We start from the raw sequence: 72089 nt of genomic DNA, 5'->3' as shown, positions 1-72089 counted from the left end.
GATCAGGATGGAAGATGGTATGAAGCCAAACAACAAAAGTAGTCAAGCAATGAAGTCAAACAGGTACGACAAGCAGGCAATGACTTCACGAAGACAAACTATAAGTAAAGGGAAGAGAGGATAGAACCAGTCACTCGTTGAAGACACAAGATTTGTTTGACCAGTTCCAGTTGCTGTGACAACTGTACATCTGGTTAGGGAGGCTGAGATTCAACTCAGAAGACCGCATCTTCACCTTATTCCCCTTGAGCTAAGGACACACAGTCCTCGCCCAATCACTATGGTAAGTCTTCAAGGTAGACTTCCAAACCTTCACACACTTCGTTCACCGGCGATCCACAATGACTCTTGGACGCTCAGAACTTGACGCCTAACCGGCTGGAGGATTCACAGTCCTCAAGTGTAATAAGTCTTCAGGTCACACAGACAGAAAGACTTCAGTGATGCCTAACACTCTTTGGCTCTGGGTGTTTGGGCTTTGTCCTTGCAAGGATTTCTCTCTCTCAAAGGCTTCGAGGTGGGTTGCTCTCAAACGAAAAAGCCGTGCACTAACTCTGAGCAGCCACCAATTTATGGTGTAGGGGGTGGGCTATTTATAGCCACTGGGCAACCCGACCTGATATGTCCGAAATAACCCTGGGTCACTAAGGAACTGACATGTGTTCCAACGGTCAGATTTCAAACACACATGACAACTTTACTTGGGCTACAAGCAAAGCTGACTTATCCAGCTCTGGATAAGTTTTGCTCTCATTGTCTTCGCTCGAAGACATAGGATTTGGGTTGAGCATCACTTCAGTCACTCTGACTGTGTTCACTTGGACCCCACTTAACAGTACGGTGGTTCCTATGACTCAGCAAAGAAGAAAAGGAAACAACGAAACAACTAAGTCTTCGCGCTCCATAGTCTTCACAAAATGTCTTCTCATGTCATAGTCTTCAATATGAATATCTTCATGTACCACCATTGTCGTCAATGTCTTCATACATTTTTAGGGGTCATCTCCGGTAGGTAAACGAATCAATGAGGGACACTACCTGTGTTATCCTGCAATTCTCACAAACACATTAGTCCCTCAACCAAATTTGTCGTCAATACTCCAAAACCAACTAGGGGTGGCACTAGATCCACTTACACTAATTAATATTTTAGTTAAACTAATTACACTGACACGCGGGACCCATTGTCAGGATTGACCTGGACCGCGCTCGTTGACTGCTGACATCACAGTGACGTCATGCTGACGCAATAACTCATTTTCTGGATTTATTCTTATATAGGAAATTCCAGAAAATGTTGCAAACTTCAAAAATTCATAGTAATTCAACCGTAAGTCCAAATCAAACAAATTATATATGAAGATTGATCAGAAAAATATGAAGAATCTGTTTACGGAACTTTCATGCATGATTGAACAAGTTAACCTCACTGAATAGGATGAATCATGATTAGGGAAATTTATGAACTAGCATTTGGAGTTGGCGTTTAACCTTGTTTGAATTCCACTTCAATTAACTTGGCTTACTGCTGCATTAGGTCAATTCAGTTCCTTAACATGACATGTCATTCATTTGATTGTGCATTGTAGTGAATGTTGGTTCTTTGTGTTTGCCGGTGGTTGTTCCCTCTAAGTAGACGTGTTTCGACGATGAGTTCGATGACACCGATGAAGAGTTATATTATCTTCAGAAGTGCCAGGCAAGCAAAACCCCCTTGTTCATTCCGATACAATCCCACTCTCTCGCCCCTGCTCTCTTTTACTGCATTAGGACAACAATGATTCATCTGTTACTCGCTGCGGTAGCTGAACCCCTTTATCATTTGCATCACCTGTCATTGCCACAGTAAATAGATGAAACCCACTAGCATGAGTAGGAGTTGTTTGAGCCCTGATGTGCCTACTCATTCATGCTTGTTTGTCATGCCTGCTACTGCTTAGAGTTGAGTCAGGTCTGATTCATCGGGGATGAATTGGAGGTGTGTAAACATGTCCTATTGTGTGTGAGCTAAGCGTGTGAACACGATTTGGTAAAGGTAGCGGTGAGAGGCCATGTAGGAGTACATGGTGGGTTGTCTCATTGAAGCCGTCCTCAGGAACTGAGTTCTGTGTTTGTGATCCATGAAACAGTTACTACCACACATTGGGATCCTTAATTAACTCTCTCGGCTTCTTAATCACCCTTGTCCTCTGTCCAGGAGTTGCAAGTAGTTTCTGGTGTTTGTAGTATGCTGGGGGCCGTGCGCAGCGCTGACCTGAGGGGTGGGCTGTGTTGCGGTAGGCACGTGGCCGGGCATGCCGGGCGCCCGTTTGGTGTCTCGGAACCCTGTAGACATCGTTCGGGGTCGTATGTGGAAACCTCGGCCGGACTCCCTGCGGATGGAACCTGAATAGGCAATAAACCTGGACTAGAGACTTGAGTGTTTAGGTAGGCCGTGGCCAACCCTCGCTGGGCTTCCGTTTGAAGGTTGCCGAGTACATGTCGTGTAAACGGCGATAAGTGGTGAGAGCGTGTGTGAAGAAGTACACCCATGCAGGGTTAACATCATCTATTCGAATAGCCGTGTCCGCGGTAATGGACTTCTGGGTTGCCTATAACAGTTCGTAGATAAGTGGAAGTGGATACTCTAAAATGCGCAAGATAAGCATGAGTGCTATGGATGGCGTTCTCGTAGGGAGACGGGAGCGGATCCATAGTGGTGTATTGATATGGTGAATATGTGGACTCGTGTGCGCCACCTCAAAAGGGTTACTTGCAGTCGTAGTTCAGGATAGCCACCGAGTCAAAGCTGGCTTGCTGCAGTTAAACTCCACCACCCCTTTCGATACTGATGCATATGTAGCTAGTTCTGATGTAAGTCTTGCTGGGTACATTTGTACTCACGTTTTCCTATTTTATGTTTTGCAGAGAGACGTCAGTCTCGCTAGTAGTTCCGTGTGGACTTCGACATTTAGCTTGATACCTCAGCTACGATCTTGTGCCCTCGGCAGGATCTGGTAGATAGTCAGGCTTCTCAGCCTTTTTCATTTGTAGATGTCTGTACTCAGACATGTTGAGCTTCCGCATGTGCTTTGACTTGTATGCTCTGAATGTTGGGCCATGAGACCCATGTTTGTAATATCTCGCTCCTCGGAGCCTAATGAATTAATAAATATTGGAGTCGTAGAGTTATGTTGTGATGCCATGTTGTATTTACACATATCGAGCATATTGTGTGTATGATTGAAATGCTTGGTATGTGTGGGATCCAACAATCTAGTTGTTTATCCTTGGCAGACTCTCTTATGGGGAAATGTAGTCTAGTGCTTCCATGAGCCATAGTAGTCCGCTACAGCCCGGTTCACCGGAGTCCTGCTAGCCCAGCACTACTGCTCAGGACACTTGACTGGCCGACATGTGTTTCACTTCGTTCTTGTGTCTGTCCCTTCGGGGAAATGTCACGCGGTGACATCTGGAGTCCTGCCTAGCCTGCTACAGCCCGGGTTACCGGAGTCCTGTTAGCCCAGTGCTACAGCCCGGATTCACACGCCGTTGACCGACATGCTCGAAGTTGATTCATGTATGCCTGTCCCCATGGGTTAGTGCCGCTTTGGGTTCACGACTAGCCATGTCGGCCCGGGTTCTTTGTCATATGGATACTAGCGACACTATCATATACGTGAGCCAAAAGGCGCAAACGGTCCCGGGCCAGGTAAGGTGGCACCCGTGGGAATACCATGCGTGAGGCCGCAAAGTGATATGATGTGTTACATGCTAGATCGGTGTGACATAGGATCAGGGTCCTGACAGCGTTGGTATCAGAGCCTGACTGCTTGTAGGATTACCAAGCCAAACTGGTCGAAGTCGTGTCTAGAAATGCTTTAGTTATATAAGGGAATTGATTATGGAAGGGAACGTAAGGCTCTTTTTACTCCTTATACCTCATGGCCTTCTGATCTGAGTCAACCTCTTCTCTCCTACGGGGATTAAGAACTAGGCCTTCTCATCTATCTATCAAGATGACGAATTACTATGGTAGAGACTTATAGGATTGTTGAATTCAAGCCTCAATTCAATTTCTACTACTTTTAGTATGTTGTCAGTTGAACCAGGACCTTGATATTGTGATGTTGAGTGGTTATGCCATCATTTTGCATGATGTCTCAATTCTTTTTGAGCTTTTTACAGCCGTTATGCTGTCCGAGTCATCCCAGGTTTCTAGTTAGTCTGATGCATTTGCAAATCCCTTCTTCCCATCCCGATGTCCTTTGGGCCAGATTAAGCACACTAATCGGTGAGTTGAGGTACTCTATTGCCTCGACATATATGTTGGAGTTATTATTATGACCCTAGGTGTCAGGATCATCTAGCAATCTACCATGTTTTGTGTTACCAATGTGATGATTCTGGCCACCATTCTCGAAAGCATCCCGTGATGCCATTAGTAGTAGGTATTCTACTCCTGGGTTTTCGAACCCGTGATTCACCCTACTTCGTGTTGATAGTGTTGCTCGTACCTTTAGAATATTAGTAACCTTTGCGATAGCCCTCGAGGTCCGTGGTATTTCCTTCTTCCAAATACCATGAACCATCCTTGGCAGAAATTCGTTTGAATCAAAAGATCACAACCAGGGTGTTCTTGAGGAGTACTCCATTCATATTGTGACTCTGCCAGTTCTTCCTTTCTGCATGGGTTATCCGGAAGAAATATGTTGAACTCGTTCAACATGCTAACCTATGCATCCACAACTCAGAAAGTTATATGTTCCTTGAGTTGTCCCTCCTTAGTTGTTTTCTGACCTTCGACTATCAATTGATAGCCAGGAGTAGTTGTGCATTCGTGCTATCGATGCTTATTATTCTCGTGGTCCGTCAAGCCATTCTATTTCAGAATGACTAGGAGAAACAAACTCCAGTACCTCATCCATTTCTAGGATTGGGTCACAGCAGTTGTATTCCGCAGATCAAATGCAATCAAGCTTTTGTTCTGTTCTACCCTGAAGTATTACCCACTTTATGTCAGGAATGTCATGAGAATTGCACCTCCTCTTATGAATTCTTGATGCAGTGATACTCTCACCATCATCATTCATTCCTCGGCCCTCGTGTTGTTGTAACCGGAATGCCGACAAGTAAATTGTGATATGTGAAATCAATGCTCCGAGCAACTCGTTGCTTGCTAGTAATGGACAATATTCTCATTCTTAGCGTGTTGGTTATTAAATCATCATCCTAAGATTGACCGTGCTACCTAGTCCTTATTTCTGGTGCACTCTTCGATCAATGAGTTGGGATTATTCAATCCCTTGCTTATTTGATCATATCGTCTTGCTCTGAAAAGCAAGATTGCTCTCGACCTTAGTAACATATCGGTGGTTCGTGATTTTCCGAAGATCTTCTCGAAAGTATTACCTGGTTGTCACCCGACCGCTGTGTTGAGTTCGTGATCAAGTTGGTTTCCTTGTAAACCACCCCTTTTTCCAAGAATCCGTGTTGGATATCCCTGAGCTGGTTGGTTAAGCTAAACAATAACTTGGAGAGCTGGAAGATAAAAGCTTGTCTGACTTAGTTCATGTTAAGGGATATCTTTGTGTGTGTGTGTGTGTTGAAGGAAGATGATATCTCCATCGATTGGTCCTCGTGATCAGTTGTTGGATCTATTGCCTTGTCAAAACTTTGACTTGAGTATGGGCTATCGTCAAGTCAAATCAGAACCAATGATGTTCGTAATGTTGTCTTACTCGTGGATGATCCCTCGAGCATACACCATTACATCTTTTGGTCTGACCAATGCTATCACCGTGTTCACATGATGGTGGAAGTCCAGTGATATGGAAATTCCGATGAGTTGTTGTTGAGCCCATCAGCAGCATTTTATCCCCCCATGATTCATGTTGAACATTACACTAGTATTGGAAACTCTGTAAGCATTGCCTTCATGCTCCGCTCATGAGGTATACGTTTGGATGAAAGGAGTGACTTCCCCTAATTCATGTGCATTTGATGAAAGTTGCCGCCGTGAATTTGAGAAAGCTTGTTTTTGCTTCCTTCAGAACCATCCCAAGTCAGTCATGCATGTGCGAAGTATTCCATGGTTTGATAGGCTCGCTACCTCCACTCCATGTGTAATTCCTTACACCTCAAGCCACTGATTGATTTGTTCAAGGAGAAGAAGTTCCTTCTTAAGAATCATGACTTATGTTAGGACTTCGTTATCCTCGATGATGGTTCCCCACCTGAACTCGGTAGTGTTTTATTATAAGACTGCCACGTGGTCACGCTTGTCTAGGACAGTGTGTTCACAGGTGTGTAGCAAAACCAGCTCATGTTTTGGAGCTTGCTATCATAGTTCATCCCCCGAGAATCTGGCAACGTCATCTCGTCGATTTGTGTTGCAAAACTTTCACTTTTCTTTCTAGATTCGATGAGTCTAGAATATCCTGACACCAACCAGATCTGAATCTTAGGCAGATATGATGGTTGGAACGTGTCCCAAGAGTTATAATATTGGTCTCTCGGTAACCCGGTAACGTGGATGTCATGGCCAACCCACCTAGCCGGAAGGCCTATTATTGTAATATCTTGGTTGAAGAAGTTGGTCACTTCCCCATAAGGATCTCGCAGGATCTGCCTCCGTAGTTATTCCTTATGGATTCTTGAGCTTCCGAAGTCCAACCTTTTACTTGATGTTCTAGTTATCAAGCCATATCTATAAATGGGTTGCGCTAGCACATCAAGGAGAACATTAGAAGCGGGGTGCTAAATGTCTCTCGGTCGATCATCCAGATTTCGTTCCCTTGGCCTCGCTAAGGTGAAATCTGAGAAAGGGGTGTCTTTCTATGCATCTGCATTGTCCATCACTATCCGTCAAGGTAGTAAGATGTGTTGCCAGGATCCTCGACACGGATGTTGGTAGAACCTTGATGAATATGGAAATGCTCAAGTTCTTGAGAGAACGCGCAAGCAAAATCATCTCTTGCGTTGTCTTCAACAAGGTAGTCCACATCATCCATCCTAGTCTGAGTATGCCATTTCCTCAAGCTATTTCAAACGATCATTTGTAAACTGCCTTAAGCTAGTATGAAGAGCTTCAATGATCTCTGGATCAAAAGTAATTCTTTTTTCCACTTAAGGGAATATTGCTGCGAGTCACCTTTCTTAAGGTGTCTCGTTGTGGTATCATGGCAACCCAACTCCTTGATATGTTGACACCGTTCACTACCCTCCTAGGTGTGGGAATTCCGCTACTTATTTAAACCTTTTCATATGCTCATTTCCATCATTCTTGTTGATCATCGGTTGCTTGATCTTCGAGAAGATCGACTCTTCGAGAGTTTCTTTTCTTCCCGTTATCATGTTGGATGGAGTTCTCAGAGCAATACATCGAGACAAAGATGGTGATCATGACAACGTTCCTATGAAGTGCAACCTGGATCGTGAAGACCATGTTAGCTCGTGCTCCCTCTGTCTTCTTACCTCACGTCTTGAATCTCGGGACGAGATTCTTGTGTAGTGGGGGTGAGTTGTCACAGCCCTAGAGTTTGCTTGTAACTTGTGGCATCGCATCTATGCATCATGTTTAAATTTCATGAAACTTGAAATGAGGATTGATCCAAACCCTAGCACCAGATCAAATCAAACTAGGTCCAAATAAAATATATTCTCAATGACCCAGAATGCCCTTTGGAAATGTTCATGACTTCTGATAAAGGTGAAAACCTCTGCCAAAAATGGTGAACATATTTATAGGTCATTCCTGGATTTTTGAGTTAAATTTTAAAGTATTTGAATTTGGGCATTTAAACGCTATAAATAATTTAAATGCTCAAATATGCTAAAATTAAATGTGGACCACTAGAATAATCCATAGAGTGTCCACAAATTATTGCAGCATTTTACAAAGTGCTTTAGCATTTTTAATAAAGCCAAACAGTTGCAGAAAAATAGAAAACAGAAACAAATATAAGAAAGAGTTACCTGGACCTACATACTGTGCAGCCCACCAGGCCGGCCTGGCACTGTAGCAGCCCACCAGGCCCATCTGCCAGTCGTCCTCCACCTCGTGCCAGAAGGACGCGAGGCGTGTGTACGCCGCACGCCGGTACGCGCCCGTGCCACCTCCTGCTTCTGCCGCTTCCCCCTCGACGCCTGGAGTTGCCACGCAACCCCTGGAGCCATCTGGATCCCCCTCTCGCCCTCTCGAGCTCTTTCCCCTCCTCTGCTCTCTCTCCCTCTCATGCCCGAGCGCAGCCGTCACCACCAACGTCGTTCGCCGCGGCCACAGCCACTGCCTCGCCTCGCCGAAGCGCTCTGAAGCTCCGCCTCGACCCCCTCTTCCTCCCCACCGAGCCACGCCCCGCCGGAAGCCCTGTAGCGTCGTTCCCGACATCATCTTCAACCTCTGGCCGCCGGCCAAATCTTCGGGGATTCGCGAGGTTCAGCTCGTCCCCGGCCTCGCCGTTGCCTCTACTGGAATCGCCGTGAGCCCCTGCCTCTTTCCCCTCTGTCCCCGTTCTCGCCCGCGCCTTCTAGCCACCATGGCCATCGGAGCTGATTGCTCCTTGCCGCCGGCCATGTCGCCACCATGGCTACGGCCGTGCAAGCACGCGCCCGAGCTTACCGCTGAGCTCACCGCACCCCCACGAGTCCAACACGCCTAACCGTGGCTCCTGCCATGCCCTGCACCGTCGACTCGTTCGACGCCCGAATTCCGGCCGCCGCGGAAGTGCTCGCTGGCACTTCTCCGGCCACTCCCCAGCCGCGCCACCACCACGGTTGGATGCGGACGAGCATCCGCGTCCCATAGCTGTGCTCCGCGCACCAAATGGTGCCCTGTGGGTGAAACCCGCACCTGCACCGCCGCGTTTGGCCTCGCCGGCGGCTAAACGCCGGCGAGTTGACCCCGCTGACCCCGTTTGACCATGGGTGGGCCCAGTTTGACCCCTGGGTCAATGACAGGTAGGGCCCAGCCCTGCTGACTAATTAGGATTAGTACTAATTAATATTTTAGTTAATCTAATTACACTGACACGCGGGACCCACTGTCAGGATTGACCTGGACCGCGCCCGTTGACCGCTGACATCACAGTGACGTCATGCTGACGCAGTAACTCATTTTCTGGATTTATTCTTATATAGGAAATTCCAGAAAATGTTGCAAACTTCAAAAATTCATAGTAATTCAACTGTAACTCCAAATCAAACAAATTATATATGAAAATTGATCAGAAAAATATGAAGAATCTGTTTATGGCACTTTCATGCATGATTTAACAAGTTAACCTCACAGAATAGGATGAATCATGATTAGGGCAATTTATGAACTAGCATTTGGTGTTGGAGTTTAACCTTGTTTGAATTCCACTTCAATTCACTTGGCTTACTGCTGCATTAGGTCAATTCACTTCCTTAACATGACATGTCATTCATTTGATTGTGCATTGCAGTGAATGTTGGTTCTTTGTGTTTGCCGGTGGTTGTTCCCTCTCAGTAGACGTGTTTCGACGATGAGTTCGATGACACCGATGAAGAGTTATATTATCTTCAGAAGTGTCAGGCAAGCAAAACCCCCTTGTTCATTCCAATACAATCCCACTCTCTCGCCCCTGCTCTCTTTTACTGCATTAGGACAACAACGATTCGTCTGTTACTCGCTACGGTAGCTGAACCCCTTTATCCTTTGCATGATCTGTCATTGCCACAGTAAATAGATGAAACCCACTAGCATGAGTCGGAGTTGTTTGAGCCCTGATGTGCCTACTCATTCATGCTTGTTTGTCATGCCTGCTACTGCTTAGAGTTGAGTCAGGTCTGATTCATCGGGGATGAATTCGAGGTGTGTAAACATGTCCTATTGTGTGTGAGCTAAGCGTGTGAACACGATTTGGTAAAGGTAGCGGTGAGAGGCCATGTAGGAGTACATGGTGGGTTGTCTCATTGAAGCCGTCCTCAGGAACTGAGTTCTGTGTTTGTGATCCATGAAACAGTTACTACCACACATTGGGATCCTTAATTGACTCTCTCGGCTTCTTAATCACCCTTGTCCTCTGTCCAGGAGTTGCAAGTAGTTTCTGGTGTTTGTAGTATGCTGGGGGCCGTGCGCAGCGCTGACCTGAGGGGTGGGCTGTGTTGCGGTAGGCACGTGGCCGGGCATGCCGGGCGCCCGTTTGGTGTCTCGGAACCCTGTACACATCGTTCGGGGCCGTATGTGGAAACCTCGGCCGGACTCCCTGCGGATGGAACCTGAATAGGCGATAAACCTGGACTAGAGACTTGAGTGTTTAGGTAGGTTGTGGCCGACACCCTCGCTGGGCTTCCGCTTGAAGGTTGCCGAGTACATGTCGTGTAAACGGCGATAAGTGGTGAGAGCGTGCGTGAAGAAGTACACCCCTGCAGGGTTAACATCATCTATTCGAATAGCCGTGTCCGCGGTAATGGACTTCTGGGTTGCCTATAACAGTTCCTAGACAAGTGGAAGTGGATACTCTAAAATGCGCAAGATAAGCGTGAGTGCTATGGATGGCGTTCTCGTAGGGAGACGGGAGCGGATCCATAGTGGTGTATTGATATGGTGAATATGTGGACTCGTGTGCGCCACCTCAAAAGGGTTACTTGCAGTCGTAGTTCAGGATAGCCGCCGAGTCAAAGCTGGCTTGTTGCAGTTAAACTCCACCACCCCCTTTTGATACTGATGGATATGTAGCTAGTTCTGATGTAAGTCTTGTGGGTACATTTGTACTCACGTTTGCCTATTTTATGTTTTGCAGAGAGACATCAGTCTCGTTAGTAGTTCCGTGTGGACTTCGACGTTTAGCTTGATACCTCAGCTACGGTCTTGTGCCCTCGTCAGGATCTGGTAGATAGTCAGGCTTCTCAGCCTTTTTCATTTGTAGATGTCTGTACTCAGACATGTTGAGCTTCCGCATGTGCTTTGACTTGTATGCTCTGAATGTTGGGTCATGAGACCCATGTTTGTAATATCTCGCTCCTCGGAGCCTAATGAATTAATAAATATTGGAGTCATAGAGTTATGTTGTGATGCCATGTTGTATTTACACATATCGAGCATATTGTGTGTATGATTGAAATGCTTGGTATGTGTGGGATCCGACAATCTAGTTGTTTATCCTTGGCAGCCTCTCTTATGGGGAAATGTAGTCTAGTGCTTCCATGAGCCATAGTAGTCCGCTACAGCCCGGTTCACCGGAGTCCTGCTAGCCCAGCACTACTGCTCAGGACACTTGACTAGCCGGCATGTGTTTCACTTCATTCCTGTGTCTGTCCCTTCGTGGAGATGTCACGCGGTGACATCTGGAGTCATGCCTAGCCTGCTACAGCCCGGGTTACCGAAGTCCTGTTAGCCCAGTGCTACAGCCCGGATTCACACGCTGTTGACCGACATACTCGAAGTTGATTCATGTATGCCTGTCACCATGGGTTAGTGCCGCTTTGGGTTCACGACTAGCCATGTAGGCCCGGGTTCTTTGTCATATGGATGCTAGCGACACTATCATATACGTGAGCCAAAAGGCGCAAACGGTCCCGGGCCAGGTAAGGTGGCACCCGTGGGAATACCGTGCGTGAGGCCGCAAAGAGATATGATGTGTTACATGCTAGATCGGTGTGTCTTAGGATCGGGGTCCTGACAGATTTCTAGAATATGCTAGTCTTCGATAGGACTAGGCCTTCTCTCTATTCTGGCATTTCTGCAGCCCAGTCCACATATACAGCCTTCCTTTGATAATGTTGCATATGTAGTGTAGATCCTTGCTTGCGAGTACTTTGGATGAGTACTCACGGTTGCTTTGCTCCCCCTTTTCCCCCTTTCTTCTTCTTTCCGGTTGATGCAAACAAATGTCGGAGCCCAGGAGCCAGCTGTCACCGCCGATGCCTACTACTACGTGGAGACCACCGACGACCAGGAGTAGTTAGGAGGCTCCCAGGCAGGAGGCCTTTCCTTTTCGATTGATGTTGCTTTTGTGCTAGCCTTCTTAAGGCAAACTTGTCTAACTCATGTCTGTACTCAGATATTGTTGGTTCCGCTGACTCTTGTGTATTCGAGCTTATGTATTCGAGCCCTCGAGGCCCCTGGCTTGTAATATAAAGCTTGTATTATTTTAATTTGTGTCTAGAGTTGTGTTGTGATATCTTCCCGTGAGTCCTTGATCTTGATTGTACACATTTGCATGTATGATTAGTGTATGATTGAATCGAGGGCGTCACAAGTTGGTATCAGAGCCGACTGCCTATAGGTAGCCCCCTTTCCAACTCCTTGGCCGAAGTTGAGTCTAGTAGTCCAAAATTTTTACTAACATTGGATGTGTGTCTTACGGGCACACGTCGCCATTGGGTGGTATTAGGATCTTTTACTCCTCGTCTATACTCTGGGACTCTGATCTCTCGTCTATTCGGGTTAAACATTTTACTAACTCTGACATTAGGATCTCGTAACCACTTCCTCCCAGAGAGCCCCGACATTATCGATGATCGCTTGCTTCGCCAGAAGATTCTGCAGATACTCTTTGCTGTTTTCCAGAGACCCTTGTACCCACCGCCTTTGCAATTCCCTGCCACCGATATATCCTTATGGATAAGTACATACAATTGACGTTCATACCTTTGTCCCTAGTTGCTCTTGTTTCTAAAAGATTCCCCGAAATACTCTCTGTTGTCCCGAGAACCCGTTCTGCAATTGCCTTGAAGTTCTTTGCCACATGAATACCCCTACAAATAATTCCTCTCAATTACCGAAGATTCTTCATCCCCAGTTGTTTGAGTGTTTCACAAAAATCTTCGAAATCCTATTCGATCTTCCGAAAATCCTTAGCAGCTTATTGCTCTTGAAATTCTTGCTTGCTTGCATTATGGTTAAATCCCATAAGTATAGTAATCTTATTGGCATCCTTTGTCATTATCATTTGAGTCTGTTGATTCAATATGTTGCGGATGCTCACAATCCTCAGTTGGATCATAGAATTCATCCTTCCGTCTTGGACGTCATTTGACCAAGAGTTGTTTCTCGACCAATCAAATTGCCGTCAAATTGTATCCCTAGGGCTATTCAACTTACTTATCTTTTGATCAGAGCGTCTGCTTCTGATCTTCTATTTTTGAAATCATGATTTCTCTACATTTAAGCATCAAATTATTCAGATGTTTCTATAATCCGAAGCCTTTGCATTCTTTCTTCTTCTGGTTGAGTACCGATACTCACATCAGATCCTATGTGGACCGCCAGATCCTTTGTTGGATTTTATCTGACAATGTCCTTAATATTCAATAACCTCTTGGAGCCTTTCCTCAAATACATAAAGCCTTTGGTAAATTCTATCCTCTGCCTTCTCAACCATGCTCTGCCTTCAAGCTTGTGTTATTTTACTCATGGAGTTTGTGGTATATGTTCCCAAGATGCCCCTATGGGTTGAACCTATGCCTTCCTTAATCCATGTGAACCCGAGAGTTTTCACGAGTCATACTCTTCTGGTGCTTAGCCAGATAACATTTCAACACTACAACTTCATTGAACGCGAGAAGTGAATGAAAGATTATGCATTGGAGAAGTGGGAGTCAACCTTGAGCTTTGTGTTCATGCCCATGGACCTAATGTGGATCTTATCATGGAAGCTTCTTGTGATATAATAATCCCCTTATTATAAGTTCATACAGTATCTATGTTTGGTCCTTTGCAACCGTGGTTCTGACCATGATTGTTCCCCCTTTAATTCCATTTCTCGGACAAGTTAAAGCACTTGTCTTCTGCAGATCAATGCATCTCCGCAACCTCTATTTTGATCTTCCTCCGAGTATTACCCTCTGGTACCTCGAGAATATCAAAGAACTGTGTTGCTTCCTATGAGTCTTCATCTAATATTGCTTCTCACCGATTTCAGATTTCCCCCTGGATCTGAGTTATTAATCACTCGAGGACACCAATAAGTGGATTGGTTGAATAAATTCCGCACTCCGATTCTATAACTCTAAGTAATTTTCATTACTTACGAGTTTAATAATCCTTCAAGTCATTCCTAGCCTGATCGGCTATATCATTATCGTGCTAAATTTTAACTGTGCTACCTGGTCCTTCTTCTCAGAACAGAATTTTCGACGATGAGCTAAGCCTACGTCGATCTTCCTCGTCATATCATTTCGCCTTGAATAGCAAGCTTGATTTCGAGTTTGTGTCGTACCCGTGGTTCCAATAACCTTTCGCTTCATCATTTCTTTGACTTGATGTTATCGATGATTGATTACGTCTTCATGAAATCTCTCGACAAATGTGTCATGATCATCGTCAACATTCTGAGCTCTTCCAGCATATCAATCGAATTCGTGATGAGAAATACCATCCTTGACCTTCGATGATTTGGGTTATCATCGACAACATTCTTGCCTTCCCCACCCCACCCCCCACAAAAACTTGTTCATATAAAATTATGGCAACACATCTTTTTGACATGTCGATGGATTTCTGCTTAACCCATCGGCCACATCCTCATCTTGTTCCTGAAAAAAATTTGCATGAGATGTTCTAGAAATTCCTGATGGATCCTTTGTGTTCCCAAGGTCTGATCTTTACCTGATGACCATGTCAATGCTATCCCAAAGCATGGTTGTGTTACTTCGAACATCATTAAGAACATTGGAGGCGCAATGCTAAATGTTTCTTGATCACCTATCCAAACACTGTTGTATGGGTAACGTCATGAATTTCCTCGCCCCCTTTACCAAAGTGGTTATCTACTTGCTGCCATTTCTTGTATATCCTGCTCTGCTTGTTCTTGTGAAGAATATACTCCAAATACTTGTGTTTAATCTGATAATCACATTTTTCCTTTCCATTGTTTTGTTAATCTTTCTTGTGATCTATATGATATAAGCAGTAATATTTCCCTGCTTATGTAAACACCTCGGTGTACAACACAGTCAGTAAGACCCTGTTACTGTTATTGATGACATTTCGGTAACCACTAATGGACGAGAACTTTGCCTATTGGTCCGCCTCGCCTTGCGAGCAGGAAAATGGTTCTCTTCGTCCCTCGCCCTTGGTACCAACGTTGTTGCCAACATAATTGGCAGGCTATCCTCTGACCTGCCTTGCTATCATGACCATGCAAAATGTTAGCGCGTTCCTGCTTTTGACCCACATGGTGGGCCCATAACCCACAGTTCCACACGATCGAAACCTGACTCTCATGTATATCTTTGATTCCGAAATATTCTTGCATTTGGCTTCGTATCATGTCACGAGCCACCTTCTGAGAGATGATCTATTTCCGATGCTCTAAACCCCTTTCTCACATTCTATTCAGGTATAAACGTTTGTCCATTCGCTTGAAACTTCCTATGTACCTTCGTACTTGCTCTCGATGTTTAATTAAGTTTCAACTCGAGAGATACATCTGCCTCATTCCTTGAATTGTTCACCAGATAATTAACCCTATAAGGGTCAGTTCTCCTGAAGTTACTCTTTACTTCCCCACTTAAATCTTGGGACGAGATTTCTTGTAGTGGAGGAGATTTGTAACACCCCCAGTGTTATGCTACAGTAACCTAACCCTAGTGATGCCATGCCATCACCCTTTTGCTAAGCCATTTACCACTTGATTAAAACTCAAGACAAATTCAAATTTAAAATGCAAGTCAATTTATCATCTCTTCAATTTTTCAAACAAAAATGTTCGTTGGGTTGAAATATTCACAAACTAATTATCTTATAAGAGCCAACATTATTTGAGTATCTAAAATGTCGTTGACCTATTTAAACTTGGACCAGTAGTATTTAATTTATCCTTTACAATTTAAATAAATGGTGAAAGTTTTCCAAATGAGTTGAGACCTTGTATGCTGCATAAAAATCCTACCTAGTAATTATGTGCAAAGTTGCACCTATAACAAAAGTCATTTGGTAGCCCAAATTAATCCAAGGCAGAAAAGAATAAAAGAAATCGAGAAAGATAAAATAAAAATGAAAAATAGAGAGAACCCCTCTGTTCATCAAGCCCAGAACATACACTGTACCAGGCCCAGCCCATCCCCGATCATCCCCTCACGCTGTTCACCACGCACCCCGTGGACGCAGGAGCGTCGTCCATGGCCGGATAGCCACGGGGCGGCCATCCCGCGCCTCCACGTCGTATCCCCAGCGGATAAGAGCATCTCCGCAACCCCCCCTCGAACCCTAGCTCTCTGTCCCTCCCCTCCTTTCCTCTTTTCTCGATCTGAAGCTCCATCGACCGGAGGCAGCGCATGCCATCGTAGACTACCACGGCCACCGGCCATCGCGCGTCATCTGTGTTGGTCCAGGAGATGTGCATCGACATCCTTGACATCCATGCCAACCCACATGAGCAGGAGCTTGACCAAGCCGTCGCCATCGTCACTTCTTCGACCTCGGGCGCCGCCACTAATTCCTATCAATTCGCTCGGCCTCGTCCCTCTCCGGCTACCTCAACCCACAACACGTTCACTGTGAGAAGCCTCACTGTTCCCCTCTAGAATCGCCTCGAATTTGAGCCGTATCGCGTCGCAATAGTCGCCGTATTCCGGCCGTAGCTCTGCTGCTCCGCCGCGTCCGCTGCCGCTCCTGCACGCTTATGCCGCAGCGCTGCTGCTCGAGCCGCCGCGTTACTGCTCTTGCTGCCGCCTCTTAGTGCTGCTTGCGCCTCGCCCGCCACCCGCGTGCCCGTCCGCCCCTCTGCTATTGCTGCGGTTGCTGCTGCTGCCGTCACCACACGTGCTCGCCTACACACCCCTGTAGCCGCCCCTGGCCCTGCCGTGCTGCTCGCCGGCTCCGCCCAGCCGTGCTCGCGGCAGCGCCCGCCACCGGCCGCTGGTGCCGCCTGCCGGAGCCCCACCTCCGCCCAACCGCAGCAGCCACCCGCGCTCCAGCCTCCCTATAGCCGCGGCCCGCGCCCGCCGCACGTGGCTTCGCCCCCGCCGCGCCCGCTTCCGGACGCCTCCGCACGCGGCGCTGCTCACCGCGCCCTATTCCCCGCTCGCCCCTACTCGACGTGCTATGCTACCAGCGTCGCTCGTCGCCCCTCGTCGAGGCCCCTCCGGCACGGGCGTCCCAGCGAGGCCGCCACTGGCTTGGCCTCTGTCCACGGGGGTCGGCCCAGTTTAACTACGGGGCTAAACCACCCCATAAACTAACCCCCCACTACTACTGACCCGTGGGCCCAAGGCCATTAACTTAGATTAGATTTTAAACTAATTTAAGTACCCCCCTGTCAATGACAGGTGGACCCCACCTCTAGTTATCTCTTTAAAAGGAAAATACTAAATCTGTGAGAATAACACCTAGGCCCCACTACCCAGGTTTGACTAGTCAACAGTTGACTAGTCAACTGTGACTGGACTAATATACTGGGTCAACAAAGCCCCTGGCCCCACATGTCATTGGCTGTGGCTAGCCCGTGCTGAGTATAAAATGTATATTCTGTTTTTAATTCTATTTAATAATAAATCTAGGAACTTCAGAAAAATGCTAAAATCTTTAAAAATTCATAGTAAATAAATCGTAACTCGGATGAAAATGCTTTCTACATGAAAGTTGCTCAAAACACCGAGACAAATCCGAATATGCAGTACGTTCATCTGTCACATACCCCTAGCATGCTGAACATCAAACCTTTCCCCTCCGGTTCATTTGTCTGACAGACGTCCAGAACCGGGAAAACATTCCCGGATGTTTTCCCTCTTCGTCTGTATCACCTAGCACCGTGTTAGATCGCTCCTAGCACCGCGTTTTACCATGTTATGCGTTATGATGCTTTGATTGATCTATTATTTATTGTGTTCCCTCTCCGTTACTTCTTTCTGGTAGACCCCGAGACGGCTGCCGATGCCACTATGTTCGACTACGTCACCGGCGACCCTCCTTGTCTGAGCAACCAGGCAAGCCCCCCCCCCCTTTGATCATACCAATATCGTCCATTCCATTCTCTCATGCTTGCATTAGATTTTGCTACTGTTATTGTTTGCTCCTATTCTGATATATAACCTGCTTTTGTAACCTGCTCATTGTTACCTACCTGCTTATTCTAAACTGCTTAGTATAGGTTGGTTAGTGACCCATCAGTGACCCCACCTTGTCCTTTTTGCCCCTACTTCATCATCGAAGACCCGATCAACGGGATCGAAGACCAGGCCCCGGCACCGCACATCACTTTCCCCTTAGTTGTTCGACACTACTGGGTTATTATCGAGTACCGAGGGTGAGACCTCTTCAGCACTTCTGATGTTAACCCTGTAGTGTAGTCATTCGGTCATGGTCATCGAGGGAGATTTCCTCCTTAACCACTTCCGATACGACTCTGTCGTGCAACCCCTCAAGTGTGAACCTCGGGGGTGATTCCTCTTACGTTCACCTTGATGATTACATCTAGTTGAATTCATCGGGGGTGATTCCTCGGGTTTTCCCCTTGATGTTTGGACACACGGTTACTATGGTTACTATGACTTTACACTGAACCATGTTACTAAAGACGGGTCGGCCCTGAGGGGTGCCCGCGCGAGCTTAATTGCGAGTGATGTGGAGACGGGTTGACCTGGAGGGTGCCCGCGAGATAATTACGAGGCATGGCCGGACATTCCTAGCCCTTGCCGCAAGTCCTCGAGATGGGGCAACGGGGTCACATCTTTCATGAGTCTCTGCTTGTTACCGCACATTCCTAATCCACTACGATTTGGATATTTGATCCGAGGGGCCTCTGGCCTGATAGCACTAACCATCACGTGGGCATAGTATGGGTGTTCTGCATCGTATACATCAGCCGAAGCTTAATAGACGTCAGTGACTGAGCGGCGCGCGCCGGGTTGGACTGCGTAAGCGCCTACCTTATTGAAGGAGGTAGCTAGGTCTGCTCACCGGCCGCCCATGCAACGTGCAGGAGTTCCCGGGGAGATGGCCCATGACCCTTGGGGTCATAGGTTTAGTCCGACGTGATGGCATCTCTATTAAGCCTAGGTCGGGTTGCGGCGTATTGTTTGGCCGAGGCCGAGCATGACCCAGGAAAGTGTGTCCAGCCGGAGTTAATCGAGCATGGTGGGTAAGTTGGTGCACCCCTGCAGGGAAGAAAACATCTATCTATAGCCTGTCCTACGGTAACAGACACTTGGAGTTGTATCCCGATCGATACAACTAGAACTGGATACTTGTGATGAGAACTAGATGGTGATGAGAATTGGATTATGATGACACTTGGATAGTATGGCTCTGGGATTGCTTTCTCGCAGGGAGTCGAGAAAGGATCTTCGGACAAGGTTGATAACTCTTCTACTACTTTACTTTATGCTGCTCTACTCCCTCATGTTGCTGCAAGATGGTGATTTCTAGAAGATGCTAGTCTTCGATAGGACTAGGCCTTCTCTCTATTCTAGCATTTCTGCAGCCCAGTCCACATATACAGCCTTCCTTTGATAATGTTGCATATGTAGTGTAGATCCTTGCTTGCGAGTACTTTGGATGAGTACTCACGGTTGCTTTGCTCCCCCTTTTCCCCCTTTCTTCTTCTTTCTGATTGATGCAACCAGATGTCGGAGCCCAGGAGCCAGCTGTCACCGCCGATGCCTACTACTACATGGAGACCGCCGACGACCAGGAGTAGTTAGGAGGCTCCCAGGCAGGAGGCCTTGCCTTTTCGATCTATGTTGCTTTTGTGCTAGCCTTCTTAAGGCAAACTTGTCTAACTCATGTCTGTACTCAGATATTGTTGCTTCCGCTGACTCTTGTGTATTTGAGCTTATGTATTCGAGCCCTCGAGACCCCTCGCTTGTCATATAAAGCTTGTATTATTTTAATTTGTGTCTAGAGTTTTGTTGTGATATCTTCCCGTGAGTCCTTGATTTTGATCGTACACATTTGCGTGTATGATTAGTGTACGGTTGAATCAAGGGCGTCACAGAGCCCCTGAATCCGGCGTTTACCGCCGTGTTGTCTCAGCTGTCTTCATTGTTTCGACGCTTGCTTTTATTGCGCCGTGGTTTTCCATTGCCATCCCTGACTTTGGATGTGCCTAGGTCGCCGGTGCCGCTACGGGCCAACCAACTATCTTTGCCCGTGCAAAAGCGGGTCATAAGGCTTGTTAGGGCCGAGGTGTCTGGCAAGCCATTCGTCCTGGACATTGTGTTTGAAAGCCGCTAAGGCTTCGGTGTCCGGGCGGTCGACAATTTGATTCTTCTTGGTGAGAAATATGTTCCAAAGCTTTCGGGCTGACTCTCCGGGCTGTTGAATTATACGACTTAAATCATCTGCATCCGGAGGTCAGACATAGGTCCCCTGAAAATCAGCCCTGAAAGCATCCTCAAGCTCTTCCCAACTTCCAGTTGAGTTTTCGGGGAGGCTCTTCAACCAATGCCGAGCTGGTCCTTTTAACTTGAGGGGCAATGTATAAGAGGAAGTCACTCCTTTCATCAAACAAATACTTCATGAGCTAGCATGAAGAAAATGCTTTCAAAAGTTTCCAACACTAGCTTAATGTTCAACAAAATCATGGAGGAGATAAGGATGTTGTCAATGGGCTCAACAACAATTCATCCGGGTTTCCTTTTAAAAGGAATTCCATAGTTAAGTGAACACGGTGATAGCATTGGTCAGACCAAAGAATATAATGGTGTATGCTCGAGGAATCAACCACGAGTAAGACAACATTACGAATATCGTTGGTTCTGGTCTGATTGGATGATAGCCCATACTCCAATCAAAGGTTGGATAAAAATGATAGGTCCATTAACTGATCACGAGGTTCAGTCGATGAAAATATCAACTTTCTTCAACACACATACAAGACATCCCTTATAATGAACTATATCGGACAAGCTTCTATCTTCCAACTCTCCAAGTTGATGCATAGCTTAACCAACTAGCTCAGGGGTATCCAACACGGATTCTTAGAGAAAGGGTGGTTTACAGGATAAACCAACTTGATCACGAGCTCAACATAACAGTCAGGTGACAACCTGGTGATACTTTCGAGAAGATATTCGGAAAATCACAAACCACCGATATGTTACTAAGATCGAGAACAATCTTGCTTTTCAGGGTAAGACGATATGATCAAATGAGCGAGGACTTGACAAAATCCTAACTCATCAATCGAAATGTGCACCAGGAAGATGGACAAGGTAGCACGATCAATCTTAGAATGATGATTCAAGAACCAACACGTTAAGAATGAGGTTATTGTCCATTTAACTACCAAGCAACAAGGTTGCTAGGAGTATTGATTTCACACATCACGATTCACTTGTCGACATTCCGGTTATAACAACACGGGAACCGAGAAATGAATAATGATGGAGAGAAGTATCACTGCACCAAGAATTCATAGGATGGTGTGCAATTCCCATGACATTCTTGATATAAAGATGGTAATACTCCAAGGTGGAACAGAGCAAAAGCAAGATTAGCAATTTGATCTGCGGAGTACGACTGCTTTGACCCAATCCTGGAAATGGACAAGGTACTGGAGTTTGTTTCTCCTAGTCATTCCGGAATAGAATGGCTTGACGGACCACAAGAGTAATAGAAATGCACGCATAATCTTGACTATCAAATGATAGACCAGGGTTAGAAGACAACTAAGAGGGACAACTCAAAGAACATATAATTTTCTGAGTTGTGGATGCATAGATTAGTATGTCGAACCAAGTTCAACATGTTTCTTTCGGATAACCCATGCAGAAAGGTAGAACTGGCAGAGTCACGATTTATGAATGGAGAACTCCTCAAGAGTACTCTGATTGTGATCTTTTGGTTCAAAAGAACTCCTGCCAAGAATGGTTCATGGTATTTGGAAGAAGGAAATACCACGGACCTCGAGGACTATCGCAAAGTTACTAATATCCTAAAGGAACTAGCAAACACTATCAACATGAAGTAAGTAGAGTGAATCTCGGGTTCAAGAACCCAGGAATAGAATGCCTACTAACTAAATGGCATCACGGGATGCTTTCGATAATGACGGCCAGAATCATCACACTGGAAACACAGATCATGGCTAGACCACTAGATGATCCCCTAAGCACTTAGGGTCATAATTATTAACTCCAACATATATGTCGAGGCAATAAAGTACCTCAACTCACTAATTTGTGTGATTAATCTGACCAAAAGGACATCGGGAACGGGAAGAAGGGATTTGCAAATGCATCAGACTGTTTAGAAACCTGGGATGACTCGGACAGTATAACGGCTATAAATGCTCAAAAAGATTTGAGACATGCTACAAAAATGATGGCATAGCCACTCAGAAGCACAATTCCAAGGTTTCGAGATCAACAGTTAACATAAAGAAGTCGTAGGAACTGAACTCAAGCTTAAATCCAACAATCTTATAAGTCTACGGATTAGTAACACGTGATCCTGATAGAAAGAAGAGAAAGCCTAGTTCCTTAACCCCGTAGGAAAGATAAGATGACTCAGGTCAGAAGGGCATAAGGTATAAGGAGTAAAAAGAGCCTTACATTCCATCCCACAATCAATTCCCTTATATAACTAAAGAATTTCTAGACTCAACTTCGACCAGTTTGGCTTGGTAATCCTACAGGCAGTCAAGCTCTGATACCAACGCTGTCAGGACCCCGACTCAATGCCACATCGATCTAGCATGTAACACCTCATATCACTTTGCGGCCTCACGCACGGTATTCCCACGGGTGTCGCCTTACCTTTGCCCGGGACCGTTTGTGCCTTTTGGCACACGTATATGATAGTGTCGCTAGCATCCATATGATAAGGAGCCCGGGCTGACATGGCTAGTCGTAAACCCAAAGTGGCACAAACCTACAGGGACAGGCATCCATGACCCAGCATCGAATGTGTCGGTCATCAGCGAGTGAATCCAGGCTGTAGCACTGGGCTAGCAGGACTCCGGTGAACCGGGCTGTGGCGGGCTAACAGGACTCTGGTATTCATCGCGTGACATTTCCTCGAAGGGACAGACACAGGAACGAAGAAGGACACATGCCGGCCGGCCTAAGTGTTCCGGAGCAGTAGCAAGCTACCATGGCTCAGTGGAAACACTAGGAGACATTTCCCGGTAAGAGAGGCTACTAAGGATAAACAACTAGATAGCCAGATCCCACACATACCAAGCATTTCAATAACATACACACAATATGCTCGATATGTGCAAATACAACATGGCATCACAACATGACTCTACAACTCAAGTATTTATTCATAAGGCTCCGGGGAGCGAGATATTACACACATGGGTCCTACGACCCAACATTCAGAGCATACAAGTCAAAACACAAGCAGAAGCTATCATGTCTGAGTACAGACATCTATAAATGAAAAAGGCTGAGAAGCCTGACTATCTACCAAATCCTACCGAGGCACAAGATCATAGCTGAGGTAACAAGCTAAACGTCGAAGTCCACGCGGAACTACTAGCGAGACCGAAGTCTCTCTGTAAAAACATAAAATAGGCAAACGTGAGTACAAATGTACCCAGCAAGACTTACATCAGAACTAACTACATATGCATCATTATCAACAAAGGGGATGGTGGGGTTTAACTGCAGCAAGCCAGCTTTGACTCGGTGGCTATCCTAAACTACGACTGCAAGTAACTCTTTTGAGGTGGCGCACACGAGTCCACATATTCACCATATCAATACACCACTATGGATCCGCTCCCGTCTCCCTACGAGAACGCCATCCATAGCACTCACGCTTATCTTGCGTATTTTAGGGTATCCACTTTCACTTGTCTATGAACTGATATAAGCAACCCAGAAGTCCTTTACCGCGGACACGGCTATTCGAATAGATGATGTTAACCCTGCAGGGGTGTACTTCTTCATACATGTTTCCACCACTTAGCGTCTGCACACGACATGTGCTCGGCAGACTTCAAGCGAAAGCCGACGTGGGTGTAGACCACGACCTACCTAAACACTCAAGTCTCTAGTCCAGGTTTATCGCCTATTCAGGTTCCATCCATGAGGAGATCCGGCCAGAGTTTCGCTCACAGCCCCAAACGATGTGTGCAGGGTTCCCGAGATACCTAACGGGTATCCGGTACACCCGGCCACGTGCCTACCGCATCACAGCCCACCCCTACGGTCAGTGCTGTCCATGGCCTCCAGCATACTACAAACACCAGAAACTACTTGCAACTCCTGGACAGAGGACTAGGGTGAATAAGAAGTCGAGCGGGGTTATATTTCAGGGCCCAATGCATGGTAGTAGCTGAATCATGGATCACAAACACAGAACTCAGTTCCTAAGGACGGCTTCAATGAGACAACCCACCATGTACTCCTACATGGCCTCTCACCGATACCTTTTACCAAATCGTGTTCACACACTTAGCTTACACACAGTAGGACATGTTCACACACCTCTGATTCATTCCCGATGAATCAGACCTGACTCAACTCTAAGCAGTAGCAGGCATGACAGACAAACATGAATGAGTAGGCACAACAGGGCTCAAGCAACTCCTACTCATACTAGTGGGTTTCATCTATTTACTGTGGCAATGACAGGTCATGCAGAGGATAAAGGGGTTCAGCTACCGCAGCAAGTAACAAATGACTCGTTGTTGTTCTAATGCAGTAAAAGAGAGCAGGGCGAGAGAGTAGGATTGTATCGGAATGAACAAGGGGGTTTTGCTTGCCTGGCACTTCTGAAGATAGCATTGAGTCTTCATCAGTGTCAACGATTACAACGTCTATCGAGGGGGAACAACACCGGCAAACACAGAAGAAACACGATCAATGCAATGCACAATATGATGCATGCTATGACATGGCAATATGAATGTGTTTTGGGCTAATGCACCTAGCTATGATTTAAATGAAGTTGGTTTGAATACATGATTCAAATTCCAACTCCATATATGGTTATTTAAATGCCCTTATTTGTTTTGTCCAAAACAGAGGACAAATATTGTTCAAACATGCATGAAAATGGTACAGATGGGTTCCTTGAATTTTTCTGATAATTTTTCATATATAATTTGTTTGATTTGGAGTTACGGTTGAATTACTATGATTTTTAGAAGTTTTAGCTATTTTCTGAAATAAATAAATCGTTTAGATTTATTTAAATCCAGAAAAGGGGTTTATTGCGTCAGCCCTGCGTCAGAGTGACGTCAGGGGGTCAACGGGGGCGCCCAGGTCAACCTGACCAGTGGGTCCCGCTTGTCAGTAGCTAATTAGACTAACTAATTTTGATTAAACCTAAACTAGGTTAATTAGCGAGGGCCCCACCTAGTCAACTAAGTCGGCGGGGTCAAACCCGCCGGTCAACCGGTCAAGGCCTGCCGGCGTTTAGCCGCCGGCGAAGCCAGACGCGGCGGCGTGCTGCGGGTTTTGCCCACAGGGCTCGGTTTTGGACGCGGTTTGCGGCTACGGAGAGCTGAGAGTCTCGCGCATCCAACGGAGGCAACAACTCGCACCGGAGTGGACTAAATCGACGACGGCGGCAACTTTTGCGGTGGCCGGAGTTCGACGAAGTTGGGAATGGTGCTGTGGGGCACGGCGGGGCGAACGGCTGGGTGCTACGGCCTCCTGGCGATGTGCTGAGCACGGTGACGCGCTCGGGAACGAGCTACGGTGGCTGTGGCCACGGCTACGCCATGGCCGGCGGCGAGAAGCTCTCGGCTGCGGTGGTTAGCACGGCTACAGCGGCCTTACAGGGCAAAGGAGAGGGGAAATCGGTTCAGGGGCTCACGGGGATCATGCAGGGAGGGTCAGCGAGCTCGGGGAAGCACGAACGGCGGTGAATTGATGATGAGGTTGACGGAGGCCGAAGGTTGAAGATGAGCTTGAGGGCGACGCTGCAGGGCTTCCGGAGGGCCGTGGATCGGTGGGGAAGAAGAGGGGGTCGAGGCGGAGCTCCTGAGCCCAGCGGCAGGGCGAGGGGTGGCCGGTGGACGCGGCGAACGGCGTCGGTGGCGATGGCTGCGTTCGGGCGAGCGAGAGAGAGGAAGCAGAGGAGAGGAGGGCCACGGGGAGAGTGATAGAGAGGTCGAGGGGGTTCGGCATCTCCGTGGCGTCGTCTAGGCGCATCGGAGAGGGGCCAGGCAGGCAGGGAGGGAGGAGGTGGCCGGCGCGGGGCGGGCACACGCCTCCGTCCTTCTGGTGAGGGAGGAAGACGACAGGGAGGAGGCGGTGATGGGCTGGGCCGTTGGAGCTGGGCCGGTTGGTGGGCGCCAGGTAAGTCCAGGTGGGTTCTCTCTCTCTTTCTTTCTCTTTTCTATTTTCTGCAATTGGTTTTGATTTGATTTAAAATATCAAATCATTTTTCTAAAACTTTATGTAAATTGTATGTGAGCTCAGGAACTAGTCCAAGGTCACACGCAACTTACAAAAATATTTGAACTTTATTTCTTATATAATAGAAATAAATTCAACTCAAATATGTCATTGGTTTAAGTCAAAGGCCCAAAAATAAATAATTTTGTGATTCCAAAAATATTGGTTTGAATTTTACCTCTTACCAATATTTTCACAGAGTAACAGGAACATTTCTTTGGACTCATTTGATGAGATTTAAATGTTGGTTATTTTTAGAGGTCTTCTGAGGCTTTTGAAAATTCCTCAATTCAAATTTCATTTGAATTAAAACATGATGCTCACATGAGGGTCTAGCCTAGTGCATAACAGGACCAGGGATGTGACAAAGTCCTCACGTAAATCGTGTGCCGACTTATGTGCGGCATCATTAGCCGCCCTGTCACGGCCGCAGGGTGGTCGATCCGGCTGATCGGCCGTTTTATTTTTCGGCTGTATGGGCTCTAGAGCCTCGTCATCGAATTCAGGCAGTAGCTTGCGCTTTGGATAGCTCTTTGTGTGGCGACTGCCACCGTACTTTTCTTCAGTGTCAAGCACTTTATTCCATCTACTGATGAGTGTATTTTGCGCGGCCCTAAGCCTTTGCTTCTGTTTCTTCAGACTCCTCGCGGTGGCAATAAGCCTTTTTTGGAGGTTCTCTTGCTCCAAGTACCTTTCCGGGATGATGTGTGCATCGTCGTCCGGACTGTTCTCCTCTCTGGAGACAGGCTGATTAGTTTTATCCTCGGCGTTGCCGTGATCGGACAGCGGCTCCGTACTATGTTCACCGTCCGCTTGTTGATCCTGCTCCATCGCTGGATCCATGTGGTCGTCGTTTCGTTCGGAGTCGACCGGGGTATTATTCTTTCTTGTGCTGTTATCGCTGTTTTTGCTGAGGCGGGATTTGGAGCGGTGCCTACGCCGTTGCTTTGGTTGCTTCTCGAGGGAAATATCCTTCGCTGCATCCTTCCATTCCTCATCATTGTTTTCTGTGGGTGTATCCACCATATATATATCGTGTGATGAGGTGGCTGTCCAGCGCCCTGTGGGCGGTGGTTCCTATTCCTCTCCTGCATCGTCGTCCATACCGTCGATGTATTCAGAGTTGAAATCAAGCATGTTGGTTAAGTCATCGACAATGGCTATTAAGTGGGTGGTGGGTGGGAAACAAATTTCTTCATCGTCCGCTTCCCGCTCGAGCCGGACATAGTTCGGCCAAGGGCCTCCTGACAAGGATAGAGACCTTAATGAATTTAGCACATCGCCAAAGGGCGAGTGCTGAAAGATATCCGCGGAGGTAAACTCCATGATCGGCGCCCAATCAGATTCGATAGGCATGGACACGGGCGGTTCAGAGCCTGTGGCCAGGGATGAAACCAAGGATCCGGTGACACAGGCCTCATAGGAGGTGAAGTCAGTATTCGGTTCTATCGCCACTGAGTGTGTGGCCTCCGAGGCGGGGTCCATCCACCCGTCCTCGGACGGTGCAATCGGCTCCGGATCTAGGGCCAGAGTAGCCATAGGTGTGATCTCCCGAACACCGTCCGACGGCAGACCTTAGTCGTGCTCGTCGTGACTGTGCGACGCACCTGACATGGGCTCGAATTCGTCAAAGATCAAGTCTCCGCGGATGTCGGTAGTATAGTTTAAGCTTCCAAACCTGACCTGACGGCCAGGGGTGTAGCTTTCGATCTGCTCTAGATGGCCAAGCAAGTTGGCCCGTAGTACGAAGCCGCCGAATACGAAGATCTGTCCGGGGAGAAAAACCTCACCCTGGATCGCATCGTTGTCGATGATCGAAGGAGCCATCAAGCCTTATGGTGACGACACAACGGAACTCTCAATGAAAGCACCAATGTCGGTGTCAAAACTGGCGGATCTCGGGTAGGGGGTCCCGAACTGTGCGTCTAAGGCGGATGGTAACAGGAGGCGGGGGACACAATGTTTACCCAGGTTCGGGCCCTCTCAATGGAGGTAATACCCTACTTCTTGCTTGATTGATCTTGATGATATGAGTATTACAAGAGTTGATCTACCACGAGATCGTAGAGGCTAAACCCTAGAAGCTAGCCTATGATTATGATTGTTGTTGTCCTACAGACTAAACCCTCCGGTTTATATAGACACCGGAGGGGGCTAGGGTTACACAGAGTTGGTTACAAGGGAGGAGATCTATAGATCCGTATTGCCAAGCTTGCCTTCCATGCCAAGGAGAGTCCCATCCGGACACGAGACAAAGTCTTGAATCTTGTATCTTCATAGTCCAACTGTCCGGCCAAACAATATAGTCCGGCTGTCCGCGGACCCCCTAATCCAGGACTTCCTAACCAGGCACATCTGAAGTCAGGGACGGTAATGGAAAACCATGACGCAATAAAAGTAAGCGTCGAAACAATGAAGACAGCCCAGACAACATGGCGGTAAACGCCGGATTCAGGGGCTCTCAACCCGGTCAACGGAAGAAGCCATTTAAAAGCAGCAGAGATGGACCGTCTAGCCTAAACAAGATTCTAGATAGATTATGTCAGATTCATGGCACGTCCGACAAACCTGCGAATCGCACCAATAGAGAATGTTGGGTTTTCAAGCAGGCCGGTAAGCTAAATGCCGAACACAAGGGGAGGGAGACAGCAAGTGATGACGAGGATGAGCCTCGCCAGCAAAACACTGGGGGACAGAAAAAGTTCCCACCAGAGGTCAATACAGTGAACATGATTCACGTGACGAAGAAGAGGAGCAAACACACACTCCGAGACGTATGCATCGTAGAGCCCGTCACCCCCAAGTTCAACCCTTGGTCGGTGTCGTGGTTCTATGTCTGACAGTAGAATAGGGGGCAGGTATGTAGAGGCAAGATCCCAACTATGGAGAAGTTGTATGCAAGAGTTTTACGAGTTCAGGACCTTCTCGAAGGAAGTAACAGCCCTACGTCTCGGTGCCCGGAGGCAATCGACTGAATTATATGCATGTGAGTTACAGGGGGTGCGAACCCTTGTGTATGTGGAGGGGGTGGCTTATATAGAGTGCACCAGGACCCCAGCCAGCCCACGTTACAAGGGATTTAAGGTACATCAAGAGGGGGACGTTACTGGTAACGCTAGTAATAAAGAGACATAATGACCATTAAAGCCAAGACGTAATGTCCGTCCATTGCAGTACGGAGTGGCTTTAGATCTTCTGGCGGTCGAGTGAGAGTCTCTATGGTTGAGTGACTTCGAGTCTTTCGAGTGGAACGCTTCATGGTCGAGTGGATGATGACTCTTCTTCGAATGCTTCTGGTTTTAGGGTGATGTCCTTGGGGAGGGTATCTTGGACAGGCCTATGACCCTACCCTAGGTACATAGCCTCATCATTAGCCCCCGAATGGATCAGGGTTTGAGTGGGAAAGGAGTTGAAAACACTGTCAACCTGCTTTTCGCACTTCAGGCGTGTTTTTTCCGGACCGATGAATCAATCATGGTGGCGCCAACTTCTTTTTCAGTCACCTTGGTCCATTCTTGCTTTTTGTCGAGTGAACTTTAGCTGAAAGAACTTCGAGCGCTGATATGGAGAAGGTCTTCCATCTGATAAGCTGTTCTGCTGCCCGCGGATCTTGCGGGATTCAAATTTTGGGAAGCGCGCGGGGCGGAGGAGGCCACAGTAATCGGGCTGGATAAGGCAGGGATGCCTTGATTTCTGCGCCACCTTTTTCGCCACGTATCACGCGCGCGACTGTTGCGGGATTTGATAAGATCTCCCGGGCCTACAGGTCAGTCACTCGGAAGCGACTCCATATAAGGCGCTGGGTCAGGGTTTTTGAATAGTGCGTCTTCATTCTTCTCCTTTCCTCTCAGTTTTCTCCGTTGCATCCGCTCCTGCGCCAGCGCTGCCGCCCCTTTCGATATCTGCTCGCCGCGATGGGGAAGGAGAAGACGGTGGTACTGGGCGAAGGCGAAGGGGAAGAAATCCAGCCGGGGCGGATCTTCCTTGAGGTCCGGCCTGCCACCGGGCTGGATCCAGCGCGACTGGATTCGCTCGGTGATCCGTCAGGACGACATTGACGACTTGGTCGAGGGGGACTGATCCCCCACGGATCGGCGCGACTCCCGGGGAACGTGACCGAGCCGCAGCCACAGGAGGGTGAGTGCGTTCTCCTCGCTACTCACATCAACCACGGGTTCTCCTTGCCTCCCCACCCTTTCTTGCGAGGCTTCTTGAACTTCTTTGGGGCGCAACTCCACCATTTTACCCCAAACACCATCGTGTATCTTGCCGCTTTCGTGTCTCTGTGCGAAAATTTCTTGGGTTGCCGACCCCACTGGGCCTCTTCAAGCACATTTTCACGTGTCGCTCCCAGTCGGTCAAAAATGCCAATGCGAGTGACGAGAAGACTAAAGTAATCCAGATGTGTGGGGGTCTTGGGATTCAGATGAGGGGTAAAAGTTCCTTCCCAGCCATGATCCTTCCCGAGTCAGTCCGAGGGTGGCAGTCAACTTGGTTCTACTGCAAAGACCAGCCGACTCCAAGTCAGTCGACTGGACTTCCACCTTTTCCCATGGCCCGAGTGGGGAAGCCCTCCGCCTTGAAGGTGATCCCGGAGGAGAAGGCACAAGTGAAGGCGCTGGTCAATCGGGTAGTCCAACTTGTCCGTGATGGGGTAACTGGTATGGATCTGCTGGAGGTCTTCCTCGGGAGACGCATTCAACTGCTTCAAGCTCATGATCATCCGATGTGGATGTATTCGGGCACTGATGACACCACTCCGATCCATCCAGAGGAAGTCGACGAAGCTACGTTGGAGGGGTGGCTGAGGAGCATCACTGGCAACAAAGATAACCCTAGGGGAGCGAGGAGAATTCCTCCGCTCGACCAATCTTACGAAGCAGACAAGGTCCAACTCTGACTTGCCGAGTGTTATCTTGATTTATCATGCAACTATTTATAGTCAATCGACTGACTTTGTCTTGCTGTTGTCCTCTAGGCCCTGACTGAGATGTACTCGATGCCCAACGGGGAGCAGGAGCAGGACCCAGAGGGAGAGGCGAGCGGAGGCGAAAGCGGCGAGTGGCATTCTGACAGTGAAGGGGACGAGGAGAGCGACGATCCGAGTGATGAAGACGAGGTCGACTCACCTTCCCGCAGGGAAAGGCGATCCAAGCTCACTCACGATCTCGCAAGCGCTCGCGACAAGGTAACCGTTCCGACTGGGCAGTCGTCAAAGCGTCCTCGGACATCTTCCCCATCGCCGACTAAAAAGGCCCCGAAACAATCCAAGGTCGTACCACAGAAGACCCGAAAGGCACTGCCCAGAATCAAAATCGACATCCCTGTCGCCTCTGCGTAAGTGTCTTGTCTTCAGTTTTACCCGAAATTCTGTGTTGTTTGTTTTTCCTTGGTTTGACCAATCGAACCTTGAAACTAGCAGTGCCACTACCTCTGGGACCTCTGCTTACAAAAATGAGGATGAGAACATGGAAGATGCAGTCACCTCCCGCCCAGGTATAATCTTTGCGATCTTGTCTTTGCTTTGTCGTTTGAACTGCGATATAACCAATCAAAGATGATCATTTGACGACTGATCTTTTACAGCTCCTCTCAACGTCATTGACCTCCCCGACAACGACGAGGACGAGCCACAGAGGCCCTTGGTGAGGAGAAACAGGAAGACGTCCGCTGGCAAGGCGCCTTTGTGGGGACCCCGACTCATAAGTCGAGATCACCGAATGCACGTGTACAGTGATCCCAGAGATCAATGCTCACTGAACACACAAAAGCTGAATAACAAGAGTCTTACATCCATACATACCGTTTTACACAAGTAGGACCATTATGGTCAAGTCTTGAGTGTATCATCGCAGCATAAATCTTCAATAACAACTTGGACCCATGCCATCTGCCTTAACCCTACAGGCATTCTGATTGGGAAAGCGGCCTAGCTCGCACGATCGTCACCAAATAATTCTTCAATATGTCTTGTCTTTCATGCCTGGCCAATAAAATAACCAGTGGCAAGCCAATGAGTACTTTGAGTGTACTCGCAAGCAACCCAAGGGTGATAACAGAATAATTATGCAAGGCACTACTGCTAAATTGGCATTTTTGCGGAAAGCTAGTTTTTCTCATGCAAGTATGATCAACATTTATCAAGGATATGAATGCGTCTGCAACAAGTATCGGGAGGTTACAGACACCAACATCGGGATAGAGTTGTGAACAACTCATACTCAAGCTCATCGTGACTTCCTCACGAATCACGTCAACAGATTTACCAAACCGTGTTGTTTGTCAGAAACATATGGACGTAGTCTAAGCAGCACCACCCAACTGTCCTTGACCGTGGACATGGCTATTCGAATAGTTTTACACTCTGCAGAGGTTGCACGCTTTACCCACAAGATCCGGGGAACTTCCGTGTCATCCACGACCCGCGATACCTCAAGTACCCGGGGTAAGCACCCGATCACTATCTTTCCCTAGACGACACTAACAAGGAGTCCACTCGTTGTTCCGTATCCTCACGATGTACATCATACGAGACTCACTCGAGATTGTAACATCCGAGAGGGGACACAACGATGTGTCCGGTGCCCTGTAAAAATAGTCATGGCCGCCCTACCTGGCGCGACCCCATCCCGAGAGAGCGCACCAACAACTCTCCCGTCACTAGTAATGCGGGCTCCATGCTAGTATCGGCCTAGGTAATCAATAATGCCCTTTCCCATATAAGGGTAGAGTGGTCGTGCATGTTTGGTTGGGACGGTCGACAAATCTTAAATCTAATCCGTCTCTGTAAACAACACTTTCATCAAGCCTCGGTACACTACTTCTCCACCAAGTAGTGACCTAGTTCATCATCATCTCCCAAGGGCATTAGTGGCACCCACTGGGCTGTTTGCAAGTATGTCAAACCACACTTGTTTCTTTCCATGCATAACCCTGACCCACTTTGCGTAGCCATCTACTATAGCATATTTCTACAACCCACCAACACAACTCTAAGCAAGGATAGAGTCATGAACAATGCAAGTATCAATGGAGTATGCAACGGAGGCAAGCCTAGCAAGGTTGCCATTCAAGGTATATCATGCACTCAATGAAGCAACGAAAATGCAATCATGATGTAAAATGGTTCATCATGGTCAAAGGGTTGCTTGCCTGTTTTAACAAGGTCTTCGAGGTCTTCAAATATCTCTGGTCCAACTCCAAGCATTTCGTCTACTTCGTCAACTATCGTCGAAAGCAACCATAATAAGCAACACAACAAGGCAGGAAATGAAAGTGCTCTAAAATATTAATTTGGCTTTTCTAGGACATCTCTGGTTATATGAAAAATAACCAGAGTGGTTTCATTGGAATTGGGTCAGCGGATATTTCTAAACATTTCGATATGATGGAATCAAGGGGTTTATGGAATTGCAAGAAGTGTACAGAAACATATTTTTGAAAAATGAGCAAAGGCACCCATTTAACAAAGGATGATTTTCGAAGCATCTAGGAATTGGTTTCACTGGATTTGGAGTTCAAATGGATTTCCTATGAATTTGCAAAGTTGGCTATATATGAAGAAATAAACCATTATTTGAGGTGATACAGAAAGTATTAGTAAAAATGTTCAAAAACTAAGTTTTGAACTTATAGACATCTAGGATTTTGAATCATGGAATTTGGATCAAAAATGGGCTCTCTGTGATTTTCTAAAGTTTATCAAAGAAATGGAAAATTAGGATTTGCTAATTATTTGTGAAAGAAATATTTCTGTAAAAATGTTCAAGTAGCACCATGTGATAGGGAATGATTTATGGAGTTACTAGAAATTTGAATCATCCAATTTGGATATCCTTTGAATTGTTTATGGATTTTTGAAGTTTACTGAAAAAGAAAAAGACAAAGGATTTACCTACATGGGCCGGATCTGGGCGGTAGCAGCGCGCACTGGGCGAGGCTTCGCAGTAGGGCGCTACTGGGCCGGCCCAGCGGCTCGGCCGCACGTGCGCAGGGGGGCGCGTCGAAGGCGGGTTTGCTGGTATACGCCTTCGCGCGAGGGAGACGGCAAAGGCGGAAGCTATCTCCACTTAAATGGGCGGGGCCCTCTGCCGACGTCGCTGACCTGCGGGTCCCGCACCAACTCTCTCTCTCTCTCCCGCCTCCTCCTTCTTCCTCCCGATGGGCAGAGGCAGGGGACAGACGGCGAGCGCGCCGGCGATGATTTCGGCCGCTCCGCTGCGCCCGGGGCCAGGCCGGTGGTCTGGGCGGATGCCCCGTTCCACACCGCGCCTAGAGGTGGTTGCGCTGGACGCGGGGAGCGCCAGACTTGGGCGGAGCATCGGCCATGGAGGAGACCGATGATGGCGAGGATGGGCACGGCGAGGCAGGCATGGGGAGGAGGTCCTAGTGTGCGGGAGAGGCTTCTTGGGGTCGTGGGAGTCCTCGGGATGGGTCAGTGGGAGCGGGAAAGCAACGATGGCTCGGCTACGCCCGAGGGCACAACGGCAGTACTCCAGTCATGGAGGTGGGAAGAGGGCGTGAGAGGGAGAGGGAGGCTGTCAGGGAGGTGTAAGGGAGAGAGGGAGAGCGGGGAGAGGCCAGAGTAGTTCTCGGGGTAGCCTTATATGGTCGGGGCTGTGGTGCACTGTGGGCGCGGCCTAGGGAGCGCTCGGCGAGCTCTGCGGAGGGAGAAAGAGGGCAAGGGAGGAGGGGCCCGACATCCTTGCGTGTACTGGACATCGAGGCGACCTCGGGGGACACGAGGGGGAGGCCCGAGGTGGCCGGAGGCGGTTGGAAGGGGGCGGCTACAGTGCTAGAGCACACTGTAGCGCACTCCAGAGCATGCAAATGGCATGCCATGGCATTTTATATGCCTTGTGGGCGCGGCCACTAATGTCTGGTAGCTCTAGGAGGGAGTAAAGAATGGGGGAGGGGCATTGGATGGCCTGGGTGGCCACTGGAGTGAGGACGGAGGTGAGAAAGGAGAAGAATGCTGCTGTCCAGAAGGATAAATGGGGATGTTTCTCCCTTCAATCATTGAGCTGAGGCCAGGGAAGAGTTACTGGAGGTAGGAGAGGACTAGGAGGAGCTGTGGTAAAAAGTTGGGCTCAAGGAGATTAGTGGAAGAGGTCAAAATGATGATTTTGGAAAAATGGCAGAAGGTGTTTGTTGATGTTTTGGGCAAGTAAATTAATTCCACTTGCCATGAGAATTAACAGGATGAAATGGCACATAGAAGTAGGGTGTTCCACCAAGTTTGAGCTCATTTGGGCAAAGTAGCCAATGTAACTTTGGTAAACCCTAGAAATCAGCAGAAATGGCTTTACCAATATTTAGTTATGCAAATCTATTCTCCTTGATGCACCACATGGTGTAGTGTCATAATTTGAGGATTTTAACATGTCCACAAAAATTTAGATCAAAAGGACACACTTGGTAATGTAGAGTTGTTCAAATTTGGTTCTGGACAAAAAGGGTTTTGGGGCACTTTTGTGAACCGAACTTGTTTTGATTGATATGAAACTTTGCAAGATCATCACATTATGCATATGTGACTTGCTAGAATTTTCCTGGATTTTTATGAAAATATTTCCTGTAGAAATATTTCAAATCCTTGAAATGGGCAGAAATGGTTTTGAGGGGATTTCATGGGGTTATACTATTCTCCATAACATGAGGCTTGGCAATATCATCAAACATGTCATATGTGACATGATAGAATTTTCTTGGAATTTTTGGGAAATATTTCCTTTGTAAATATTTCAAAAGCTTGAAATATCCAGAAAGGGTTCTTGAGGGATTTGACCAATATTTTGAACATGACCATGTGTTGAAACTCTTTTATATGGGAAATATATGCCCCCTGAGTTTCCCTGATTTTTGCCAAATATTTTTGAAACAGTAAAATAATTTTTCCCTATTAAAGACCATTTCTGGCCATAAGAAAAAGCTTTTAAATAAAATAGGAAAATAACTTTTAAAATTATATTTTTGTGGTTTCTGGGAATCCTATATCTAATAGGTTTCAAATATACCATTTGAAAGATTTTTCACACCTCAAATCAGGTACTTGCAGTGCAAATCTCAATTCAAGGGTTTTTGGAAAACTAATTTTAGAAAATACTTTTTGGCCAAATTATTTTTGTAAGAAATTATTTTTATGTCCTATACACATGGCATGATCATTGGTTCAAGAGTTTGGAGCAAGGAGATGAAGTATAGGAGTTGGAGGATTTTTTGATTTTTAGAGCACTTGCAAACATCAGTCAAACATTCAATCAAAGTGAAGACAAAACACTCAAAAGTTTTTGTCCAACCACATTTTATCATGATTTATTAGCTTAAGTTTTGTGGCATGAAAATCAGGGTGTGACAGCTTCAGTCGACGCCGGTGGCGGAACCAGTAATTCAGGATGCCGATGATGGCAATCGGACTTCTGTCTCCTTCGCCATAGCGCTGTCGAGTGCTCAGCCTTCAGCCTCAGCCGCACAGACTCCCGCCGACCTACCATCCATTTTTGCTGCACATCACATCCCAGAGGACTAGGTGGGTGCTGCAAAAGAGGCTATACGCCAGGCGGGCATTATGATGGAGAAGATGAAGATGGTGCAGGAAGCCAGCCAAGCTGCTTATGATGCCAGTCCGCTCTCCAGAGCAACGTCCAGGTTAGCAGACCGTTGACTGACTCTTCTGGCTTGTTCTGTTAGGATATGGTACCTGAAAACTTTCTTTCAAAGAATCTTTGCATCTGTCTGCGCCTTGCATCTGTACACCCACTGGGTGTTTAGATTTGTCACTGAACAAACTCGCACTTTGAGCTGACTATGTTGTTGTCGATTGAATCTTTTTACCAGTGGGGGCACGCTGAGTGCACCCACTGGGTGTAGTCCCCGAGACCATAATTGGTTGCGGGCAGTCGACTGTGGTCTGAGCATTGGAATTTCTTCACTCGGCCTGGACGGACCATGACGAGTGGAACCTGAACCAGTGGGGGCACGCCAAGTGCACCCACTGGGTGTAGTCCCCGATACCGTGGTCGAGTGCGGGCAGTGAACCATGGTCTGAGAGCAACCTTCTTTTCGTTTTTTTACACGCAACTTAGACAGATCATGTCGAGTGGAAACTGAACCAGTGGGGGCACGCCAAGTGCACCCACTGGGTGTAGTCCCCGAGACTACTGTTGGATGTTTGATTCGGCAGTAGTCTTAGAATTTAATGAGTTTAACCTTTTTTCTCTCCGAAATAACCAATCTTTTCACCTGTCGACTGACTTGTTCTTTGGTTGCAGAAATCTTGTGATCTTGGAGCTCATTTTGCTGACCTGGAGAAGCAAGATATTCAACTCAACCTCGATCTAGAGCTGGCCAAGGCAGATCTGCAGAAAGCCAAGGATGACGCCACTGGTAAGAAAGACTTGTCGACTGATTTATCCCTGTACCGGATTTCATTCTGCTTTTTCTGAACCAAGCATTATTTCTTTTAGAGAAACTGAACCAAGCTCTGGCAAAAAAGGATCAAGATCTGGCGGCCGCACAGAAAAAAACTGATGAGAAAACCGCTCTAGCTGAACAGAAGTTGGCTTCAGTCGGAAAATTGGAGGAAGAAAACGCCAAGCTAAAAGCTGCTCTGGACGAAGCCAATAAGGAAGCAATTCTCCTGAAGAAGGACAAGGACAATTTGAACGAGAAGATGGAAAGCATTGCTCGTAAGAGGAACGATTTGGAGAGTTATCTGGGAAGCCTTGCTAAGAAGTTCTTCATCATGCTTGAAGGTACTTTCTTTGATCCGACTGGTTTGTTCCTGTCGACTCGACATATAACCACTGACTCACCCTTGAATTGTGCATGCGGAGTTTTGACGAGACTTCGAGGAAGAGACCGGTCGAATTGAACCAAGCTTGGACCCCATCAACTCTCCAGTGAAGGATGAAGCTGCCATGAACGTGCTCCGACTGGAATCTCGCATCGCTGGTGTTGTTGATTATCTTGCCCGATGGAAAGTCGCAATGTCGCGGATTGACACAACTCTCTGGCCCATGGCAATGCTCCGGAAAGACCTCGAGTCTCTAATGGCCCGGCTCAATGAAGTTCCCAGTCGAATTTAGGAATGGAAGAAGTCCTCTGCCCGGTGCGGCGCTGATGTGGCTCTATCTCTGGTTCGTGTCCACTGCCGGGAAGTGCGGGAAGAGAAGCTGACAACGATCAAGGTTGCTAACACCAAGAGGCATGACTTCCAATCCTTCATGCAGACCTTCATTGCTGCCGCCACTCGGATTGCTGACGGAATCGACCTGGACGAATTCGTCGAGCCTGCCAGCCCTCCTCCTGCGGAGTGAACAAACTCTTATGCCCTGCCTTAAATTTGCCTCGGAATGCCGAGTGATTTTTTAATCGTTGAAATCCTTTGGGTTGGATGCCCGAGTACTTTGATCTGTGGTCTTGAACTTTAGGATTTATCTGAACTTGATTTATCTCTGAATATGCTTGCATTTGCCTTCGAGTGGAATTTGTTCTCCACATGGAATAATCTTGAGATGCAGCTCTGAGGTGGAGACTCTAGTCGACCTGCACCTCGTCATCCTTGCGGATAAGGATGGAGCGCATGTTGTACTCGTGGCGCAGCTCTGAAGGAGAAGATTCTAGTCGACATGTGCCTCGCCGTCCTTGCGGATAGGGATGGAGAGCACGTTGTACTTGCGGCGCAACTCCGAAGGAGAAGGTTGCAGTCGACCTGCACCTTGTCGTCCTTGCGGATAGGGATGGAACGCATGTTGTACTTGCAGCGCAGCTCCGAAGGAGAAGGTTGCAGTCGACCTGCACCTTGTTGATGACCCACAAGTATAGGGGATCTATCGTAGTCCTTTCGATAAGTAAGAGTGTCGAACCCAACGAGGAGCAGAAGGAAATGATAAGCGGTTTTCAGCAAGGTATTCTCTAGAAGCACTGAAATAGTAGGTAACAGATAGTTTTGTGATAGGATAATTTGTAGCGAGCAACAAGTAACAAAAGTAAATAAAGTGCAGCAAGGTGGCCCAATCCTTTTTGTAGCAAAGGACAAGCCTGGACAAACTCTTATATAGAGAAAAGCGCTCCCGAGGACACATGGGAATTATCGTCAAGCTAGTTTTCATCACGTTCATATGATTCGCGTTCGGTACTTTGATAATTTGATATGTGGGTGGATCGGTGCTTGGGTAATGTTCTTACTTGAACAAGCATCCCACTTGTGATTAACCTCTATTGCAAGCATCCGCAACTACAACAAAAGTATTAAGGTAAACCTAACCATAGCATGAGACATATGGATCCAAATCAGCCCCTTATGAAGCAACACACAAACTAGGGTTTAAGCTTCTGTCACTCTAGCAACCTATCATCTACTTATTACTTCCCAATGCCCTCCTCTAGGACCAAATAATGGTGAAGTGTTATGTATTCGACGTTCACATAACACCACTAGAGGATAGACAACATACATCTCATCAAAATATCGAACGAATACCAAATTCACATGACTACTAATAGCAAGACTTCTCCCATGTCCTCAGGAACAAACGTAACTACTCACAAAGCATATTCATGTTCATAATCAGAGGGGTATTAATATGCATAAAGGATTTGAACATATGATCTTCCACCAAATAAACCAACTAGCATCAACTACAAGGAGTAATCAACACTACTAGCAACCTACTAGTACCAATCCCGGACTTGGAGACAAGAATTGGATACAAGAGATGAACTAGGGTTTTGAGAGGAGATGGTGCTGGTGAAGATGTTGATGGACATTGCCCTCTCTCGATGAGAGGAGCGTTGGTGATGACGATGGCGATGATTTCCCCCTCCCAGAGGGAAGTGTCCCCGGCAGAACAGCTCTGCCGGAGCCCTAGATTGGTTCCGCCAAGGTTCCGCCTCGTGGCGGCGGAGACTCGTCCCGAAAGGTTGCTTATGATTTTTTCTCGACGAAAGACTTCATATAGCAGAAGATGGCCATCGGAGAGCCAACAAGGGGCCCACGAGGCAGGGGGGCGTGCCCCCCCACCCTCGTGGGCAGGTGGTGGCCCCCCTGACATATTTATTCTGCTCAGTATTTTTTATTATTTCCAAAAATAACTTTCATGGAGTTTCAGGACTTTTGGAGTTGTGCGGAATAGGTCTCTAATATTTGCTCCTTTTCCAGCCCAGAATTCCAGCTGCCGGCATTTTCCCTCCTTATGTAAACCTTGTAAAATAAGAGAGAATAGGCATAAGTATTGTGACATAACGTGTAATAACAACCCATAATGCAATAAATATCGATATAAAAGCATGATGCAAAATGGACGTATCAACTCCCCCAAGCTTAGACCTCGCTTGTCCTCAAGCGGAAGCCGATAACGATAAATATGTCCACATGTTTAGAGGTAGAGGTGTCGATAAAATAAAATACGGACATGAGGAGGTCGAATGTGGGGTTCCGGCAAACCCTTAAGGTTCGAACACTGGGGTGTGCGCGAAGTCTTTCCATCCTACCGATCTACGCTCTAGCTTGCTAAGATCTTGCGTACGAACTTGACAAACTTGCAACACAGAAAGACACGAGGTTTATACTGGTTCGGGCCACCGTTGTGGTGCAATACCCTACTCCAGTGTGGTGGTGGTGGATTGCCTCTTGGGCTGATGATGAACAGTACAAGGGAAGAACATCCTCCTGAGGTTGAGGTGTTCTTGTGCGTATGAACTTGTGGTGTGTGGGTTTGATCTTAGTTCTACCTGCCTCTACTGTGGTGGCTAGTCCTATTTATAGAGGACCTGGTCCTCTTCCCAAATATCGAGCGGGAACGGAGCCAACAACGGCGGGCCAATTTGAAGGGGGACAGCTAGTACAAGCTATCCTGACAAAAGCGGTCTTTGCCTGCGAAAAGCTCTGGGGTGACGCCGTCTTGGGCTCCACGATGACCTCCACCTTGCCGTCCTCCTGGTCTTGGTCTCGTTGCACCAATATGGCAACCTTTGCTTGATGCCTCGGTACTCTTCGCCTGTGCTTGCCTCCTTAGCACCAAAGAGGAAATAAGGATGTTGCGCGCACCGGCGCTCGCCTGGCACCGTTCGTCATGGCTCACGTCACGAGAGCCTCGTGAGGTTTGCCCCGCCATGATATCTCCACTCCTCGTGAGCCTGCCTAGCTAGGCCACTCTAGAGGAGGTCTTGCATCGTCCGCCTCGCGAGGCTTGGACCCTCGCGAGGGTCTTGGGTGCCTTTTTGACGAAGATGGGCCGTACGGCCTGCTGCTTAGCCATGCTGTGGGCCGCAGGCAGGCAAGTCTGGGGACCCCCGTTCTTAGAACGCCGACAGTAGCCCCGAGCACAAGGTGCGCTCGGGCCTGGCTTCGCGGCAAAGCCAAGGGTAAAGTTCGGAGCACCACGGGCCCCAGAAGCCTGCGGCCTCGGTCGACGCGTGGCGGTTGATTGGACGTGGGCGTCTCCGCTTCCCCACGCTGCCTCGGCAACTGCACGACTTGACAAGTCATGCGACATGCAAGGAAAACCATCATTACCTGCGATCGTGGGAGATGCCGGTTGGCCTTATCTTGCTATAAATGGGGAGGGGGTGGAGTCCCCGTTGCCCATCTCTTCCTTGCTTGCTCACTTCTCCGCTCCATTGCTTGCAGCGCTGACAACAATGGTGCCCATCAGAAGGTTTTCTGCCGAAGAAAAAGGGAAAGCTCCCCGTGACGATCTGGGGCCACTTCCGCCGAAGAAGAGGTCGATCCACCACCGTGACGACACGGCGATGCAAGTGGTGACGAGGCCTTGGTGCGAGCGGCCTCCACCGGGGTACCCGCTACCCTTGTATGCCCGAGCTAAGGGCTCGGGAGGTAGGAGCGACGAGTAGCGCCGCCCATGCCGCGCCCGGGGTCCACGTGTTGACTCCTCGCGCAAGTTGGTGCTGTGGGCGCCAATGCCACCAAGCTCCTGGATCCGCTTCCCATGGTTCTTCTCCGACGTGATGCCTCCAAGGGGGCTGCTCGAGCTCTGGCTGCAGCATGCTGACTGCAGTGCTCCGGTGACCGGAGCAGAGATTGAAGTAGTCCCCACCGGCAAGATCTTCATGACTCGTGGCTGGGGCGAGGTCGCGCGGGTCTGCCGTGCGAGGGGAGCCCTCGCGATCCACTTCGAGTACGACGGCGCCTCCACGCTCTCCTTCAAGGTTTTCGACGCCGAGGGCCGCCACCTGGAGTGCTGCCCTGGAGAGGAGCGCCAGGCTGTCGTGCGCTCCGATTGCGGCTGCTCCAACAGTAGCAGTAGTTCTTGGGAGTCCGGCAGTTCTCCCGAGCTTTACGAGACTCCGGAGACAAGCGACGATAGCTACGTGCCCCCGAGCTCTCGTGGACAGGTCCTGGTCTCCCATGGCCCACTGTTGATGATGGCGACCGCCACGGGAGGGTGTAGATAGGATTCCCCTTAGTATCAGCTTTTGTTTCCTGTGAAGGATCATGAACCACCCCGTGGGGGCATGTAAGGGTCTGTAATGTCTTTGGTGCTTATCTTCATTGTTATGAAAACTTGGTGAGTGCATGTACCATTAAAGCTTGGCCCCTACTTTCTTCCCTCGTGATGGCTTGTTGCTCTACACTGACAGGTCCTGGTCCCCAGGAAGGCTACAGTCGTCGCTGGTATGCCAGGTCACGTGCCGTGGTCAAGGCCAGGAGGTGTGCGGCCCGAGGTCCCCCAGAGGTGCGATGCCCAGGAGGTCCCCCTTAGCGCTCAAGCAGCCATGGTAAGGCAAGAAAGGAAAAATACTTGGCCACAACGGGGCTGCGGCACGGAGTAAGTGACCATTAGGCTCAGATATTTAGCCGATCCTAGGGTGAAAATTATCTTGCTGACTTCGTGGCGATTCCTGATGTCGTGCTAGGGCTGTGCGCCAATTCGTGCGTCATAGCCAGGTCGGTCCATTCGAGTCCCCCCCCCTCATGCTCTCCTTAGTGCTCTACGTCCTCAGGTCCCGGCCCTCGAGCAAGCTCAGCCGCCGCTGGTATGCCAGGTCACTATGCCGTGGTCAAGGCCAGGGGGTGAGGGCTGGAGAGCCAGTAAGAGCTCCTGAGTCGCGATGCTCAAGAGCCCCCCTTTTAACGCGCAAGAAAATAGCACGAGGGAAAAGGAGACTCGGGGTGCCGTTTACTATCCTTCCCTTGGGACCCCTGTGAACAGGCACAAGAAGAAACATGGTTGGCCGTTACAGCTGTTAGCCTACCGTTGGTTGCTCTAGGTGAGGTGAAGGCACCGAGGGCGTGGTGAGGTGATGTGCACGTCGCGTGCTGCGAGCCAGAGCTCGACCACTCAGATTTTTCGGTCGTGGCAGGGATGGAACCATGCACCAGCGCCGTGCCTATGTGAAGGCCCCGGGGCAGGCGACGATCGAGCAGGCAATAGCCGTTGGCAGGTTAAGCATGATGAGCAGATCGACATGGATAAATGCAAGAAGATACATGCCACTGGGTCTAGCCCGAGCGGCTTGGGGATGATGCAGCCCGAGGGGCGCCCCAGCAAGGTAAGCTAAAGACTTAAGCAAAAGGGATACATGCCACAGGGACGGACCCGTGTGGCCTGGGAATAATGCAGCCCGAGGGGCGCTCCCAGCTTAACCGAACTTGGAAGATGTCACCTGGTTCTGTAGACGAAGTAGAGTTGGTGCAGCTGAAGCCACGCATTGAAGGAATGGCTCCTCATGAGCCACCAGGACCCTAAGCCTCAGGAGGCTCTGGGGGCTTGGGAGGTTCCCTGAAGACCATCTCCATCTCCTCCAGAACGGCGTGGATCCTGGCCTCCCAAGCCGCCAGGACTTGCCGCACGTTGCGCTGATAGGCCAACGCCACGCTCGGCAAGCCGAAGGGCATGCAAACATAGCTGTGTGGTGGGCCCTCATAGCGGCCCACACGTGATGGCCAGAAGCATTCCTGAGATGCGGCCCTGTTGAGCCGTGGGACATCGACGCAGACACGCAGCCCGACATCCTCGCCTGGATGGGGAGCTGCGCCTTGTGAGCGGTTGTGGCCGTGCATGGCTCTTGCTTCTTGCAGTTCTTGGGTGGTCTTGTTGATGAACTCCTGGGTGGTGGGCACTCCTCGCCCTGTGCTCTCCTGAGGAAGCGGTGCCGTGAAGCATGCTTCCAAGTGGTGCCCAAGCGCCTCCCTCATGAGGTTGGCAAGGTCTGAGGCTCTCCATGAGAGAGCCTCCAAGTCCTGCGTGAGGAGGGCGCCGGGCGCTCTTTCCTATGCAATGGAGGGAGGCGCCCTTGGAGCGGGCGCTGATCCTGACGAGGCTCCTGACACGACGCCATCTTCTTGGGGTGCTGCGCGGCGCGGCAGCTTCTTCCTGGGGATGGTCTCCGGAGGGCCTTCACTTCTGCTGCCAGGGTTGTCGATTGTTGCGGCTTGGAAGGCGCACTCAAGGGAGCACACCGCATCCCTCTCTTCACATGGGACCGTGATGATTCCCCCGCTTCCTGGCATCTTGAGAACGTTGTAGCCTTGGTGAGTGACTGCCATGAACTTGGCCAGGGCTGGATACCCGAGGATGGCATTGTACGGCAGGCGGATGTGCGCGACGTCGAAGTCGATGAGCTCGGTGCGGTAGTTCTTGTGCTCCTCGAAGGTGACAGGCAGGCGGACTTGCCCTATCGGTGTGGTGGAACCGTCAGTCACTCCTAAGAAAGGCTTGGTTGGCTGGAGCTGCTCATAGGGCACTTGGAGGTTGTCGAACGTGTCGACGGATAGGACATTGAGTCCTGCACCGCCGTCGATGAGAGTCTTGGTGACTTGCACATTGCTGATGACTGGGGAGCACAGCATAGGGAGTGCGCCAGCGGTGGCTGCTCACTTGAGCTGGTCTGCCGAGTTGAAGGTGATGGCGCATTGGGACCACCTGAGCGGGCGTGTGGCCTCGAGCTTGGGGAGCACCGTGTTCACCTTACGAGCAAACTGTTTGAAGATGCGCTGAGAGGCTGGGGCCTGAGCTCTGCCCAAGATGAAAGTGATCGCACGTAGCTCCTGGAAGCCCCCAGCCCCCTCATCCTGGTGGTGGTCGTCATTCCTTCTTGGTGGCGGCAACGGGGGAAGACGGGGGTTCCCTGGGGGCGATCCTCATGAGGCGGGTCCCTCCAGGTGCCCTCACGAGGTTGGTCCTACCAGCAGTCCTCACGAGGCCGGTCACGCCACTCCTGGCGCGGGCCACGGTCGTCCCAGCGTCCGCCTCCGCGTCCTCCTCCGCGGCTGTAGCCCCGGTCGTTGCGCTCGGTGCGTCGACCGTAGCGTCCTTCCCGTATGGCTCTGAGCTCTTGGCAGTCGCTGGTGTTGTGGGTGTTCAGGTTGTGGAAGGTGCAGAACAGTCGGCCATTCTTGGACGACTCAGGCTGATCTCTACCTCGCTTGGTGCCGGGCTCCGCTACGAGCACTACTACCTCTTTGCGCTACACGTCCTTGGCCTTGGCCTTCTTCTCCTCCACTCCTGCAGCTGGCAGCTCAAGGAGAGAGAGGCGCCCCTCCTCAGCTCTTGCGCACTTGGTCGCCAGGTTGAACAGCTCCTGAGATGTGCAAAGCTCCTCGCGGATAGACAACTCTTCCTTCATCTTGACGTCACGGACGCCGTCTGAGAACGCAGATATGATGGCTTCGTTCGTGACCTGGGGGATCTTGAGGCGGGTGTTGTTGAAGCGCTGAATGTACTTATGGAGGGTTTCTCCTGGTTGTTGCTTGATGCGGCGTAGATCGCCCGCGGCCGGTGGGCAGTCGCGAGTGCCCTGGAATTTGGTGACGAAGCGGTCGCGCATCTCGTCCCAGGAGGAGATCGAGCCATGCTGCAAGTTCAGGAGCCAGGAGCAGGCCCCATCCTTGAGAGCCATGGGAAACCAGTTCGCCATGACTTTTTCGTCGCCGTTGGCTGCTTTGATGCTCAGCTCATTGCTACCTCTTGAACACTGCGTTGGATTTCCCTGAAGAGGAGAGGATGATGCAGCAAAGTAGCATAAGTATTTCCCTCAGTTTTTGAGAACCAAGGTATCAATCCAGTAGGAGGCTACGCATGAGTCCCTCGTACCTAGACAAAACAATAGCTCAACGCAACCAACGCGATTAGGGGTTGTCAATCCCTTCACGGTCACCTACGGGAGTGAGATCTGATAGAGATGATAGATAATATTTTTGGTATTTTTGGTATAGAGATGCAAAGTGAAAAGTAAAAGGCAAAGTAAAAGAGCAAAGTGATAATAAAGTGATGGAGATTGATATGATGAGAATAGACCCAGGGGCCATAGGTTTCACTAGTGGCTTCTCTCAAGAGCATAAGTATTCTACGGTGGGTGAACAAATTACTATTGAGCAATTGACGGAATTGAGCATAGTTATGAGAATATATAGGTATGATCATGTATATAGGCATCACGTCCGAGACAATTAGACCGACTCCTGCCTGCATCTACTACTATTACTCCACTCATCGACCGCTATCTAGCATGCATCTAGAGTATTAAGTTAAAAACAGAGTAACGCCTTAAGCAAGATGACATGATGTAGAGGGATAGTCTCATGCAATATGATATAAACCCCATCTAGTTATCCTCGATGGCAACAATACAATACATGCCTTGCTGCCCCTTCTGTCACTGGGAAAGGACACCGCAAGATTGAACCCAAATCTAAGCACTATTGCAAGAAAAACCAATCTAGTAGGCCAAACCAAACTGATAATTCTAAGAGACTTGAAAAGATAACCAATCATACATAAAAGAATTCAGAGAAGATTCAAATATTATTCATAGATAGACTTGATCATCAAGGGGAGCCTTGGCGCAGTGGTAAAGCTGCTGCCTTGTGACCATGTGGTCATGGGTTCAAGTCCTGGAAACAGCCTCTTATAGAAATGTAGGGAAAGGCTGCGTACTATAGACCCAAAGTGGTCGGACCCTTCCCTAGACCCTGCGCAAGCGGGAGCTACATGCACCAGGTTGCCCTTTAGATAGACTTGATCATAAACCCACAATTCATTGGTCTCAACAAACACACCGCAAAAAGAAGATTACATCGAATGGATCTCCATGAGAGAGGGGGAGAACATTGTATTGAGATCCAAAAAGAGAGAAGAAGCCATCTAGCTACTAACTATGGACCCGAAGGTCTGAGGTAAACTACTCACACTTCACCGGAGGGGCTAGGATGATGTAGAAGCCCTCCGTGATGATGGCCCTCTCTGGCGGAGCTTCGGAACAAACCCCAAGATGGGATTTCGTGGGTACAGAAGGTTGCGGCGGTGCAATTAGGTTTTTGGCTTCGTATCTGATCGTTTGGGGGCACGTAGGTATATATAGGAGGAAGGAGTACGTCGGTGGAGCTTCAAGGGGCCCACGAGGCAGGGGGCGCGCCCTAGGGGGGCGCCCTCCACCCTCATGACCGCCTCGTGGCTTTCTTGACGGAGGGTCCAAGTCTCTTGGGTCTTATCTGATGAGAAAATCACGTTCCCGAAGGTTTCATTCCGTTTGGACTCCGTTTGATATTCTGTTTCTTCGAAACTCTGAAATAGGCAAAAAACAGCAATTCTGGGCTGGGCCTCCAGTTAATAGGTTAGTCCCAAAAATAATATAAAAGTGGAAAATAAAGCCCAATATAGTCCAAAACAATAGATAATATAGCATGGAGCAATCAAAAATTATAGATATGTTGGAGACGTAATAGGCATCCCCAAGCTTAATTCCTGCTCGTCCACGAGTAGGTAAATGATAAAAAGATAAATTTCGATGCGGAGTGCTACTTGGCATAATTTCAATGTAAATCTTCTTAATTGTGGTATGAATATTCAGATCCAAAAGATTCAAGACAAAAGTTCATGTTGACATAAAAATAATAATACTTCAAGCATACTAACAAAGCAATTATGGCTTCTCAAAATAACAAGGCCAAGGAAAGCTATCCCTACAAAATCATATAGTCTGGCTATGCTCTATCTTCACCACACAAAGTATTTAAATCATGCACAACCCCGATGACAAGCCAAGCAATTGTTTCATACTTTTGACATTTTCAAAACTTTTTCGATCTTCACGCAATACATGAGCGTGAGCCATGGATATAGCACTATATGTGGAATAGAATGGTGGTTGTGGAGAAGACAAAAAGAGGGGAAGATAGTCTCACATCAATAGATATCAATGTGAGTGAGTAGGGATTGCCATGCAACGGATTCACTAGAGCTATAAGTATATGAAAGCTCAACAAAAGAAATTAAGTGGGTGTGCATCCAACTCGCTTGCTCACGAAGACCTAGGGCAATTTGAGGAAGCCCATCATTGGAATATACAAGCCAAGTTCTATAATGAAAAATTCCCACTCGTATATGAAAGTGACAAAATGAGAGACTCTCTATCATGAAGATCATGGTGCTACTTTGAAGCACAAGTGTGGTAGGATAGTAACATTGTCCCTTCTCTCTTTTTCTCTCTTTTTTAAATTTTTTATTTGGTCCTTTTCTCTTTTATTTCATGACCTAGTTTTTTTATTCATCCGGAGTCTCATCCCGACTTGTGGGGGAATCATAGTCTCCATCATCCTTTCCTCACTTGGGACAATGCTCTAAAAATGATGATCATCACACTTTTTATTTTTCTTACAACTCAACAATTACAACTCAATACTTAGAACAAAATATGACTCTATGTGAATGCCTCCGGCGGTGTACCGGGATATGCAATGAATCAAGAGTGACATCTATGAAAGAATTATGAACGGTGGCTTTGCCACAAATACGATGTCCACTACATGATCATGCTAGCAATATGACAATGATGGAGCGTGTCATAATAAACGGAACGGTGGAAAGTTGCATGGCAATATATCTCGAAATGGCTATGGAAATGCCATGATAGGTAGGTATGGTGGCTGTTTTGAGGAAGGTATATGGTGGGTGTATGATACTGGCGAAAGGTGCGCGGTATTAGAGAGGCTAGCAATGGTGGAAGGATGGGAGAGTGCGTATAATCCATGGCCTCAACATTAGTCATAAAGAACTCATATACTTATTGCAAAAATCTACAAGTTATCAAAGCAAAGTATTACGTGCATGCTCCTAGGGGGATAGATTGGTAGGAAAAGACCATCGCTCGTCCCCGACCGCCACTCATAAGGAAGACAATCAATAAATAATTCATGCTCCGACTTCATCACATAACGGTTCACCATACGTGCATGCTACGGGAATCACAAACTTTAACACAAGTATTTCTCAAATTCACAACTACTCAACTAGCATGACTCTAATAACACCATCTTCATATCTCAAAACAATTATCAAGCATCAATCTTTTCTTAGTATTCAGTGCACTCAAAAGAAAGTTTTACAAATCGTGAATACCAAGCATATTATTATTAAGCAAATTACCATGCTATTAAAGACTCTCAAAATAATCTAAGTGAAGCATGAGAGATCAATATTTTCTATAAAACAAATCCACCATCGTGCTCTAAAGGATATAAGTGAAGCACTAGAGCAAAACTATAAAGCTCAAAAGATATAAGTGAAGCACATAGAGCAAAACTATAAAGCTCAAAAGATATAAGTGAAACACATAGAGTATTCTATCAGATTCCAATTTATGTATGGCTCTCTCAAAAGGTGTGTACAGCAAGGATGATTGTGGCACACTAACAAACAAAGACACAAATAATACAAGAGGCTCCAAGCAAAACACATATCATGTGGTGAATAAAAATATAGCTCCAAGTAAAATTACCGATGGAAGTAGACGAAAGAGGGGATGCCTTCCGGGGCATCCCCAAGCTTTGACTTTTTGGTGTCCTTGGATTATCATGGGGGTGCCATGGGCATCCCCAAGCTTAGGCCCTTGCCACTCCTTATTCCATAATCCATCAAAAGATTTCACCCAAAAATTGAAAACTTCACAACACAAAACTCAATAGAAATCTCGTGAGCTCCATTAGCGAAAGAAAACAAAAGACCAGTTCAAGGTACTATAATGAACTCATTCTTTATTTATATTGATGTTAAACCTACTGTATTCCAACTTCTCCATGGATTATAAACTATTTTACTAGCCATAGATTCATCAAAATAAGCAAACATCACACGAAAAACAGAATCTGTCAAAAACAGAACAGTCTGTAGTAATCTGTAACTAACGCAAACTTCTGGAACTCCAAAAAATATACCAAAATAGGACGACCTATAAAATTTGTTTATTGATCAGCAGCAATTGGAATCAGTATTTTATCACGTTCTGGTGATTTTTAACAATTGTTTTCATGAACAGAAAGTTTCTGGAAATTACAGCAAGATCAAATAACTATCATCCAAGAAGATCCTATAGGTCTAACTTGGCACAAACACTAATTAAAAGATAAAACCACATCTAAACAGAAGGTAGATGGATTATTTATTCCTAAACTGGAGAAAAAACAAAAAAAAAACTAAAACTAAAATTGGGTTGCCTCCCAACAAGCGCTATCGTTTAACGCCCCTAGCTAGGCATAAAAGCAAGGATAAATCTAGGTTGTGCCATAGTAATAAGATAGGTCGGTGAAACTCATTTCATATTCTCTACGTTCGGCAGCAAGTTTTCTTTGAGGCAAGCAAAAATAATTAAAAGGGCTAATTTAATAGGACAAAAGTCACCAAGATCAATTTTAGGAGGTATAGGTTCCCCTTTCGGCCCTTCATAATGCACAACCAATTCATCATTATAAGCGTTCTTTTGACAGAACCTTGTGAGCCTACACTCAAGAGAGTATCCTAGCTCATTATTTCGAATAGCAAAATCATCATTAAGTTTAGAGATTCTATTAATTAAAATATTGGTTGGCACCTTTTTTCTAAGGTTTTGATTGAAAGCAACATAGTCAAAAGATTGAAAACGCATAATTTCTTCTTGATCGAAGAGGATAGATTCTATGGGAGGACGGCCAGCGTCCACCCTATAATGCGTAAAGATTTCTTTGACTTCTTTTATTATAAATCTGAATTCATGAGCCAAAAAGATAGTAGCGGCACGCTTAACAGAGGAGTGTTCGATATTAGAAAATTCTAGGAAAATTCTTTGTATAGAAGGGTGCATATGCATAAATTGCCTTTCAAGTTCAACGATAAGCATGGTAATAGCGTCCGCAAGACTACTAGTTATATGAAGAATAGAACCACCCATAGAGGGCAAAGCACCGACACAAGTAAAGAAATCTTGAATAACTCCTTTTAAAATAATATTACCACTACCGATTCGAAATCTTTTTGTATGATAGGTAGGCGATTCTTCAGCAGGAGCTTCAGAATTTTCTATGATATTATTATCGCCCACATAGGCGATAATTTCCCCAATTTCAGACATAGCGACAGAGAGGGCGAAGAGCAAAAAGAAGGCGAACAAAAAGAAGAGGGCGAATAAAACGGCAAGGGTGAAGTGGGGGAGAGGAAAACGAGAAGCAAATGGCAACTAATGTAATGCGAGAGATAGGGATTGTGATGGGTACTTGGTATGTTGACTTTTGCGCAGACTCCCCGGCAACGGCTCCAGAAATTCTTCTTGCTACCTCTTGAGCACTGCATTGGATTTCCCCGAAGAGGAGAGGATGATGCAGCAAAGTAGCGTAAGTATTTCCCTCAGTTTTTGAGAACCAAGGTATCAATCCAGTAGGAGGCTACGCACGAGTCCCTCGTACCTACACAAAACAATAGCTCAACGCAACCAATGCAATTAGGGGTTGTCAATCCCTTCATGGTCACTTACGGGAGTGAGATCTGATAGAGATGATAGATAATATTTTTGGTATAGAGATGCAAAGTGAAAAGTAGAAGGCAAAGTAAAAAAGCAAAGCAATAATAAAGTGATGGAGATTGATATGATGAGAATAGACCCGGGGGCCAGTTTCACTAGTGGCTTCTCTCAAGAGCATAAGTATTCTACGGTGGGTGAACAAATTACTATTGAGCAATTGACAGAATTGAGCATAGTTATGAGAATATCTAGGTATGATCATGTATATAGGCATCACGTCCGAGACAAGTAGACCGACTACCTGCCTGCATCTACTACTATTACTCCACTCATCGACCGCTATCCAGCATGCATCTAGAGTATTAAGTTATAAACAGCGTAACGCCTTAAGCAAGATGACATGATGTGGAGGGATAGTTTCATGCAATATGATAAAAAAACCATCTTGTTATCCCCGATGGAAACAATACAATACGTGCCTTGCTGCCCCTTCTGTCACTGGGAAAGGACACCGCAAGATTGAACCCAAAGCTAAGCACTTATCCCATTGCTAGAAAAACCAATCTAGTAGGCCAAACCAAACTGATAATTCAAAGAGACTTGCAAAGATAACCAATCATACATAAAAGAATTCAGAGAAGATTCAAATATTATTCATAGATAGAATTGATCATAAACCAACAATTCATTAGTCTCAACAAACACACCGCAAAAAGATGATTACATCGAATAGATCTCCACGAGAGAGGGGGAGACCATTGTATTGAGATCCAAAAAGAGAGAAGAAGCCATCTAGCTACTAACTATGGACCCGAAGGTCTGAGGTAAACTACTCACACTTCATCGGAGGGGCTAGGATGATGTAGAAGCCCTCCGTGATGCCGGCGGAGCTCCGGAATAGGCCCCAAGATGGGATCTCGTGGGTACATAAGTTTGCGGCGGTGGAATTAGGTTTTTGGCTCCGTATCTGATCATTCGGGGGTACGTAGGTATATATAGGAGGAAGGAGTACGTCTGTGGAGCTTCGAGGGGCCCACGAGGCAGGAGGCGCACCCTAGGGGGGCGCCCTCCACCCTCGTGACCACCTCGTGGCTTTCTTGACGGAGGGTCCAAGTCTCCTGGGTCTTATCTGATGAGAAAATCACGTTCCCGAAGGTTTCATTCCGTTTGGACTCCGTTTGGTATTCTGTTTCTCCGAAACTCTGAAATAGGCAAAAAAACAGCAATTCTGGGTTGGGCCTCCGGTTAATAGGTTAGTCCCAAAAATAATATAAAAGTGGAAATAAAGACCAATATAGTCCAAAACAGTAGATAATATAGCATGGAGCAATCAAAAATTATAGATACATTGGAGACATATCACTCATAGAGCTGCAGGAGCTCCACGGGGTCGGCGGTGCCGTCGTAGCGAGTATGCAGGTCCGGCTTGAACTTGCCTGGCCAGGCGACGCTACACAATTCGAGGGTGAAGGCACGGCAACCGACCATGGTCGTCGGGGCCCGCTTCTGAGGCGGAGCTTGATCTTGGCGTGGTCCGCGCTGCGCCACCGCAGGCGGCATGCGGTCTTGACGAGGTGGCACGGGGAGCGCCGGTGCAGCTTCTCGTGACCGCGGGATTACTTGGCAGCTTCTTTCTTCACACGCAGGCGCCGGGCGCGGTGGATCACGCCGCAGAGGTGCGCGCCTTGGTGCCAAGGCACCATCTTTGGGTTGAGGCGGTGGAGGCATGCCATGAGCCCCGTCGCCCGCGGCTGGTTGAGGGGGAGGCAGAGAGTGAGACGACACCGGAGAGCCCCCTGCGGCACGGACGAGCTCGGCGACGCGGTCGAGCCACTCCTCATAGAGGTCGTCGACGGGGCGGTAATGCAGGTGCTCGTTCGCTGCGATGAGCGTGGCTCGTGCCTCCATGGGAGCGCGGTGCGCGTGGGACGAAGAACCAGCAGGGGCGAGTGACGGAGTAGTGGTGCGGCCGTCCTGCCGCACTGAAGGATGCAGAGAGGACGCCTACTGCTCGTTCCCCGCCGGGCCAGTGGCAGCGTTGGTGGCAGGAGATGGAGAGCGACGAGGTGGCCCGCCTACGGGAGCCGTCTGAGCGAAGCGGGCGGAGAGAGCAGCCCAACGCTCAGCTCGAGCACGGCGAGCGTCCTCCATGGAAGCGACGGAGCGATGGAGCGACGAACCGACGGAAGGGAAACTACGGCGCACCCCTACCAGGCACGCTAAATGGAGGATGTGGGGTTCCGGCAAACCCTTAAGGTTCGAAAACTGGGGTGCGCGTGAAGTCTTTCCCTCCTACTGATCTATGCTCTAGCTCGCTAAGATCTTGCGTACGAACTCGATGAACTCGCAACACAGAAAGACACGGGGTTTATACTGGTTCGGGCCACCGTTGTGGTGTAATACCCTACTCCAGTGTGGTGGTGGTGAATTGCCTCTTGGGCTGATGATGAACAGTACAAGGGAAGAACAACCTCCTGAGCTTGAGGCGTTCTTGTGCGTATGAACTTGTGGTGTGTGGGTTTGATCTTAGTTCTACCTGCCTCTATTGTGGTGGCTAGTCCTATTTATAGAGGCCCTGGTCCTCTTCCCAAATATCGAGCGGGAAGGGAGCCAACAACGGCAGGCAAATTTGAAGGGGGACATCTAGTACAAGCTATCCTGACAAAAGCGGTCTTCGCCTGCGAAAAGCTCTGGGGTGATGCCGTCTTGGGCTCCACGATGACCTCTGCCTTTCCGTCCTCCTGGTCTTGGTCTTGTTGCACCAATATGGCAACCTTTGCTTGATGCCTCGGTACTCTTCGCCTGTGCTTGCCTCCTTAGCACCAAAGAGGAAATAAGGACGCTGCACGCACCGGCACCCGCCTGGCACCGTTCGTCATGGCTCATGTAATGAGAGCCTCGTGAGGTTTGCCCCTCCTTGATATCTCCGCTCCTCGTGAGCCTGCCTAGCTAGGCCACTCCAGAGGAGGTCTTGCATCGTCCGCCTCGCGAGGCTTGGACCCTCGCGAGGGTCTTGGGTGCCTTGTTGACGAAGATGGGCCGTACGGCCTGATGCTTAGCCACGTTGTGGGCCGTAGGCAGGCAAGTCTGGGGACCCTCGTTCCTAGAACCTCGACAGTGGGCATAATGATTATTCTCATAACAGCAACATATATGGATATTGTCATATGATTTCTTATGCTCAAGTAATAATCTATTCACAATGCAGAAGTACGAACCAGAAACTTTATTGAGAACTAACAAACTATAATCTTAGTCACTGAAGCAACTGCAATTTATCTTAACATCAGAAAGAGTATATGTCAGAGCTTTCTAGCAAGTCCACATACTCAACTATCATTTAGTCTTTCATAATTGCTAACACTCACACAATACTTGTGGTTAAGGAGTTTTAGTCGGACACAGAGAAAGATAGGAGCTTATAGTTTCGCCTCCCAACCTTTTACCTCAAGGGTAATGTCAACAATAATAACTCATGCTGACTTACATCCAATTAGATATATCTATCAGGATCTTTTCAACACCCTGTGCTTGCCAAAGGATAAAATAAAAAGTATAGGTGAAGATCACCATGACTCTTGCATAAGGTAGAAGGTAATAATTAAAGATAGGCCCTTCGCAGAGGGAAGCAGAGGTTGCCATGTGCTTTCAGGGTTGGATGCACAAAATCTTAATGCGAAAGAATGTCATTTTATATTGCCACTTGTGATATGAACCTTTATTATGCAGTCCATCGCTTTTATTTCTTCCACATCACAAGATCGTATAAATCTTATTTTCCCCACACCAATCAATCATACATATTTAGAGAGCAATTTTTATTGCTTGCACCGATGACAACTTACTTGAAGGATCTTACTCAATCCATAGGTAGATATGGTGGACTCTCATGGCAAAACTAGTTTAAGGGTTTTTGGAAGCACAAGTAGTATCTCTACTTGGTTCTAAGAATTTAGCTAGCATGAGGGGGAAAGGAAAGCTCAACATGTTGGATGATCCATGACAATATACTTTATCTCAGATATAAGAAAACATAACCCATTACGTTGTGTTCCTTGTCCAACATCAACTCTTTAGCATGTCATATTTTAATGAGTGCTCCCAATAATAAAAGATGTCTATGATAGTATATTTATATGTGAAACCTCTCTTTCTTTATTACTTCCTATTAATTGCAATGATGACCAAACCTATGCTTGTCAACTCTCAACAATTTTTAATCATCATACTCTTTCTATGTGAAGTCATTACTCTCAATAAGATCAATATGAACTCTTTGTTTCTTTTTTTATTCTTTTCTCTTTTCTTTTATTCACTCTAGATCATAGCAAAATAATCAATCCCTTGACTCAACACTAATCTTTATTATATAGCTCACGGCCTCGATTACAAAGAGGGATCATAAAGCAAAACTCAAAACTAGATCATGTCAAAAACTTTATTCTACTAGATCAAGATACTACTAATAGGATCGAACTAAGAAAAACGGTAAAGATAGGAGATGTGGTTGTGATACGATACCGGGGCACCTCCCCCAAGCTTGGCAGTTGCCAAGGGGAGTGCCCATACACATGTGATTATATCTCCTTTGCTGGTGAAGAGTCGCACATCAAGCGTAAGAGGTCCTCCAGCTTGCGGATAATGCCCTTGAGTGCAACAATATGCTCCTTCAACAAAATATTTTCACTTGTGAGATACTTGTTCTGTATACGAGCTAACTCAATCATCTTGAAAGCTTCGATCTCAGTTGGGGTAAGAAGATTATGATCAAGTTGAAGGATGTCTTCTATTGCCAGAACTTGGTCCTCCGTGGCCTTCTTGATCCCTTCATCCTTGTTGATCTCTGTCAGTGTGAAAACCGGCGGATCTCGGGTAGGGGGTCCCGAACTGTGCGTCTAGGCGGATGGTAATAGGAGACAAGGGACACGATGTTTTTCCCCAGGTTCGGGCCCTCTCGATGGAGGTAAAACCCTACTCCTGCTTGATTAATATTGATGATATGGGTAGTACAAGAGTAGATGTACCACGAGATCAGAGAGGCTAAACCCTAGAAGCTAGCCTATGGTATGATTGTTGTTCATCCTATGGACTAAAACCCTCCGGTTTATATAGACACCAGAGAGGGTTAGGGTTACATAGAGTCGGTTACAATGGGAGGAGATCTACATATTCGTATCGCCAAGCTTGCCTTCCACGCCAAGGAAAGTCCTATCCGGACACGGGACAAAGTCTTCAATCTTGTATCTTCATAGTCCAGCAGTCCGGCCAAAGGTTGTAGTCTGGCTAACCGGACACCCCCTAATCCAGGACTCCCTCAGTAGCCCCTGAACCAGGCTTCAATGATGATGAGTCCGGCGCGCAAATTGTCTTCGGCATTGCAAGGCGGGTTCCTCCTCCGAATACTTCATAGAAGATTTTGAACATAAGGATAGTGTCTGGCTCTGCAAAATAAGTTCCACATACTACCATAGAGAGAATAATATTTGCACAAATCTAATCTGCTGACGTATTCCGTAGCATGACATCACACCACGGCCAAGCCCTTATTCGAATCGTTTTTACTGTCCCACCTCAGCGCGTCTTGCGAGGCGGTTTCCTTGGCACGTCCTATCGAAGCAGAGATCATGTCCCCTTTATTTATGGGATTCTCATCAATACGGACGTGGGTAACCCAGTCGTGCCCGTTGGTATGTTTTCTCGATCAAAGGCGAGTCCCAAACGGTCATGGGGAGGGCTCTTGGTATTCAACCTCTTTATAAAGAGACCAAGGCTCGACTCCTTTCTTTCAATCTCAATAGAATCCGCCTCTTGCCTCGAGTTCCAACACCCAAAGCTCCAGATTCAGGCGCTTCGGACCTGCGATGATGTCCGGCTCCGACCTTCAAGGCTGGTGGATGCCTTCCTCCATTACGGAAGAAGATGTGCTAAAGCTAAGAGACGCCAGGTATCTAACCGGCGAAATCTCGCATAGGCTGCCTGCTCAAGGGCAGGTTATTCCCACTCCCAAGCCCGGTGAGAGCATGGTGTTCATGTCTCACTTCCTTTGGGGGCTTGGCTTCCGAACGGACCCCTTCGTGAGGGGGCTCATGTTTTATTATGGGCTGGAATTTCACGACTTGGCTCCGGAGTCCATCCTCCACATCTCATCGTTTATCGTCGTGTGCGAAGCCTTCCTCCGCATTACTCCTCACTTCGGATTGTGTCTTAAGACCTTTAAAGTAGAGCCAAAGATGATCGAGGGACAGCACGCGGAGTGCGGAGGCGCGGTTATAAGCAAGAATGCTGACGCTCCATGGCCCGAGGGCTCTTTTCAAGAGGAGTTCAGCTTATGGCAACGAGAGTGGTTTTATGTCACACCTCCCAGGGGCACCAAGTGTGTGGCGCCACCTGCTTTTCGCTCGGGTCCCCCACCACAGCTAGCGTCATGGTTCAATAATGGGTTGGACTGGGGGCCGTCCAAGGATGTGCCCTTGTTGTAGGGCCGCATTTGAGATCTCCTAGAAAGATACATCAGTCTGGTCGTAGTGAAGCAGGTCATGCTGATTCGCCGAACCTTGCCCTGCAAACGTCGCCCCCTCCGCCTGTGGGAGTTCAATCCAGAGGGACCACGAGCTCTCCAACATTTTATGGGCGCGACGCCCATGGAGATGTACAAATTGTTCTTCGGATCACAAGCAATGTGTCCGTACTCAACCGAGGAAGCAGGCCTGAGCTGCAATCGCCCGGATACTCAAGTAAGTAGCCCCGTACTTGGACACGCTATCCATATCTTTATCATAAAATTGCCCTTAAAAGAGTTGTCCCTTAAACAGGAGTGGATAGCAAAAGCAAAGCTAATCAGGTGTCCGGCCTCCCTCCCTGAGACCACGCCTGATCCCGTGTTAACCAGGATGCTGGAGGTCGTGCCTTTGGAAGAAGGCGAAGGGGGGAACAAGGAAGCTACGGCCTCCCCGAAGGAGGCTGTCAGGAAAGGAGGAATCGAGAATTCCTCTACCCAGGGGAAGAAGAGGACCGCCTCTGAAGACACGGAGACCATGGTCTCAAAGCGGGGGAAGAAATCTTCGTCAGAGGGTCTTGCGCCGGGGGATGCCTCGGCCGCACTGTGCCCCCAAGGGGATCAGCCCTCCACCGAGCCGTAAGTAGAGAGGGGAAAAAATGAGAGACATCCCTGTTCTATTTCTGAGGAAAATAACCGAAATTTTACCTTGTAGTTTGAATCTCAGCCCTTCTCAGCAGAGCTCATCTTCGGGGGATCTTCTTCCCGAGATGATGGAGAGCGGCACGCCTCCCCCTGCCATACCGCCTTGCGAGCCGGGCGACCCTGAGGTGTTGTCACGGAGGGTTTCTCCGAATCCGGCAGAGCCGTAAGGCAGTCGTATGGCCCCCCAAAGCCCTCCGTGTCCGGCCTTCGAAAAAGGCCATCAGACGGGTCCGGCACCGTCCGGTGCACGGTCGGAGGAGCTGAAGGATCTGTTCGGCCGAGCGTCTATCTCAGAAGAACACCGTGCATTGATGGGCACGGTGATTGAAAGGATGGCATCCGCGGAGAGCGGGTTGCACGAGGCCGTCAGGAGTTTACTGACAGGTTTTGAGGTACGCAAAATGATGTACCTTTTGGCAGTTCCGCATATGTAAGATGCGCCCTGTGTAGATAGTAGCCCCTAAGACTCTGTGCACTGTAAAAATAACAGCACGCAGAGGATCATAATCCCAGGTGTAATATGTCGCCTTTCCTACGTAGGTGGCGAAGTGTCCGGTGGCTAGCCGGACTGATGAATTTGCCGAACTGAAGCGGCAACTTGACGTGGCAGATGCCGACATCGCGCTTGTCAAAAAGCGGCTTAACGAGGCACAAGTTATGTAATTTCTCCGGAGACACTTGGTAAGAGGAGCTTGAGGCCCGTATCTTACAACATGTATGCTTGATGCAGATGGTGCCGCTGGGATGGAAAAAGCGGTAGGCGTAAGCGAGGCAGCTGGCCTTCGCCTAGTGCCGAGGCGGTGCCTAAGCGCCCTAGGCACGCCCTAGGCAGTAATATAGTTTTTACTCGTAGTGTATTTGTGATCATTATAGGAGTGTTGATATTAATTTAGGGCATTTAAATAAGTTAATTGTCGGCTACTGCCATTGGAATATAACCCATTTAGCATATCAATGCAGTATGTGGCATGATTTCATGCTTGGGTAGACATTTCTTTGCTTGCCCTGCCTAGACCTCCATTTATGCCCTAGGCGAGGCGTTTGGCCATTGCCTAGTGCCTAGGCGTGCCTAAGCGCCTCCTAGGCATTGCCTTTTCCAACAGAGCCGCTACCATGGAGAACCTTCGGGCGGAACTTGCCCGGGCCAAGGAGCAGGCCAGGAAAAGCGATGCGGCTGCCTTAAAGGCGGTTGAAGAGCTGAAAGCCGAACAGGCTGCTCACTGCCGAAGCAAGAAGGAAATGGCCGAGATGGCTGTAAAGTTGAAGAGCGCTGCCGACCGCTGCAAGCTTCTTGAAAAAGAAGATCGGGCGGAACAAACGGACCTGGAGAAGCCAACTACCGAGGCCAAGGATGCTCGCTCTGTGATGAGAGCTATGAAGGAGGAGCTACGTCAGGCCGGAGATATCGCGGCTGGAAAGCCCTTTATGCTGCGGATGAAGTTCGGGGATCCTAAATATGCTCCGTTGGATCGGTTGTGGAGTACAGCGGACACGTATCTGGATTTGGCAGCAAGTGCCGCGGACGCAGCCGAACACTTCCGAGATCAAGAGGATCACGAAGTGGAAAAGCTTTTTTGGTCGCAGTTCCACAATCCAGAGCGTCCACTTCCATTAACCGATCGTTTGGCCGAATGGGCGGAGCTGAATAGGTTATCCGGACTCGCCATGAAGTATGTCGTGAGTCATCTATGGCTGGGAAGACCCGAGCCGAAGAGTTATTTTAGCTTGGTGCAGCAGTTCCTTGGTGCAGTGCCGCATATCAATGCAGTGAAGAGGTCAGCATGCATAGAGGGTGCACGGAGGGCTCTTGCCCGTGTCAAGACATACTGGGCGGAGATGAAGGCCACCGCTGTTGCATCCCAAGACTCGGACGGGAGCTGAGTACCTGCCGAGCACTATTTTCAGGAAGTTTTGCAGGGCGCTCGTTTAATAGAGACGCAGTGCCCGAAGGATATTATTTTCGAATAACATGTATTATTGTAAAACGGTGTTTTGATGTAATATAAAAGCTTTTTATACTTGTGCCTTCAAGAATTGTATATAACCTGAAAGATGGCAGTCTTCGGCTTCAGCCCCCACGCATATAATGTGGGGGTGTTCACAGAAGGCGCATTTTCACACTTGATCCAACGTCTTGGTCCTATTAAGAAGGTGATAGCGCAGCGAACTAGGCAACCGGACTATAATGCTTTATCACTTTCACTTAGCCATAGGAGTTTAACAGTGGGGCTACTACATAGCCCCTGGGGGCACCGCGCTCACCCGAATTCGGGGCGCGTGCGTTCCTGGCTGGGAAATGGCCCTTCGTTAATACGGAGGAATCCTAAAGATTCCGGCGGGTCATCGAGTGGTTGACCAGTCTCACGCTATATCATGACAGTCAGTTTTCGGCTTTCTCTACTGAGGTGCTCGCCTGGCTGAACCGGGGCACAATCGCAGTAGTTCTCCTGGTGCTGCCTTAGCCGATAGAGCGGAACGTAAGGCAGCAAAACACAAGAGCCGGGCAAACCCAACATTTGACCAAAGACATGATTCAGAGCTGATGTATATAAGGCCAAACTCGCGACGCCGAACACTCCCTAAGGTATTCGGTCTTTTATGAAAACGGGCGAAACAGCGCACTTGGTAATAAGCCCCTGATGTCCAGGTACGTGCAAAACTCTGACGTGGCCACATGCCAATACGCCAGCCTCCTCCTCAGCTATACAGAGAATCCAGGGGATCTGTATCAACAAGAGACAGTAAAAAAGGTTTACGCAGGGTCTTAATCTAAAAAGAATCCTGGAGACGGGTCCCTGCTGCACGTCTGGGCCTGTGTCTCTGTTGTGCTGTGTCCTGGACGGGCGTAGCATGGTGTTCATCTATAAAAGAGAGGAGCTTAGCTGACAAGAAAAAGAATAGTAGTGCGGAATGTACATTGTACTAGATAAACAATGTATAATTTAAGACGGGTAAAATTGAGCCTTACTGTCGTGTATTTTACATACGCGGAGCCCCTTTTATAGGGGTGTACGACTATCAAACCTTTATCAATTATATGTTTGTTCCGGACTCGCCTAGCCGAGTCCGTGGTCTTGATGACCTGGTAGATGCTTTTGTTGGTGAAGTTGTTTTAATGTATGGCTGTCAAGGCAGCCGCATATTCTTTCCTGCTCGAGGGACACTTGATATTTCCCTTTAGTGAGATGACACCTCGTGGACCGGGCATCTTAAGCGTAAGAGATGCATAATGCGGTATTGCGTTAAAGCAGGTGAAAGCCTCTCGTCCCAGTAGTGCTTGATAGCTACTTGAAAACGGGGCGATGTGGAAGCTTAGCTTTTCGCGGCAGGAGTTATCGGGCGAGCCGAACATAACTTCTAGTCGGAGAGAACCCATGCAATGGGCATCCGGGCTTGGCATTACTCCTTGAAAGGAAGTGTTGCTATGGTGAATTCTTGTTGGGTCTATCCCCATTTTGCGGATTGTGTCCTGATATAGCAGGTTTAAACCACTGCCGCCGTCCATCAGGACATGTGTAAAGTGGAGTCCATCATTATTGGATCTAATATCAAGGCAGTCCCGCCTGCGTTCCGGATACTTCTAGAGTAATCCTGATGGTCGAAGGTGATCGGTTTAAACAACCAGTGGCGAGACTCCTTTGGGATAGGCCATATGGCGCGTATCTCTATAGGCGCCACTCCTTTCGTCACGTGAAGTAAGTTTACTGTTTTGACTTCTTGTGGGAAATTCTTTTGTTTCCCGGTGCTTTGCTTGTGGGGTTTGTCATCGTCCTCACTTGGTGTGTCGAGCCCCTTGTGTTCGGCATTGAGTTTGCCGGATTGCTTGAAAACCCAACAATCTCTGTGGGTATGATTTGCAGGCTTGCCGGGAGTACTATGGATTTGACATATCTTGTCCAAGATTTTGTTCAGGTTAGATAGCTCATCCCTGTTATCCTTAAGGGGCAGCTTTTTCTGATTCTTCCGAGAGCTTTTGAATCCGGCATTGACTGTTGTGTTCTTTGGGCTGCTTCCCTTAGTCCGGCGCTGGTCCTTGTTGCGTCGCGGTTTCCCATTTCCATCCCTGACTTCGGATGTACTTGGGTCGCTGGTGGTGCATCTTGCCAACCAGCTGTCCTCTCCCGCGCAAAAGCGGGTCATGAGGCTTGTTAATGCGGCCATTGTTCTTGGCTTTTCTTGGCCGAGGTGTTTGGCGAGCCATTCGTCTCGAACGTTGTGTTTGAAGGCTGCTAAGGTTTCAGCGTCCGGACAGTCGACTATCTGATTCTTTTTAGTAAGAAATATGTTCCAGAGTTTCCAGGCTGACTCTCCGGGCTGTTGAGTTATATGGCTTAAATCGTCCGCATCCGGGGGTCGGACATAGGTCCCTTGAAAATTTGCCCGAAAAGCATCCTCGAGCTCCTCCCAACTTCCAATGGTGTTTTCGGGAAGGCTTTTAAGCCAATGCCGGGCTGGCCCTTTGAGCTTAAGGGGTAAGTATTTGATGGCGTGGATGTCATCTCCCCTGGCCATGTGTATGTGGAGGATATAATCCTCAATCCAGACTCCAGGGTCTGTTGTTCCGTTGTACGCCTCTATGTTTACGGGTTTGAATCCCGCTGGAAATTCATGGTCCAGCACCACATCGGTAAAATAGAGGGGGTGTGCGACACCCCTGTATTTGGTTGTGACGTGTTGTTCGGATGTTTGTTGAGTTGCATTTCTTACAAGAGTTTGCTTTCTTGGCCCATAGATAGACCTGGCTGGGCCATCCTTTTGATGTGAATCCTTGGGTGGATCGCGTACTGGCTTGGGTGCGGCGCCGCTTGCTGCTCTATGTTGGCCATGAGGTCATCTATCCGACCGGGTGGCTTCCTTGTTTTTTGATTTAGGGGGCTCTAGGGCCTCCTCATCAAATTCAGGCATTAGCTTTTGCTTCGGATAGCTCTTTGTGTGACGGCTGCCGCCGCATTTATCTACGGTGTTGAGTACTTTGCTCCATCTGATTCTGAGTGCATCTTCCGCAGTTTTGAGCTTCCGCTTCTGCTTTTTCAGGCTACGCGCGGTGGCGACGAGCCTTTTGTGGAGGTTCTTCTGCTCCAGGAACTTGTCCGACGTGAGGTCGTCCGGACTGTTATCTTCGCCGGGGACGGGTTGTTCGGTTTGTTTATCCAAGTTGCCCTGTTCGGACGGTTGCTCGATGGCATGTTCGTCGTTCGCCGGTTCGCCCTGCTCTGTGGCTGGGTCTGTATGGCTGCTGTCTCTGTCGAGGTGGGGTTTGGAGCGGCACTTATGTCGCCGCTTTGACTGCTTTTCGAGGGAACGATCCCTCGTTGCATCCCTTTGTTCCTCGTTGTTGCTTCCTTTAGGTGTGTCCACCATGTATACATCGTGAGATGAGGTGGTTGTCCAGTGCTCTATAGGCGCTGGCTCCTGTTCGTCTCCTACATCGTCTTCCATACCGTCGATGTCTTCAGAGTCGAAGTCGAGCATATCGGTTAAATCATCGACAGTGGCTACGAAGTGGGTGGTGGGTGGGCATCGAATTTCTTCGTCACCGGCATCCCAACCTTGCTAACCATAGTCCGGCCAGGACTCGCTTGATAAAGAGAGAGACTCTAGTGAATTCAGAATGTCGCTGAAGGGCGAGTGCTGAAAGATGTCCGCGACGGTGAACTCCATGATCGGCGCCCAATCGGATTCGATTGGCAGGGGCGTGGAGGGTTCGGAGTCCGGAGAGGAGTCCGGCACCTTGGAGCCATGGGCTTCGCAGAAAATAGGGATGATGTTCGGTTCGATCGCCGTAGAGATTGTAGCCCCCGAGGCAGTGTCCAACCACCCGTCCTCGATTGGTGCAGTCGGCTCCGAGCTAAGGGTCGAAGCGGACACGGGTGCGGCCTCCAGGGCACTGTTCGGTGGCAGAGCTAGATCATGCCCGCCGTGACAGTGCGGCGCGCCCGGTTGTGGCTCGAATCCGTCGAAGATCAGGTCCCCGCGGATATCTGCCGTGTAGTTCAAATTTCCAAATCTGACCTGATGGCCAGGGGCATAGATTTCGATCTGCTCCAGATGGCCAAGCGAATTGGCCCGCAGTGCAAAGCCACCGAATACGAAGATCTGTCTGGGGAGAAAAGTCTTACCCTGGACCGCATCGCTGTTGATGATCGGAGGAGCCATCGGGCCAAAAGATGATGACACAAAGGAACTCTCAACAAAAGCACCAATGTCGGTGTCAAAACCGGCGGATCTCGGGTAGGGGGTCCCGAACTGTGTGTCTAGGCGGATGGTAACAGGAGACAAGGGACACGATGTTTTTACCCAGGTTCGGGCCCTCTCGATGGAGGTAAAACCCTACTCCTGCTTGATTAATATTGATGATATGGGTAGTACAAGAGTAGATCTACCACGAGATCAGAGAGGCTAAACCCTAGAAGCTAGCCTATGGTATTATTGTTGTTCGTCCTACGGACTAAAACCCTCCGGTTTATATAGACACCGGAGAGGGTTAGGGTTACACAGAGTCGGTTACAATGGGAGGATATCTACATATTCGTATCGCCGAGCTTGCCTTCCACGCCAAGGAAAGTCCTATCCGGACACGGGACGAAGTCTTTAATCTTGTATCTTCATAGTCCAGCAGTCCGGCCAAAGGTTGTAGTCCGGCTATCCAGACACCCCCTAATCCAGGACTCCCTCAATCTCGATGGGCTCTTCCCTCTTCAGCTCTATCTTTATTAGCCAAGCATAGTTGTCACCATTGTTGGAGGAGGGGGACGACATGATGCCTAGCCTTGACAACCCTGACAGAGAACAGCTCGAAACAAGAACAGAGGACAATTGCGTGATATAGGAGTCAAAACCTTTGGGAGATTATATAATGAATTTTTACCGACCAAAATACGTATTGTGTAAGAAAACAGAGTCTGGAGAGCACACGAGGTAGGGGGGCGCGCCCAGTAGGGTAGGGCGCGCCCTCCACCCTCATGGAGGCCTCGTGTCCTTCCCAGACCGCTTCTTATTTTTCTATTTTTCTAAATATTCCAAAACGGAGAAATATTGCCATAAAAATTGTTCCAGGGTTACGGTTTCGATAACATTGGTGTTTGGAGTCTGAAACATTCCGGATAGTGTCCCTTATGTATTCCTCCGGGGTTACGGTTTCGATAACATTGGTTTCAACATTTATGGGATTACCTGAGATATAATGTTTGATTCTTTGACCGTTCACCACCTTCGGATTTGTGCCTTCGAAGTTGTTGATTTTTATGGCACCGGAACGATAGACCTCCTCGATAACGTAGGGGCCTTCCCATTTAGAGAGAAGTTTTCCTGCAAAAAATCTTAAACGAGAGTTGTATAGAAATACATAATCACCTACATTAAACTCACGCTTTTGTATCCTTTTGTCATGCCATCTTTTAACTTTTTATTTAAACAACTTGGCATTTTCATAAGCTTGGGTTCTCCATTCATCAAGTGAGCTAATATCAAATAACCTCTTCTCACCAGCAAGTTTGAAATCATAATTGAGCTCTTTAATAGCCCAATATGCCTTATGTTCTAGTTCGAGAGGTAAATGACATGCTTTTCCATAAACAATTTTATACGGAGACATACCCATAGGATTTTTATATGCAGTTCTATAGGCCCATAATGCATCATCAAGTTTCTTGGACCAATTCTTTCTAGATCTATTAACAGTCTTTTGCAAAATTAATTTGAGTTCTCTATTACTCAATTCTACTTTACCACTAGACTGCGGGTGATAAGGAGATGCAATTCTATGATTAACATCATATTTAGCAGGCATTTTACGAAAAGCACCATGAATAAAATGTGAACCACCATCAGTCATTAAATATCTAGGGACACCAAACCTCGGAAAAATAACTTCCTTAAGCATCTTAATAGAAGTGTTATGATCGGCACTACTAGTTGGAATAGCTTCTACCCACTTAGTAACATAATCAACAACAACTAAAATATGTGTATATCCATTAGAGGCAAGAAAAGGTCCCATGTAATCAAAGCCCCAAACATCAAATAGTTCAATAACAAGTGAATAGTTCATAGGAATTTCTTGACGTCTACTAATATCACCAATTCTTTGACATTCATCACAAGATAAGACAAACTTACGGGTATCCTTGAAGAGAGTAGGCCAATAAAAACCAGATTGCAATACCTTGTGTGCAGTTCTATCTCCAGCGTGGTGTCCTCCATAAGCCTCGGAGTGACACTTGCGTAGGATCTGTTCCTGTTCATGCTCAGGTACACAACGTCTAATAACACCATCTACTCCTTCTTTATAAAGATGTGGGTCATCCCAAAAGTAATGTCTCAAATCATAGAAAAACTTTTTCTTTTACTGATATGTGAAACTAGGTGGTATAAATTTAGCCACAATATAATTAGCATAATCACCATACCATGGAGCAGTATGAGAAGCATTTATGACATTTAATTGCTCATCCGGAAAGCTATCATCAATAGGTAGTGGGTCATCAAGAACATTTTCTAACCTAGACAAGTTGTCTGCAATGGGGTTCTCAGCTCCCTTTCTATCAACAATATGCAAATCAAATTCTTGTAGCAAGAGAATCCATCTAATAAGTCTAGGTTTAGCATCTTTCTTTTCCGTAAGATATTTAATAGCAGCATGATCAGTGTGAATAGTTACTTTAGAATCAACAATATAAGGCCTGAACTTATCACAAGCAAATACAACTGCTAAAAATTATTTCTCAGTAGTAGCATAATTTCTTTGAGCATTGTCTAAAGTTTTGCTAGCATATTGGATAACATTTAATTTCTGATCAACTCTTTGCCTTAGAACAGCACCTACAACATAATCACTAGCATCACACATAATTTCAAAGGGTAAATTCCAATCAGGTGGCTGAACAATAGGTGCAGAGATCAATGCTTTCTTAAGTATTTCAAATGCTTCTACACAATCATCATCAAAGACAAATGGTATATCTTTTTGTAATAAATTAGTCAGAGGCCGAGAAATTTTTGAGAAGTTCTTAATGAACCTCCTATAAAAACCGACGTGACCAAGGAAACTTCTTATACCTTTGATGTCCTTGGGACATGGCATCTTTTCAATAGCATCAACCTTGGCTTTATCAACCTCGATACCCCTTTCAGAAACTTTATGCCCCAAGATAATGCCTTCATTAACCATAAAGTGGCACTTTTCCCAATTCAAGACAAGATTAGTTTCTTCACATCTCTGCAAAACTCGATCAAGGTTGCTCAAGCAATCATCAAAAGAGGATCCATAGACGGAGAAGTCATCCATGAAAACCTCACAAATATTTTCACAAAAGTCAGAGAATATAGCCATCATGCATCTTTGAAAGGTAGCAGGTGCATTACATAAACCAAAAGGCATACGTCTATAAGAAAAAGTACCAAAAGGGCAAGTAAAAGTGGTCTTTGATTGATCATTGGCTGACACAGGTATTTGAGAGAAACCAGAATAACCATCTAGAAAGCAAAAATGTGTATGTTTGGATATTCTTTCTAGCATTTGATCGATAAAAGGTAAGGGGTAATGATCTTTTTAGTAGCCTTATTTAATTTGCGGAAATCAATTACCATCCTATAGCCTGTAATAATTCTTTGCGGAATCAATTCATCTTTATCATTAGGAACGACGGTAATACCCGCCTTCTTAGGAACACAATGGACAGGACTTACCCACTGACTATCAGCAATGGGATAAATTATACCTGCCTCAAGGAGCTTTAGTATTTCTTTTCTTACCACTTCCTTCATCTTAGGATTCAGTCATCGTTGATGATCACGAACTGGTTTGGCATCTTCCTCCAAATTTATTTTATGTTAACATAGAGTGGGACTAATGCCCTTAAGATCATCAAGAGTATATCCAATAGTAGCACAGTGCTTCTTCAGAGTTTTCAATAATCTCTCTTCTTCATGCTCTGAAAGGTTAGCACTAATAATAACAGGATATATCTTTTTCTCATCAAGATAAGCATATTTAAGAGTATCAGGTAACGGTTTAAGCTCAAACACGGGATCACCCTTGGGTGGAGGAGGATCCCTAGGATTTCAACAGGCAAATTGTGTTTCAGAATGCGTTCCTGTTTAAAGAATACTTCATCTATTTTCCTTCTTTCATTCATAAACATATCATTTTCATGGTCTAGCAAATATTGTTCTAAAGGATCACTAGGAGGTACGGCAATAGAAGCAAGACCAATAATTTCATCCTTACTAGGTAATTCCTCTTCACGGTGTTGTCTACTAAATTTAGAGAAATTAAACTCATGAGACATATCACCCAAGCCAATAGTAACAACACTCTTTTCGCAGTCTATCCTAGCACTAACTGTGTTCAAGAAGGGTCTACCAAATATAATGGGACAAAAGCTATCTTGTGGGGAACCAAGAACAAGAAAATCAGCAAGATATTTAGTTTTCCCACACAAGACTTCAACATCTCTAACAATTCCCATTGGTAAAATAGTATCTCTATTGGCAAGTTTGATGGTGACATCAATACCTTCTATCTCAGCAGGTGCAATTTCATGCATAATTTCTTTGTATAAGTTAATAGGTTTTGCACTAGCACTAGGACCCATATCACATAAGCCATGATAACAATGATCTCCTATTTTAACAGAAATAACAGGCATGCCTACCACAGGTCTATGTTTATCTTTAGCACAAGGTTTGGCAATTCTAGTAGTTTCACCGCAGAAATAAATAACATGCCCATCAATATTATCAGCCAAGAGATCTTTAACAATGGAAATATTAGGTTCAACTTTAATTTTCTCATGAGGTGTATAAGTTCTAATATTGCTTTTACGAACCACAGTTGAACCTTTAGCATGATCCTTTATCCTAACAGGGAAAGGTGGTTTCTCAACATAAGAAAAAGGAACAACAGGATCATTATAAGTGATAGTCTTTTATTCAACTTTAGTAAGTGCGGCTACTTTTACTTCTATGGGAGGATGATATTTAAACCACTTCTCCTTGGGGAGATCAACATAAGTAGCAAAAGATTCACAGAATGAAACTACTATCTCAGAGTCAAGTCCATATTTAGTGCTAAACTTACGGAAAACATCGGTATCCATAAAAGATTTAACACAATCAAACTTAGGTGTCATACCTGACTCCTTACCTTTGTCGAGATCCCAATCTTCAGAGTTGCGTTTAATTCTATCCAATAAACTCCATTTGAATTCAATAGTCTTCATCATAAAAGAGCCAGCACAAGAAGTATCGAGCATGGTGCGATTGTTATTAGAAAGCCGAGCATAAAAACTTTGAATAATTATTTCTCTTGGGAGCTCATGATTGGGGCATGAATATAACATTGATTTAAGCCTCCCCCAAGCTTGAGCGATGCTTTCTCCTTCGCGAGGCCAAAAATTATATATATAATTGCGATCATGATGAACAAGATGCATAGGATAAAACTTCTGATGAAATTCCAATTTCAATCTTTTGTAGTTCCATGACCCCGTATCATCACATAGCATATACCATGTCGATGCATCTCCCTTAAAAGATAAAGGGAAGACCTTCCTCTTAACAACATCTCCGGGTACACCTGCAAGCTTAAATAATCCACAAACTTCATCCACATATATTAGGTGCTCATCAGGATGCTTTGTTCCATCTCCTGCAAAAGGATTAGCTACCAGTTTTTCTAACATACCCGAAGGAACTTCAAAGGGAACATTTTCATTTTCAGTAGGTTCAGTAGGTTGAGGAGCAACTCTTTGCTCTACTGGTCGGGGTGAAGATACCCCGAACAAGCCCCTTAGAGGATTACTTTCCATAGTAACAAGTGACAGTAAATTTCAGCATAGTATATAAATTTTTCCTTACCAAATTCCAGCTACCAAAGGCGCTTCACTCCCCGGAAATGGAGCCAGAAAAGAGTCTTGATGACCCACAAGTATAGGGGATATATCGTAGTCCTTTCGATAAGTAAGAGTGTCGAACCCAACGAGGAGCAGAAGGAAATGATAAGCGGTTTTCAGCAAGGTATTCTCTGCAAGCACTGAAATAGTAGGTAACAGATAGTTTTGTGATAGGATAATTTGTAACGAGCAACAAGTAACAAAAGTAAATAAAGTGCAGCAAGGTGGCACAATCCTTTTTGTAGCAAAGGACAATCCTGGACAAACTCTTATATAGAGAAAAGCGCTCCCGAGGACACATGGGAATTATCGTCAAGCTAGTTTTCATCACGTTCATATGATTCGTGTTTGTTACTTTGATAATTTGATATGTGGGTGGACCGGTGCTTGGGTGCTATTCTTACTTGAACAAGCATCCCACTTATGATTAACCTCTATTGCAAGTATCCGCAACTACAACAAAAGTATTAAGGTAAACCTAACCATAGCATGAGACATATGGATCCAAATCAGCCCCTTACGAAACAACGCATAAACTAGGGTTTAAGCTTCTATCACTCTAGCAACCCATCATCTACTTATTACTTCCCAATGCCCTCCTCTAGGCCCAAATAATGGTGAAGTGTTGTGTAGTCGACATTCACATAACACCACTAGAGGATAGACAACATACATCTCATCAAAATATCGAATGAATACCAAATACACATGACTACTAATAGCAAGACTTCTCCCATGTCCTCAGGAACAAACGTAACTACTCACAAAGCATATTCATGTTCATAATCAGAGGGGTATTAATATGCATAAAGGATCTGAATATATGATCTTCCACCAAATAAACCAACTAGCATCAACTACAAGGAGTAATCAACACTACTAGCAACCTACTAGTACCAATCCCAGACTTGGAGACAAGAATTGGATACAAGAGATGAACTAGGGTTTTGAGAGGAGATGGTGCTGGTGAAGATGTTGATGGAGATTTCCCTCTCCCGGTGAGAGGAGTGTTG

The sequence above is a fragment of the Triticum aestivum genome, chromosome 7A (assembly GCF_018294505.1).
Source record: "Triticum aestivum cultivar Chinese Spring chromosome 7A, IWGSC CS RefSeq v2.1, whole genome shotgun sequence".
Classification (NCBI taxonomy): Eukaryota; Viridiplantae; Streptophyta; class Magnoliopsida; order Poales; family Poaceae; genus Triticum; species Triticum aestivum.
This window is presented reverse-complemented; position numbering follows the sequence as displayed.